Genomic DNA, 66,980 nt, shown 5'->3' on the forward strand with positions numbered 1-66,980 from the left:
ACAAGTTCAACATCTAAGGCTCATCAGTCTTGGGAAATCTGGGGAAATAGTACAAAAAGTGTTAAACAGAAGCAGGTGGTTGTTTGTCTTGGAAAAGCTGCTTTTGTGCTGTGCATCTTCTCCCTGCTTGCAGGCAGGGGTCAGCTGCAAATGCAGAGCTTGTAGTGCCCTGCGGAGGGGCGCTAAGTTATCAGTGTTCCCCAGCACAATTATGCTTTTTATGTGGATTCTGTCCCTGTATACATAATCTCAGGAAGCTGCTGTTGACACTGCATTATCTGTCTCTTGTTAGAATGGCACCTTATTTCTTTAAGCATGCTTTTAATTTTTGTATTTCAAAACTCCAGCTAGTTTCTTGAAAAGGAAGATGCTTGCATAATTTCTTGTGCTGTTTAAAGTTATGCATTGGAGGATTTAACTTCATATAATGTGACTTTGATACTTTATAATTAAAAGTTTTGATGTTTTGAAGGGATCCCTTCTTTGGTGCTGCCCAACCAGTGAGTCCTTTAAATGTGCTTCAGCATTGGTCACACAGAACTGACAAACTTAAACTGGAGGAGGGAAGATGATGTCCTTGGATGGACCGCAGAAGACAATCAGTAACCCGGTAACTCCCCTGTCACATCAACAACCTGTCCCTTGGGAAATGGGACTTTGCTGTTTTATGTCAATAATTAGTACTTGTATTGTTTTGCACAGGGAGAGGTGTTACTGTGAACTCTTTTCATTGCTCAGCTGTTTGAGGGAGAATGTCACAGGTGACGCTAGGATCTGATAGTGTTTAGAAATTATACTGCAATCAGATGGACACTCAATGCACAGGACTTCCAAAACAGCAAGGAAGTTATGCCAGTTGTTGAGGGCAATCCCTTTTCTTACACAGCTTATGGGGATGTTTGGTGTTTTTGCAGAGTATGCTGAGTCGAAGGTGAAATTATGATAAGCAGTGTCTTCACTCCTAATTCTCTGTAAACATGGGCCTGGCAGCCCTCATAAAATAATTTTTTGTGGTGCCTGCAACTTCAGTCTGAACAATTAAACATGGAATATTGTTTGATAATTGGTATCTTACCTTACAAAAAATCCTGCTTTGTAGGGAAGACTTGAGCCTTCATGATTCAGCAATTGCAGAGAGTGGATTTGATGGAATGTTGTTTGCCAAGCTTAGAGTCTGGAGACTTTCTCTGAAAAGCTTGAGTGTTCTCATGATCTGAGACCTGACTGCTGTCATGATGATGGCTAACACTGACATATGACTAAAGTGGTAGGCTGAAGCTGTGTTTTTTGTTGTATCTTTAAATAAGTAGTTCCTTTGAGGCTGCAGGAAACAGTATTTTTCAATGTTCTATTCTAGAACTCTTTACAAAATTACAGCTTGTAGGGTATCCATGTAGAGTATACAGTAATGCAGATCTGCACAGGACTTCCATATCTAGTTTTTGCACTGTTATTCGTCTGTACCTTCAGTGAATCTGATTGCTCAGTTCCCACTCTTGCAAAGTGGATAGAATTATGAATGATGGGGAATACCATCAATCACCCTCACAGGAACCCATCTGGGAGGGAAAGGAAAGCTGTATGGAGATTAATTAGAAGGTGGAAGGACTGAACTGCAGAAGGAAAGGGATGATGCAAATTGGTAGATGGGGATTTTGGTGGTAAAAGAGGTGTGAAGAGGAAGACTAGGAGATGTTTAGGACATACAGCCTTTTTAAGGGAGAGAGTAGTAGTTCAAGAAAATTGGGTGGCTGCAAGGGGATTGATTGAATATGATGGGTGACAAGACCATGCTGGAAGATATAAAGGGGTAAACTAGGGCTTAGAGGTCAAGAGCTTAAAATGGGAATAAGAGTGAGTGTTTGGAATTAGAATATGGAAGCAAGGTTGGTAAAGGTTGGCCTCATGATCTCAGAACAGCCTCCACTCAAAGCCACGAGCAACCTGCTCTATCTGACTTGACTTTGATCAAGGCATTGGGCTAGACACACCGGAGCTGCCTTCCAGCCTCAGCCTTTCTGTGATCTATCACCTGTGTGATACCTCAAGATGAGTTTAGTAGAGGTGGAAGAGGCCAGGCTGTGAAAATTTCACCATTTCACTGAATTGTTTCATGAGCAGCAAAGTTTAAGAGCTTTATCACAGGTTTGTCTCTGAGATGTATGTCTTCAGTATTGTACTGTTCTGAACCATCCAGAAAATTGTGCTTTCCTCTTTTTTGCCTTTTACTCCAAGCATCAGTTGTGCCCCATCTGATAGGGCAGCTGTCCACTACCCACCATAATCTGTCCTCTTGTTTTATGAAAACTGGCAGGTATCCGAAAGAACTTGATCTTTGAGACTCTGAAACTTAGTCAACACTGACTAATTGGTTTCAGAGGTAATTTGTGGAGATCTGGAAGAGAGCTGGGATGCTGATAGATCGCATGATGCCACAAGCATTACTCTGAATAAATGAGTGAAAATTAGTAGAACAACTTGAGATATGAGGAATTTGTAGGCACATTCTGTGATGACAAAGCCTCATTAAGTCTGTAGTATTGCACCCTGGAAGCACTCTTGCAGATTCCATGTTTAAGGTTTTGAAGAGTTGATGGGCCAGCCTTCTTTTCTCTTAAATAAATGCTTCCTTTTGAATGTAAGGAAGTGGTTTTGCCACAGCTGCTCTGCCAGTGATAAATAACTTTGATCCACTAGAGTGGATCAGCGTTCCTGGCCTGTTTCTGTATCTTTCTCTGTTTTGTCTTTGGAGACTAAACCAGTAATTTATTAGTCTGCTGCACTACTCATGACCTGCAGAAAAGAACCCCACAACTCGCAAAGAGTTACGAAGAGATATGTTTATTACGGCGCCGGATGTGAGGGGGATCACTCCACCTACCTCGCATAAGGCCCACGGGCAGAAGCCGTTACTTAGGTTACAAAGCCATACGTACTCACTGGGTTTCCGAGGATAGCTGTACCTAGTGCAAATTGTTTTCAGGAACTCATTAACATAGGTGTCCTCCCGTTTTACGATTGTCATCAAACCTGGCCAGCAACTCACTAGGTTGATACAAAGCAGACCCCCATCTTCTAGGACACAATTATCTCCTATTCCATTCCTCTTTCTCAGTGGTTCTGCCTGCCTAACGTTTGTGAGGCCCCAGAGGGTAGGGAGGATCTTAACACCTAAAGACAGAATTCTTGTGTGCTTAAACTTAAAAACATACATTTACTTTCCCCCTCATCACTCAGGGCTACTCCTCATGAGCAGTCTGTGAAACTAAAATAATCAAGATGTGTTTTTCTTATTTGTTACTATTGTTCTTATTCTTTGAATAAAAATGAGCCTCTTGGATATTCAGGAACAAAGCTACTACCAGTAAGCAAAGGGATTTCAGCTTATTTATTCTTTTACTCATAAAATGTCCTCCACTACTGTACCTGCTTAAGCCATTCAAACTACACATGCTATTTGAATATTTTTTTTCTTATTTTTTCCCCTCTCTTCTAGATGATCCCATATGTTGGGACAATACTTGGTGGCCTTGTTCCTGGAGAGCTGATTGTGATACATGGGACTGTTCCTGATGATGCAGACAGGTAGTGACTAAAGTGTCTCTTTTTGCAGCGTCACTGTGTGAACAAGAATGTAATGGATAAAATGTCACCAGGGGTTCTACTTATGGTGGCCTAAAAAGGCCTGATCTAAATCTTTGTGATAGCATCAGAGTGAATATAGGCTTGAATGGTTAGTGAAAGCTTTGTGATGAGAAGTAGATCAGCTTTCTGCTGATCCTCTCTTCTGTTTTTGTTTTGCCTGCTTTGGCCAGTCTTGTTCCCCTGTCATAGCATGTATCTGCTTGTCTGAAAAGGTTGCTTGAGACTAACAAACTCGATAACAGAATGTGTTGTGTGAAGGATTTAACTTAAGCTGGTATAAGGAGGTATGGACTAGTGCATGTGCCCAGTATGGGGGTTCTGTTCCCTGACTTTATAGAAGGTTCATTAGGTTATTCTGCTGAGGATGATGGAAGGGAAGGTGATGAATACAGTTACTGAGGGTCTTACATAATATGAATAATGACCATTACATACATGCCTAAATATGTTAATTAATTTCAATAAATCATGGGAGAGCCTTTCATAGATGCATAGGAGTTGGACAAATACATGTTTGCGGTTTTTTTCCTTATCAAACAACACTTGTGCCTATTGTGAGGCTCCACAGTAAAGCACAAGCATATAAAATTTTTTAGGTGATTTCTTGACAGACTGAATTGTATGTGGTTTGTCTCATGACTAGGTTCCAGGTGGATTTACAGTGTGGTAGCAGCATAAAGCCTCGAGCTGATGTGGCATTTCATTTCAACCCGCGCTTCAAAAGGTCTGGCTGTGTTGTTTGCAACACACTGGAGAGGGAAAAGTGGGGCTGGGAAGAGATCACTTACGAGATGCCCTTTCAAAAAGGAAAGTCATTTGAGATTGTCATCATGATTTTAAAGGATAAATTCCAGGTAAGTCTGGGTCAGTTCTTTGTCCATAGCCAATTGTCGTGCAGATAGAGGAGAGGTTTTTTGTACACTTAAATCGTTGGAAGCCTTGGTTTCTCTTGGATATAGTCTAACTACAGAAAAGTTTAGAAGCTTTAAAGAGGTGCTAAGTAAATCACACCTGTAATTTTGTATGGTTTCCCTCCATGGCTAATGGCTACTGTACCCTTCCCTTTACTTCATGTTTGTGAAGCCCTGACCTTATGAAAAATCTGGTTAGTGTAGGACAGTCCTCTTGGAGAAAATATGTGACGTGTATTTGTCTTGCTCTGTTGGACTACAGTTATAGATTCCATTAGATTGCTAATACCACATTGGTAAATGATTGGGTACTAGAAACAAAATGTGTGAAAAGCAAATTTTAATATAGGAAAATACATCTTTGTCAGGAGAAAATGAATCATGGATGAGCTGAACTTAATTGGTACGACATCTCTAGGACACTCCCTGGTTCTGTACCAAACCAGTGTAAAATAGAGGTACATACATATAATTTGATATGCAGCTGGTGTAATGTATGCTTTAATACAATTTTAAAATTTTGTTTCCTGTCTCTTTAGGTGACTGTAAACAAGAAGCACTTGCTGCTCTACTACCACAGAATTAGCCTTGAAAGAATAGATACTCTTGGAATATATGGCAAAGTGCAGATCAAAACTATAGATTTTGTTTCTAATGTAAGTTATACAGACAGCTAACTTGTTAGATTCCTTTTCTCTGTCTCACTAAACTACAGAGTAGGATTTATGGTGAAAAGGAAGTAAAGAAAAGCAGCTACACAGTCTTAACATCAGCAAGAAGATTTTTTTTTACCCCACGTTTCAACACACAAGTCTCATGTGAGGCTTTCTGATTCCGTTTTAATCTTGAGGTTAAGGGCAAAAGGGTGACAGATGGTATAAGAATATTAAGAATATACTGGATCTAATAATGGATTAGACCTTTCGAATATTTTAGGAGCTCCAAAATTAACTGTCAGTGTTCAGTGTTTCTAAATGACAAGTTCAGCCGTGGCTGTAATTTGTTGCTTGGCTTCCAAATGCTCATCCACAGTTGGAACTACTTGAGTGCATAACCCTGGTTTTCCTGCTAAAATGACTGAACTGTGGAATGAAGTGATAGGTAGGAATGTATGTTTATTCTAGGGAATGGAGTGGGGTGTGAGAAGTGTCCTTTCTCAAAGACTTCAGGGCTTGATTTGCACTTGGACCAAACTGCAGTGAATTTTAAGTGAAATTAGTAATAGTGTTGATGGAAGGTGGAGATTTGGGCCAGAGCAAAATGAAGTCTGAACTGTAAGGATGAATCTACTCACTGATCATTTGCCAGCCTATGTACAGACTTTTATGGACCCCATCACCTGGCCTTGGGCATATTACTAGAATATTGTTGCTTCAAAGCTGTGTCTAAGTCCTGGTCCTGGACAGTGTGACTTGGGGAAGAGCTTGTGGGCAAGCGCATGCTATAGGTTGGTTTCTGTCCTGAGCACAAAACAGAACAGTTGCTTGGTCTGTGGTTGCTCATGCTGTACCCTTTGGGGAAGAAAGGAATGGAGAGGGTGATTGTTTCTTTTTTGTCTTTGCTTCAAATACACCCCTCTGAGGAGGAAAATGAAGGCCTGTACTGAAATAAGTAAGCTGCATACACAATCTACTAGGGCTGAGCTGGAACTGTATCTGTGTGGCCATGTTGCACATTTGTCCTCATGGGAGGGGTCAGGAATGCGGGGGCTGCTTAGAATCCCAAGGACCCTTGCATGGACCTGCCCTACTGGTATTCATACCCCAGTGAGGAAAGCTCAGTGGGTATCATCAGACGCTAAAGGATTAACAGAGCTCTGACTATAAAATAGAGATTCAAAATGCAATGAGAAATCTTGATTTGGTTTCAGCAATTGATCTTCAGGACTTTGGTTTGTAGGGGTTTGGCTATCTTTCTTTATCCTAGCTCTAGATCTCCGGGTTAACAGCTCACCCTTCAAAGCAGCACAGATCTTTATATGGTTCTAAACCAACTTTGTGTTAAAGTTCTATGATGTTAGCAATGAAATCTAAATATGTCTCTTTCTGCAGTCTTTACAAGGCTCTCAGCCATCATCTCTAATAGTTACAAAGATAAATACAGAAAATGTACGTATGCTTGTAAAAGGTTGCATGAATCTTCCTGTTGCCTAATAGGCAGTTAATGTTGTTTGTTTTCTCTTCTAGGGGGATATGCCAGATGGCTCACAATTTGTAAGTGTCTTGTGTAGACTTGTGGCATATATGAAGAGTAAAAATATTTGAAATAAAAACATCTTAGTTATTAATGAAAAAAAAAAAAACAACAGAACAAGGGAATTTGAGAATCTACTGGGAGATGATCATCAGTAAGGTTTTGTAGAGAGTAATCCTCTTTGCTGCTGCTAGTAAAAGTAAGGCTATTTGTGAAATCATTTAGAAAACTCAAAAGATAGACAGTGTCCACAGCCATAAACAGAGAAATAAAGTACCAGAAGTTTTAAAGGATCAAATGACATTAAAAACTTTTTTGAAACAAGTATACTTAGTTTTTCTCTGCTTTAGGAAACACCTGCAAAACAGAACTACTCTGTAGTCGTATTATGCCAAATGGCCTTACATTAGTGTGCGTACCTCAGAATCTGTCTGGCTACGTCTTACTCTTGCTGACAGATCTGTGCTTCCTCTGCATACACTTCCTGTGGCTGGATGCAAGCATCACACTGTGGGGTTGGAGCTTGCACCCAGCTAGCATGGAGTGTGGACAAAGTTGAGTGCACACCTCTGTGCAAACAGCTGCACAGGGGACCATATCCAGACTGGAGTAAGGAGCACAGTCAAACTGAAGAAGGGTTGGAAGCCAGGAATATATACAAACAGAATTTATGGAGAAGGTGAAGTTGCAGTGAGTGCCATGATTTTAGATGCCTTGTCACTTGACAGTCTGCCACCTATAGTCTTCCTTTCAAAACCAAGTAACATGCAATATTTGCAAGTGGTAGACTTCAACAAAAAATGTAATGTCAAAGCATGCTTCACTCCTTTTCTCAGATCAGAATAACTTGTAATGCTTTTTCCTCTCCATCTTTTAGATGTGGCAGAAATTGTTGTAAACGTTTATTTTTGAATCCAGGGTGGCAGGCTACAGGAAGAAAACCCAACAGATTGATAGGTTTCTCAGTGTAACTTTACCACTACAGCATTAATGTCCCACAATACGCTGGTAGGAATGACTGCAGCTTTAAGTGTATGCTTGTGATTGTAGGCCAGATTTCTTCCTGCTGTAGTAAAGCTCAGCTTGCATATTGAGAAAAGTAAGTCACAGTCAAAGTTTTTACTGGTGGTGTACTTCCAGGATGTTCCTTATGTTGGGAAACTTGATACTGCACTTTGTCCAGGATGCACACTTGCCATTAAAGGAGAAGTGAGTAGGAACCCAAAAAGGTAAGTGTTACTGATTTTTTTTCTATTTATCTGAGCCACTTTGGAAAATGAGTAGGCTTTTCCATTGCCTCAGTATATCCTTACTCATTTGCAACTTTGCATCTGGAATCATCTGAAACTGCAGTGGTTTTCTGAAGAACCTGCAGGATACTGCTCTAGAGAGGACTTAAAAGAGCAGCTGCATTGTGAAAAGTGAAGGTAAACCCTGAGTGTCTTACCTACTAAATCTGCATTATTCACAATATTGTGTGTTTGTTCAGGGTTTCCGTTGTGCAAGGCATGTGAGCACATATCTTGTACAGACAGTTGTTCTTTTAAAGAGATCTAAGAGTAAGGAAACTGTCAGAAGTAGATGAAAAATGAGGAAGTTTAGAGGAGTTGCTGGTGTGCCCAAATGCTGCATGTTACAACATTTCTATCAGTACTTCTCCAGTGGCCTCCTTGTGACTCTCTAAGCATGAAGACATCTGACAGCAGCTGATGAAAGCTAGTAGGGGAATATGAACTATAATTTTGATAGCAAAAGAGGAACAACGAGTTGCAAAGAAAACATTTTTCCCAATGTGATTTAAAGAAGTGGTGAAACAAAGGGGAGTGAAACGTGGTGAAAATAGAGCTAAGGAAATGTCTGTGCTTCAGCATGCATTTTGCTTGAAGGGTGGTTTTGGCTCTGCAGAAACATGCTTTAAAACTGAATCAATTAGTGCAGATAATGAAAAGTGTGCTTTTTATGCTGTATGTATGCATGGCGCTCCTGCTTCCTCAGAGCACATTATCTTCCATGCAGCTGAACAGCACTCAAGAGTTTATGTTAATACTCTGGAGTTCCGGAAATCTCATCACTTTAAATTGGGCAGGATAAGTAATGCTAGGATAGTAGCATTTGTTTTCCTTCTTTTGGCTTGACAAGCTTATTAGCACATTTCAAGTGCTGAATGTACTGCTTGGAAGTGTGAACAGGCTTTTAGGTGTTAAAGCATGCAGATTGTCTGCTCTTTGGTTTTGCTTTTATGGAGTTTGTATGAATTTTTATGGAGTTTGTAAATTATTTAATGTCTTTTACTCAGTTTACACAGTTATTCCTTTTTCTCAGTGAAAAACAGGATTAAAGAGCTTACAAATGTAGTTGTTGCAGTATTTCATTTTCGGACTAAGCAATTCTAGGCTTCTCAAAGGAGGGAAATAACCTGATGGATGGAGCTCATTTTGGGGAAGGAGTATTTCTTCTTCAGATGCATTGAAGTCTTTGCCACAGGTTGAAGCATTCATTTGTGCTTGGATGACTCCTTCCTCTGATCACTTTTCTCCAGAGCTCCCCGTTAGGAATGCTGTATTAGAGACGTGTCTGAGACTGCAGAGCATTCATTCAGCCTGAACAGAGCTACACTGTCCTACAAAGTAACACTTTGTATGCATGGTGTCCTGCCAATGTTAAATGTACAAAGAGATCCTCAAACTTTTCCTTAGAGTCTATCCAGTCTGTTGGCAGAAAGAACATAGTGTCTTCAGGTAAAACAAAGCCTCCCGCTCTCTGCTGTCTAAGAGAAAGAGGTGGTTGAGCCAGTAGCACTGTATGTTTCTGTGAGAATCCTGCTTCCTAGTGCTGTGGAGAAGCATCCCATGGCTTGATACCTTCTTGCTATGAACAGAAGGCTGGAGTGCTGAAGCAGATCTAGCAGGGTCATGCTGTACATTTACTGTCTCTAGCAAAGGTTTCTGTGCAAAGGAGACAAATGCATGTTAACTGCCTGCTTGTTTCATCAGGTGAATCATGGCTCTGGCTCCAGAACAGTTCTGAGTATTGCCTAAGGGCTTGGTAAATAGCATGAACCACTGCATCATGTTTGTAAACCCTTGGTAAACTTGTATCTTCCAGCTTTACGATAAATCTGAAATCAAGTGACTCAAAGGATATTGCATTACATCTGAATCCCCGAGTGAAAAATCAAGTTTTTGTAAGAAACTCATACCTTCATGACAGCTGGGGAGAAGAAGAAAAGGAAATTACCAACTTCCCTTTCAGTCCAGGGATGTACTTTGAGGTAGGAATAACTGAAACAGTATCAAACTGGCAACTCTGCCAAAAGGATCTGCAGTGGTGCTCAAATGTCATGCCACTTACACAGATTTAAATAAAACTGCTATTCCTGCCTTTCAATGTCTTGAGAATATTTAAGAGTAAATAATTGGTTAATGACAATTTACTTTTAAAATGATTGCAAAAATTCACATTGTACTCAGGACAAATTTTAATTGAATTGAGTTGGACTCCATGATCCTTATTGGACCCTTCCAGCTTGAGTTATTCTGTGAATTTTATTGAAGTTTCACTTTTAAAAATATTTCTTTTGCATGAAACATTCTTTGTAGCAGAAGGGGCACTTGCCCAACTCTAGGCTAGATTGTTTTTCATGTGTTGCCTGATCTTAAAATGTAACTGTTTCTTTTCTTGCTTTCCAGCTGATCATTTTCTGTGATGCCCACCAGTTCAAAGTTGCTGTTAATGGTGTTCACACACTGGAGTACAAGCATCGTTTTAAACAACTTGAAAAGATCAACGTAGTGGAAGTCATGGGAGATGTTCAGTTGCTAGATGTGAAGAGCTGGTAGTTCTTCTCAATCGGTACTAAAAGAAATAAATCTCTTCTGAGGACAGTGCCTCCTTGTCGAGTACAAACAGATGCTGATTTGAGCTGAGCATGCCTTTAATCTAACTAGCCTTCTGCCATCTGCCCAGTACCAGAACTGCTAGCTGTGAGATTAAATCCTCCTCTAGGTTACAATATCCTGGCAAGCTAAATAAGTGTTTGCTCAGATATAGCTCCTGTATTACTGAACGCATCAATATGAAACTGATGTGTCTTATTAACAACTGCACTTGGTGTGTTTAACTGCTACTTGTCATTCCTTGATAGCACACATTCAATATTGTGAAGTAAGAAGAGACTGAAATAGGATCTGAAGATGTGGTTATACACCCCAAGAGATACTGATAATTAATTTAAAAGATAATTATTAAATATACTCTTCTGCTTCTGTATTAGCAACTATAACTTTTTTACTGAGGCTGGATTAAGCAGTTGACCCATCAGTTCTAGCAAAAGGCAAGGATGTTACTTCTTAGCCTCCTGCTGCAGTAGTACCTTCTCTGGCAGTTATGGTTCCATCATTTGCTGCTTATAAGTAGCTTAAATCAAATATCTAGCAGCATTTCTAGCTTTTAATTTTCTAAAGTGAAACAAATGAAAATTATTAATGTGGTTCCAGTTGTCTGAACTTTTGAAAGCTTGTTTGATCTGAAATGGCTCCTGACTGAGTTGAGATTGCTCAGGGACTTAGGTGGAGGTTTTGTGTTTCTCACTTTTTAAAAATTATGTCAACCACAGTACTCCAGGTGGGGTATCAGCTGAGATGAGCCTTGGTATTCATAAGTGAAATAGAGAATGAATCCTTTTCCAGTCTTGCATTAAAGTACTCACTATCTAAAACAAGCTGCTTCTATTCAGTCAGTTTTCTGTACAAATGTCAGTCTTAATTTTTATACCCTTTTAAAAAAATAAGTTGCTGCTGGCTGTCAATACATCCCTGAGGGATGTTCCTGTTTATCTTAAGAGCTGCTAAAACAGTGAAGCAATTTCAAGAATAAGATACATCCTAAAAGTCTGTTTACTTACCAGATTTAATGTATAAAAAGCATAAATGAAAACATTTGTGAACTCTGCTTTTCTGTGAGTGTCATTAAGTAGCTATCATCCCTTTTTGGTCTAAAATTTGTCTTAGTTCACTGATTATTTTACTGGTATCTCCAAGGTGGCACAGTGATCATGACTGGAGGACTATTCCCACATTGAGGAGTTAGCAATCCACAAACCAATTAATCTGAGTAGGCCTAGGCTTTGGCTCTGCTGGTGTGCCCTCGAGGACAGGTGTCATGCTGTACACGGCACGTGGCTGCAGGATAAACTTAGCTGGCTGCTTGTAACAGAAAAGCCTATAGGCAGCTCTGTGGTTGCTATGGCAACTACAGTGCTTCTGTGTCCTTGCCTTTATCTAGAGTTCACCAGGAAGTTCTCATATGAACATCCTTCTTGTTTGACAGCAGACATAATTAATAGTTAAGAAAATCCTGCAAGAGCACAAATGACCATGATGGGGTAACCTTTCCTTAGATGGCAGCTGTATGGCATGCTGCACCCTGAACATACTTGATCAATACCTCATGAACTTTGCCTGGTCCCAGCATCGAATGTAATGTAAGATTATCCTATTTATAGTGTTATTTTTATTCTATTTATGGTGGTATTTTAAACAATACTTTCCAGAGTCTGAATGCCTTTCTTACTAGCAGTATAATGAACCAGCACCTCCTGGTGCAAAACAGGTGGTGAGTTTTTTGGTAAATTCATTAACATAGCAAGCAAATTTTTCTTGATCTTGAGGTGAATAAGAAGCTAATCCTAAAAACCAGCTTTAGCTCTTATATGAATCCTACTTAAAGGACTTGTACCTTTCTTTTCAGTGTTTTCAGTGGGTTTAGTTTTTAATTCCCTAAAAAATGACAGAAAAACAGGTTCTTGGGACTACAGTGCATGGGTACAGTGACTACCATGCTTAACAGTACCTGCATACCCCAAGCACAGTGGAATTCAGTGAGTCTCACACATTGTCACTCCGCTTGTGCCCACCTATCAGAATTTGCTCCCGCTGTTTGTTAAGAAAAGAGCAGCTAAGGAAAAGTCACATGGAAAAAGTCCCCAGACCATCCAGAAATTACAAATCCAGGTTCTTACAACATTTTATTAAAAAGATCTTAGCTCTGATAAAAATCAGTATGACAGTTTGCCTATAGCACTTGCATGTGCAAAGATAACATGATTCAGACAAAATATGAAAGCAAAAGGGATAGACCTAGAAGTAGCTTTGGAGTGGTTCTCCCAAAATGACTTCCAGTTGTTGAATTGTCCTCTGACACTGCTGTTCAACTTCTTCACATTCATCTAGAAAAAGAACGTAAATAGATATTAAATAGAATAGTGATTACAGAGCTACCTTAGGAAGGCTTCATATCATTCATCAAGGCTAGAAATCTTTAAATGCCAGGTATGAAATAATTATTCAAAACTATTTTGTCACTGGCTCAGGACTTAAGCAAATTAGTTCTACTGTAATACTGATATAAACCACCAAACTGGGGAGATGTGCACAGGCTATAATGCTGATGAAACTACTGTAACTTAACTTTTAAGAGTGCATTGGATACAATCCATTTCAGTTTGCATCTGGCACAGGTTAAGCTGCCATATACCAAGTCATAGCATTTATAGTAATTATCCTGTATGAATCTTTGAAATAAGTGGCTATTATTGTTTTTTGGTCATAGGTCAGTTTTCTGCCTTCACTAATGCTACTTCAGAACATTACCTTCCATAAGCTCAGCTAAGAATGGAATGGATTCTGGTAGCAGGACAAGGTAGTTCTCTTTCAGTTTTTGTGCAACTTCTACCAAAGCAAGCAGAGCAGCAAATCGGACCTAAAACAAAACAATCATCTTTGTAAGGAAACAAACATAATGGTATAGTTCCCTGTTTTCTCCCTGATCCCTTCCCTTGCCTTCTTTCTACATAAGTTTGTGAGCAAGCTTTTCTTAGCATCTCAGTTAAGGTAATGTCAAAGGAAGACTGAGTTCCAAGAAGCAGGTATGTTACTGGAAGTTACTTGATAAAATGGCCTTTAACTTCTGTTACAATGACACTCTGTTCCACTGTCTCAGGAGGTAGCTCAGTACAACGACAAACCAATACTGTATACATAGAACCTGTCAAATAGGAGTCCTGCAAAACTCTATAATAACAGGTCTGAAGGTTGATGAATGTTTTCCAGTTACCCCTCTAAAGTGCTGCTTTCTTCATACATAAATGGGGTAGCTTTTATTACAACAGCTACCAAAGCTTAAAAAAAAAATCCAAACAATACAGTTTGGAAGATAGCCACACATGGAATACTGACTGCTTACAGCAAGAGCAGAAGGCCATGTTGTATGCATCTCTCTAAAACTTTGGTGCAGCATAGTACAAAGTCAGTATTTTAGTTCAGGCTAGTATTTTAGCAATGGTCTACTTCAAGTTTGTGGGTCCACTTTCTAATGCAACAAATAAAAACAGTTCAAATTGCAATAGCTCCCAACCTTAGGAGATGTGTGTCTCATTTTCAGCAGGATGTGGTAGTTCAGTGGTTTCCAAAGAGAATCATCTGCCATTGCCACTGAAAACTGAGCTATGCAGGGTATCAGGTGTGCTGTCATCCTTTCCTGGAACTTCTCATCTCCTCCAACCATATTTTCTAGCTGTGGAAGTAAAAAGTTTGTCAAGCAGATCCTGGCTCAGATAAATTCAGCTAAAAGCACTTCTTTGTATTTTGGCTTTCAGGTACTCAAGAGTTCTGTCAAACAGCATTAGTAGGAATACACTGGTCTGAAGACATTGAGAAAGAGGATTAAAAACTTGGTAATTCAGAGCCTTAATGTTGCAGTTAATGTTGTCTATAGCCAAAGAGAGAGGATTGAGGCTTAATAATTAAAAAAAAATTAAGAGAAAAAAAACCCCAAACCAACAAACCAGATATGAATTGGTTTTGCATGTTTGCCAATACCTGGTCGACCAGAGGCATCATCAAGGTTTCTGCTCTTTCCTTACTCAGGAACTTCTGGGTGTCAAACAGGAAAAGCTTGTGCAGACAGTCTATGGTGAACTGCAACAGCAGACAACTCTTTTCTGTGCTATTCTCAGAGTCAAAGAAAGCTTCATCTACAGTATCAGTCAAGGAAAAGAAAAAAAAATTGAAACCCCCAAAATACAAAACTTCCTGACAAGACAGAAACATTGTTAGTTTGTGAATAGAGCTAAAGGATGTATTACATACCAATTATGTACTCATCACTTGAAACAAAGTGGATGCAATCTGTTATCTAGCTTTTGGCTAATGCTCTAGCAAGTCTAACACTACCTTTGACAGTCAGCTGGGGACAAAATAGAGTATCTACAGGCTATAGGAAAAGTGCTTGTCCATGCCTATGGATATGAAGAATTGCTTCATGTCACTACAAATAGGATGAGCATATAGTGTATAAATTGTATCCTATACCAAAAGTACTCATTTTTTGCCATGAAAGCAGAGGAGTCTGAATACACCAAGTAGCATATAAGAGAAGTCAATAACTGGGGAAAAAAACAAAACAAAACAAAACCAAGAAAGAGCCCAAAGAAAAAACCAGTCACCCTCTTTCCACACAATTTCATTCTCACGGAACTCACTGGGACTGACACTGAAAATTTTCATGTGGTCTCAACTTTGTATGGGCAGCCCAGAGCCCATGGATGAAAAATGTCCTTTGGTTCCATCAGAATAAGAAAGTTGCCTTATTTATAAGAGAAAGAAAGAGAGAAATGAGAGGTATGTGCTGGGAAGTAAACCCTGTAAGACTAAACTTTCAGCAATTATAGATGACAACTCTCAGCAGTTAAGAGTTAGCCTGTCAATGCCTCCCTGTAGCTAGTAACTGAAAACTTACCAGTTTTAGAAGTGTTGACCTGATTCAGCGTGTCAGCAAATGGCTTTACTAAGTGGCCAGCAAACAGTGTGAAGAGACCCTTGAGCTTTTCTGCAATGCAATCTGCTATTCGGTGGAATGTCAGCAGTCTGTCTTTTAGGGTAGACTCTGTTTTGGACCAGTCAAAGAGCTGAAATTGACAAGCAGATTATCTCTGTCCTGTGTCTGTGCACTGGAAGATACAAATATCCTGATGCAGATCAATTATATTTAAAGTGCTTACCTTGAAGAAAAAGGGTCTGAAAGAAGCCTCGGAAAGTTTCATAACCATACTTATTAGACAATCAATAATGTAAGCCTCTGTCTTGCCAACTTCCTCTAAATCATCCTAGAAAACATGGATTCCAAGTTTCAAATGTAAGAATTTGAGCTTCCAAAGCACATTTTAATTCTGTCTGTTTCAGACTGAGTATTTAACCATAATGTTTTCTACTCAAAGAACAGAATATTGGCTACTCAGAATTTCAGAGCACATATGCAATGGTAATCACTCATCTTTCTTAGAACAACTGACAGAATTAGCATGCAGGGGTTGAGCTGCTGCTGCTCTTTCCTGAAGCAAGCTACCTGGGCATGCTCTGTTCGGAAGTCCAAGGCTTTCATAAAAAATGCTGTCAGCTCAGACTGATGGGAGATGAGGTGCTCCTTCTCCATACCAACAATGTGCTCCTTCAAAATGTTCATAAGGGGACCCAGGCAGTTCTGCCAAAGCAAAACCAAAAGAATACAAAGGCTACTGTTATACTGACAATGATCAAGACACAGACACATTTACTATCAAAATACTGACAATAAAATAAATGAATTCTTTCCTGTACTTTTTTGGGGCTTATGTTAGTAGGATTCCTGAAAAGCGTTTAGTCTCTGCTCTCCAATACTTGAGATATCAATTAGGTCTGAAAGGTTTGCGCCTGAGACAAGAGCAAAGCCGAGATGAAAATTATGACTCAACTCATGAGTAATTTATTCTAGCAGATAAGGTGTTTGTGAATGGGAAGATCTTTCAAGCATTCGTCATCTAACATGATAAGGATTGCAAAGGCATTTCTCTCAGGTCTAACTTTCCTGAATCCCCATTGCAGTACAAAACAAAACAGAAGTATGAAGACTCTGTGTGATGGTTTTAAGACTCTCTCATTTTTCTTCACAAAGTTTGAGTAGAGAAAGTGAAAGAATGTAAATAAATCACTACTGGGTGTAGGAAAGCAAAATAATAATTATTTTAAACACTTCCATTGGAGAGATAGACATGTTTAAGAATCACTACTCAAAACAAAGTGTCTCAGTCTCAGCTTTCTCAGCTTCTGTCTGCCTCCTTCTTCTTTTCTGGCTGAAGATAACACATATACTGACCTTGACAAGCACAGTCTAACAACCTCTCTCTGCTTCTTGGCTTTCTTCCCTTTTGCCCGCTCTAAGGGAGGGGGGAAAAGCACAGACCCCTCTCTTTTGGGGGGCCCAAAGGGGGCTTGGTTGTGTTTTTCTGTTGATGGTACATATTTGTATATGTTGTGAATAGTGTATATTTGTACATATTCGTTGCATTTCATCATAGATTGTAGTTTTGCTTGTAAATACGGCCTTCATTTGCTTCCTAATCTCTGAGCAGAAATAAATCATACAAGCAATTGCCTCGCACTGGAGCGCCAAAATATGAATTGTAACAGTGTGAGAGCTGAAATCCCCCTCCCACACCGACAATAATCAGGCTAGCTCAGTCTGGAAGCAAATGAAAGCTGTATTTACAAGGTGAAAGGACCTGCCAGAGAAATCCATTTTCTGGGAGTGCTGTGGCAAGATGGTCACTGTCACATTCCAATGGATGTGATAAACAGAGTCTCCACCATGGCAAATCCCATAAATAAGAAAGAAACTCTATGTTTCTTAGGTATAGTGGGATTCTGGAGACTGCCCATTCTAGGATACAGTCAGATTGTGAAGCCTCTTTATGACGTGACTCGAAAGAGAAACAGTTTCCAGTGCGGTCCTGAGCAACAAGCAGCCTTTGACCAGATAAAGCGAGAGGTAGTCCAAGCGATGGGTCTGGGACCTGTCCGAACTGGTCCAGACATTAAGAACATTCTGTACACGGCCGCGAGTGACAATGGTCCAACCTGGTGCTTATGGCAAAGAGCTCCAGAGGAGACACGAGGACGTCCTCTTGGTTTCTGGGGTCGTGGCTACAGAGGCTCAGAGGCAAACTACACTCCAACAGAGAAAGAGATTTTAGCTGCTTATGAGGGAGTGAAAGCTGCTTCTGAAGTGATTGGAACTGAGTCACAATTTCTTCTAGCTCCTAGATTGGCAGTTCTGAATTGGATGTTCAAAGGCAAATGTTCTTCACCACATCATGCAACAGATGCTACCTGGTCTAAGTGGATGGCTCTGATAACACAGAGAGCTTGAATGGGAAATCTCGAAAGGCCTGGTTTGGTGGAGGTGATCACAAACTGGCCAGACTGTGCTAGGTTTGGCTTCGACAGAGTTAATTTTCTTCACAGCAGCTCACATGGTGCTGTGTTTTAGATCTGTGCCCAAAACAGCACTGATAACACGTGTGTGTGTTTTAATCACAATGCATAAGAATGAAAAAAACCCTTACCTTCCGGGTGTTTGCCACGTCGCCGTAACACTTGGTAAGCGCAGGCAGCAGGATGCGGGGAGCAAGCCTTGTGGCCAGGATAGTTCTCAGTGACGTTACACGTAAGCTAATCTGGGATGAAGGACCAAACTCTGCCCCAATCCTTTCCAAGCGGACAACCTATCAGGACATCAAACAAAGTTAGGCAGACTTAAAACAACTCAAGAACTTATTTTGCAGTAGCAGTCTGCTCCAAGTGACAGATAGGAGTTTTGCTGTTTGCACCACCTGGAGCACCTTATATTAAGATGTCTCTATTAAATAGAGCTTTGCTGTCTTCAGAAGCCAAACACTGAAAAAAAAACCATGCTTGTCAGCAGCAGGGGGTCAGAATTGCCCCAACTAGAGCTGTTAGATACACACTTGATGAGATCATGGATGTTACAGAATGACTCTTCAGGACTCATCTTCCTTTCCAAAGGCAAACTACAACCTAGCAGGGGGAGGAGTAGGAGATGCTCTTATATTCTGTATCTTAGTTATCTGCATATGAAGATGAGTAGAAGAGTAATACTTTCCATATAGTTCGAACACTTTCCTACTTCCGTTTCAGAGAGAAAAAGTAATCTTTGTAGCTTCTAGGAACTGGGCACATCCCATTCTGCTCTACATATCTGTAGGAGTCTGAGAGCTTACCTGCAGCAAGCAATCCAAAAGATAAGGACTAAGGAAGTGTGTTAATGTTTCTGCAACCTTCAGCAGAGCAGTGACGGCACTCAGCAAGTAAATCTCATTGGAGACCAGCTCCTTCTTATTTTTCAAAGTCTTCAACAGTGCTGGCATCAGCCTGTGAATAAGCAAGCGTAAACAGAGAAAGGTGAAACCACTGACCATTTGGAGGAACACTTCCAATCACATCAATCAATCTCTTCAGCCTTCAGGGAGAATTTTCACATGATTTTTTACATGTGTATTTGATAAAACTCAGTGCTCCGGGCTCTTCTGATGTATTTGAAGCTAATGAAGGATATTTGGTTTAGAATCACAGAATAACAGCATGGCTTTTGGTCAGAAGGGATCTTCAAAGATGATTTAGTCCACCCCTTCTGCCATAGGCAGGGAAATCTGTCACTAGATCAGGATGCTCAAAGTCCCATCTTGAGTTTAAAGATTGAATGACAATAATGAACTTACATATATTATGAGATATAACAGCCTTAAAAGCAGCAAGTTAGATGCTGGAAGGGAGGAAGGGGAGGGAGAGAGGAAAGGGGAAGGGAGGGAATTAAGACCTTGTGTTCAGCAGAGATCACTAGAGTCTCATATGGCACATTTCACTCAGCCTCAATAGACTGTTTACAATTTTATATTCTAGATAATCTTCAACAGGGAGAATAAAATAATGCAATATGCATGAAATTCCAGCTGAACTGGTTCTCATGTTTTTAAATGCAAGCTGTTCTACAGTAAAAATAAAGAATATGGTCTGACTTTTCTAAAACCATAAAGATTGCCTTTCTGTTCACAGAACAGATTATGTTCTAGCTTCTTAGTTCTACAACCAAGAAGCACTTTCAAGCACTAAGAATAGTTTTGTTCTTACCTACACAAAATACATGTGTGGTCTGACTGCCACTTGGCCTTCATCAGCATTCCCTTAGTAATGCATTTTAGTGAAACTAATTTCTGCTTCAACTCGTTCTGTTAAAAAAGAATCCAACAATACCTTGGAAGCTGAGGTATTGCTTGAGCTTTCAGTGTACAGGTGACCTCAGCTATACAGAGCAAAGCACTTCCCATTACATTCTTTTCCTCTTTCTCTGAAGAAATTAGATCAATGGCAGTTTTCAGAACAGGTACAAATGGCACTGGATTTTCCGTGCCAAAACCTTTGCAGAGTAGCTTGAGGCTGAACAAAGCAGTCTGCCTGTTGATTGCTTGCTCCTCCTCTTCCTCCTTTCTCTTACACTGCACAATAGCCATGAGCTCAGGAACCAGCTCCAAGAGCTGCAGGATCTAAAAGGACAAGAGAACATACACACTAGACAGTTAGAAACTCAGAACCTGCAAGGTAACCGTGGGCATGTAGCCCATGTCTCACTGTTCAAGAGCTGCCTGCCACACTTGGCATTGGTTACTTATGTCTTTACATAGAGCAAACCACTCCTAAATCAACCTCTCTCTCCTACTCCTACCAAAGGAACTGAGTTTAACCACATTGCCTCACCTGGGTCTTCTGCCACCTTGTGCGCTGCTGCACCTTATTGTTCAAAAGGTCCATTGCCTTACGTCTCACAGATGGGAGCTGATTTGTCATTAGTCCCCTAATTACAGGGATGAAGGTTTCTGTTGGCAACAAGGCATTAACCTACAATAAAAACATAAACAATACCATAAATGCTCTCCCATGCACTGTGACACAATACCCTTCAAATACGACCCGCAAACTCTCTTCAAGAGAGGACCAGCAAGCAATGCTGTTTGGAGGCAAGCAAAGCCACAAAGCAGGGTGCAGTCACAATATTTCTTCTGGGGTCACTGCCTGCTAACCAGCCATTATCCACTAGCAATTCTTTTTGTCTACGCTGGTGAGCTATCCCTCCTTATCCTAAAATACTTCTCACAGTGCCCTGTGCGTCTACATCATGAAAACTGGAATATGCTTCACAGGCAAAATACCAAAATCCAAGCTGTGAAAGATACCCACAGCATGCAACAAGATAGCCAGTTCAAGTCTACAAACCCACTTCTAATCAGAAAAGTACTAGAAAGAAAAGCAAAAGGATTTTTTTTCTCCATTTAAATTCCATGTAGAAATATTCAACAGTTGCACTAGCATTAGTTAAATCATTTTATGACATAACAGTGAGAAATGCTGCCAAAAGCCATTCTTCTCCATCAGCTAGAGAAATGACTGCTTCCAGACAGTGGAATACTAACTAGAGGAAATTCCAGTTTTTTTTTTTTTTCAGTTGTTCTAAGCTGTAAGCTATAGTTATTAAAGCTTACAGTTAGACAAGTTTAAACAGGCTGCAGACCATACGGTAAAGATTAGCACTAACCCAACAAGAAATCCCACAAAGATTATAATGATATTAACAAGCAAAAACAGAAATGTCCCACTGCTAACAGGAGGTCTAATGAGACATACTTTATCCAGCATATCATAGGACTTGTTAAGCAGAACCCTCCAAAATTTGGCTGTTGGTTTGTCCACATTTGCTTCCACTGAAGATGCCACAGTGTTTATATAGTGAAGAACATCTTCTAACAGCCTAGATGAAAAGGAAGTATCTTTTAGTAAGTAACAAGGACACTAACAAAGTCAACTTGATCACTGGAAAGCAAAGAATTTCATGGAACAGCAATAAAGGAAAACGAAATACTAGTGGAGAGACCAGCAGATCACATCTACACGTTAACAAGAAGCTATGGCAATAAAGAAAATCACACACGTTCAAGGGGTTTACCTGGTTCTTCCAAATCACCATCTACACACAACAGTAGTTCTACTTAAGAACTCTAACATAAAAACAATTTGGCAAGATGTAAGTATTTAAAAATGAGCTTTTAAGGAATATAGCATTTAAAATAAGTCCTACAGACTTTTACATTTAGAAGAAACATAAAAGTTACACCTCTGCAAAAGGCACCCTCAATTTTGCACAATTGGCTGTTATGGCCCCATGAGTACAGCTGTGAATACTGGTAATTTTCTTATACAATACAGGGGACACCTGTGAACACCATTTCCTCCCCACCCCCTGCCTACCAATGAAGCAATGCTATGCTAAAAATCTGGGATTCTTTTACAAACTCCCTTATCAAGAGCATAACAATCATGGCCAAGTGTGTAAATGAGCACTATCAGCAATACAGAAAGAACGGATATTGGGTAGTGCAGTATTTCAGAAATAAGAAACTCCACACTGTATTAAAAAAAAAACCTCAAACCAAACCCCAAATTAGCCTGCATATAATAAATACAGCTTGTTGCTGATGACTACATTGGAAGTATCCTTGGGGAAGAAAATCTGAAATGGGAGTACAATTAAAAAATATTCCCAGGTTGCAGTAAAAGCTAGAAACGGGAGGAGTGGAGGAGATTTAAAGCATACCTCTGTTCCAGCTTCTGCAGCTCTTCTGTTTCTTCACATTCAACTATCTGGTTTAAAAAGGAAGAAATGACAAGGCTAAGTGTGAATCTTGTATCCCTTCATTAAGCTAGTATCCTGGTATACGCAGATTTGCCCACCAACATCGTCATTTTGAGTTCCCCACATCTGCACTTAAGGTGTCATTCTAGAAGAGAATTGGAGAATCTCTGGCAATACAGTTACAGCAGCCAACATACTTCAGGCTGGCGGAGGACGTTCAGCTGAAAATCTGGGAACTGTTTCCAGCTAAAGCTGCAGCCAAAAATTTGTGAAATTCATTTTGCACTTCCGGAGTCGTTAGTATGAATCCTACATGAAACTTGGAATTACACAGTGAGTGAAACTCCAGGTGCCATAAAGTCCGGGCGAACCCACTGGGACCAGAATTTCACTTTGTTACCTATTCACCAATCACACAAACAGGAGTCTATCTGGAAAAGCCTTATTAAAAAATAACTAATACCACTCAGTAGTTTCAAAACTATTTCAATAAAGGTTTCAGCAAGATACACTGCACAGTGTATTCTTTCATCCCCTTTGACTATAAAGCCATACTAAAAAGCAAATTTAACCTCATCTCTTACAGCATGGGACAACTACTTAATGTGATCAGTTGAAAAGCAAGGTGCTGTTACTACCTTTTTCACAAAATTTGCAGAAGATAAAAGTTGTGACATGAAGGAGACTGACAAGTATTTGAAATGCCGAAGTTGTTTGTCTGAGTGAGACTCCACATTGAAGAGCTGCCCATCCTGATTTTTTAGCTTTGTCTTGCACGTTCTTGACTTTTTTGGCCCAGGATCATCTGTTGAAAACATTCACAAAACAAATTTGCAGCCAGGAGAAAAAGACTTACAGAAACAAAGTAAAATCACAGCCAGACGCCTATCAAGGATAAACATTCTAAACTATCTAAAATCATGTCAAAGTTCCAAAAGAGATGGTCTGAAGTACAATTTTTTCATTTCAGCAGCCTCAAAACAAGTAGTGCTATTTCACTTGATCATTTTTATGTGAAGAATCCTCTTCCTTTGAGCTAAAGCTATGGTACACTGGCTACAAACATGACAGACTTATGAGGCAGAAGCACATACATTGCGTGCCACACATCTGGGTAAACAGCTTTCAGTATTACTGCTTGGTTCTTCCAGGCTAAGAAAAGGTATTCAAATAAATATGGCAAGTCCTAACTTAAAAAGAAACAAACAACTCTCACCCACCTTCCCCAGTGCTCTTTGAAATAACAGACTGGAAAAGTATTAAAACACAGTGCTTCATTATTGCACCACTGTATTGTAGCAGAAAGAAGGGAAAGCTTAAAAAAACTCTGAAATGACTGCTGATTCCTGTGATCTTGCCTACTACAAGTAACAGCTGTTCATTTCAACTAAGTGATTTTCTCTACCATCTAAATGAGGACTACTGCTGGATTCTAAGTGCTCAAATTAATCTACAAGTAAAACAATTGGGAAAAAAAAGTAATCACATATCCATTTTGTTAAAAAAAAAAAAAGAAATCATTGCAGTAATTCTTTAGCTCTTAGTCTTCTCTCTAGAGGAGTAATAGAATCATGAAATGTTCTGGGTGAAGGGAAAGATCTCTAAAGGTCATCTAGTCCAACCTCCCTGCCGTGAGCAAGGACATCTTCATCTAAATCAGGTTGGTCGATGTTTCCAGGGATGGGGCATCTTTCATTATTCTGGGCAACCTGTTCCAATGCTTCTCCACCCTCATTGTAATGAAATACCTTCTTTGTATCTAGTGTAAATCTACCTTCTTTTAGTTCAAGACCACTACCACAGTCCCTTGACACAGGAAGGTTTACACGCATTAGTTGACTGTTTTGTAGTTACCTTCTTTGTTCTCTGGCAGCTCTGTCAGGTACTGAATTATTTTCATCATGCTCTGGAACTGAGAACGTACGCTAAATTCGCAACAGATGGAAATCCAAAATTCAGTGTCTGCCTCCAGAACAGCATCCTGTTTATGATTTAGAAATGAAATAGCTAAACATTTCAAGAGTTAAAAAATGTATTACTAATTATGATAAAAAGACTTGAAAGCTCCTCGTGCCATGGTGAGCTGGATACTTCCAGGACTAATATTAAAGGTAAAAGCAGCAAGCTCTTGTAGAGAGCACAGTTCCAGAAGGTGTAAAGATTAAATGGCTACAGCAAAGACTGTATCTTCTCACCAGTGTTTCTTTAATAATTCTTTCAGTTTTCCCTATAAACTATGCTTTCACCTAATCCAAGGGCCTGCTTAGGCCTTGGTCTATAAGGGAAAAGCAGTAGCATTTTTCACAAACACAGTTAAAGAAGGAAAAAACAACTTTAAAAATACTGAAGCACCTAATAAATAGATTATCAGATCTTCAGGTCAAGGATTGCTGTACAATATGATCTGATTTATTGTTTGGGCTCCAGGACAAAACAATATTGTACCTGCCATACAACTCATAGTCAACATCACAATCAGGTTCTGCTACAGCCCAAGCTCAGAGTTCTGCTTATTTTGGTACAACCTATGGGCTTATCTTGCACCTTCTTAAAGGTGAGACCATCATCAGCCTCTTGAAAAACTTTACCCCAACTAGTCTCCTAACCTTGTCTGTGCTTGATGTTGCAGTCACAGTTTTGGTCACATACTGCTCAAACAGTAGCACCAGGAGAACCCAGAGGAATTTGTCTCCTCCCACCGTAGTGATCAACTGGGCCAGGATTGGCAGGCGTCGGTGCTCTGGCACATGGGGCAAAGCATCCACAAACACACGAATGATCTTTATCACCACCTCTTCCACAGTTCCTGAAGACTCTGACAAATCACTGTCTTCAGCCTAAGTACAGATACAGCATTTGAAAGAGATGATTGCAGATGGGTACAAGTTCTGCCTTGTAAATTCAGAAAATGAGAGAAAGCACAATGTGCCTGGTAACATCATTACCAAAAGGACAGTCTCAAGGAAAATGTAAGTGCTCCAAAATAAACGATTTTGAATCACGGTTCCTTTTCAGATGAAGGATGCTTCAAATAAAATTTAAAGGAAAAAAAATGAAAAAAGGAAAAAAAAAAAAAGAAAAGAAAAAACTCATTACTTGGCATCATCTGAAACAAGCAGGATGTTTTCAAAGAAAAGCAATGCCACATCCTTCTGAAAACTTTGCCTGTAAGCCTGACAGTTAGGGTCTTGGATTCAAGGGCCTCATAAAAACAATACAAGTAGGCTCCATGATCTTAGGTAAGTAACATTAGGCTCTCTTCACACAGTCATAGAATGGTTTGGGTGGGAAGGGACCTCTAAAAGGTCATCTAGTCCAGTCCCCTCTGCAGTAAGCACAGATATCCTCAACTAGATCAGGTTGCCCAAAGCCCTGTTGAACCCAACCTTGTATGTCTCCAGGGATGCAGTCTCAACCACCTCCCACAACAACCCATTCCAGTGTTCCACCACCCTCGAGGTAAAGAACTTGTGTAATAACTGTGTGAGCCCTAATTTGTCACAAAGGATGCTACGAAAGGTTTCTAAAAAAGTAAGATTTTTTCCTTTAAAAAAATGGAGAGACAGAAACTTGATTTCTTAGAAAGACCTGCAAGAGGATGCAAAATGTGTGTACATATCATTAAAAAAATACATCAGAAAATTTCCCAGCCCATCGCTAGATTTTTTTTTTTTTTACCCAATTAATTTTCTCATAAGAAATTTTTATGGCATTTTTCATGTCTAAATCTATGAATGACTTTAGTATAAGGATGTCTTAGGTGCAAGTCACCAAAGGAAAAAATGTTTCCTTTGAAAAACCATGATGTATTTATCTAAGATGTCCAGACAAAACCAAGAAAACTCCCCACATTCACCAGCTGGAAGAATAATATAATTTGTGAAATATTTTATGTTTCCATTTCTTTCAGACCATGTCTACCATTGATATGACATATTATTACAGGATTAATAACCTCCTCCTTATTTCCAGTGGTTCCTCTACTGAATTTGCATGCTAATTTTATGATGAAACGCTTCAACATATAGTTGTGATACTGTTTTGGCTAAACCATTCCTAAAGTGCAGAAGCTCGTAAGATTAAAAAGAAGCAGTAGTCTGATGAACTCAGAGCTGGCCAGACAAGGAATAGTCTGTTAATATAGTTAGGGTATATATAGATATATCTAAAAATAATCCTAGAATAGACATCATCTTATTGTACCACTAGTATTCTAAGCCATTTACTCAATTAATTTTCTACTCCTTTCTATAAAGTAGACAAATTTACCTGTATAAGAGCAGGAATAACCATCTGCACGGTCTTATTAATTACTTGGAATGTGTAAGTATCATCCAGACGCAAGACATTTGCTCCCATGAAGGTAAAAATGGGCATAATATTGTGGAGAACTTTATCCTGGAAAAGAAGACAGATGAGGTTAGTTTTTTTTCTAAACCACACTGCTCTGTATGTTGTACCTTAAGGCATTTTGCCTTCCCGCAAACGTCACTAGATACCTATAAAAGAAAATGAGGACCGTAAGCATCTTCCAAAATCTCTGTTTTTAAATGTATAGCATCCCTTAAAGTTGCTATGTGATTGTTAGAGTTCTAAATATTATTTAGAAACCAAGATACACTTCTAAGCAAGTAATTGAAGAGTGGAAATCGAACATTTAGTCTGACAAAATACCTTATATTCTTCAAACCGGGGTCATGGTAGTTAAAAAAAAAAAAAAGCAGACAAGCAAAATTATCTATGGGGAGACTTGCAGAAGCACAAATGTGAGTGTAGCAGATTCCAGTGATTTTCACCCCTTTCCTGTTCACTCTTTTTACATCTATAAAACATCTGCAGTGTCTTCAATCATTCAATGGAAACCAACCATGCTTGTGTTGATATCTGACTTTTTTTTTTAGAGGCTGTAATTGCCATAATTACTTTTGAAAGGGCTGGATTTGAGATGTCACCTAGCTCAACAGTCACTTTTCTTAGATTTTGACAGAACTTAGAACAACAAGCTATGGTCACATTTTTAATTCCATTTTAGTGAACAGAAGAAGCATTTCAGATTTAAGAAGAGAGATGAGACTCATACAAAGTAATTCCTTGTATTATGATCTTGAAAATCTTATAAGACACAATTATGAATATAGAATAAAAGCTCAGTTCTGAAGTACGTGATTGCAGTAAGATGGAAACAAAGAAAGGCAGTCCCAACGATAAAAAAGCCAAATCCTCAGCAAATTTGTCAAAAACCTTCCAGTTTTGCCTTTTGGGAGAAAAGTACTGATGTAGAGAGAAAGATGAAAACTGAACTTGATACATCTGGATAGATTTTGCTGCTTTTGTAATTCCAAGGCAGAAGAATTTTACTTAGAAAAGTGGGCATACAATCAAATTTCAATCCATAGAAAGATGATTTCTCAGCCAAATAAAATCAGACCAAAATCATTTTATCATCAACTAAAATTACATTTCTCAGTGCTGTACAAGGTAGGAACTCGGAAGATGTTCACAGGATCACAGGAAGTTAGGGGTTGGAAGGAACCTCAGGATATCAAAGAGTCCAAACCCCTCTGCTAGAGCAGGACCATAGAATCTAGCACAGGTCACACAGGAATGAACCCAGATGGGTCTTGAAAGTCTCCAGAGAAAGAGACTCCACAACCTCTCTGGGCAGCCTGTTCCAGTGCTCTGTGACCCTCATAGTAAAGAAGTTCCCCCTCACGTTGAGGTGGAACCTCCTGTACTGTAGTTTATATCCGTTACCCCTTGTCCCATCACAGGATGTAACTGAGCAGAGCCTGTCCCCTCCCTCTGGATACCCAGCCCTCAGATATTTATAAGCATTTATTAAATCTCCTCTCAGTCTTCTTTTCTCCAGACTAAAAAGCTCCAGGGCTCTCAGCCTCTCCTCACAGGGCACAGGCTCCAGTCCCTTAATCATCCTCACAGCTCTTCATTGGACTCTCTCAAGAAGATCCCTGTCCCTCTTGAACTGGGGAGCCCAAAACTGGATTCAATATTCCAGGTGAGGTCTCACCAGGGCAGAGTAGAGAGGGAGAGAAGAACCTCCCTTGATCTGCTGGACACACTCCTCTTAATGCATCCCAGGATCCCATTGGCCTTTTTGGCCACAAGGGCACATTGCTGACCCATGGATAACTTGCTGTCCACCAGGACTCCCAGGTCCTTCTCCACAAGGCTGCTCTTTAGCAGATCACCTCCTGACCTGTCCTGGTGCAGTTTACTATTCCTTCCCAAATGAAGGACTCTGCACTTACCCTTGTTGAACCTCATTAGGTTCCTCTTTGCCCAGCTCTCCAGTCTGTCCAAGTCTTGCTGAATGGCTGCACAGCCTTCAGGTGTATCAGCCAAGCCTCCCAGTTTGGCATCATCAGCAAACTTGCTGAGCAGACACTCTGTCTGTCTGTCTGTCCCCTCATCAATGTCATTGATAAGGATGTTGAACAGGACTGGACCCAGCACTGATCCCTAGGGAACTTCACTAGTTACAGCTCTCCAGCTGGACTTGGCACCGTTGAGCACCAGTCTTTGGACTCTATTTTATAACCAGTTCCTGGTCCATCTCACTGTTCTTCTGTTCCACAATTCCTGAGCTTACTCACAAGGATGTTACGAGAGACAGTGTCAAAGGCCTTACTAAGGTAAGGTAGACTACATCCACTGGTCTCCCTGCATCTACCCATTCAGTTACAACATCATAGAATGCAATCAGATTAGTCAGGCATGATTTCCCCTTTGTGAATCCATGCTGACTACTCCTGATAACCTTCTTCTCTTCCAAGTGCCTAGAGATGACCTCTACAAGGAGCCACTCCATCATTTTTCCAGGGATAGAGGTGAGGCTCACTGCTCTATACTTTTCTGGAACCTTTTTCCTGCCCTTTTTGAAGGCTGGAGTAACACTGGCTTTCCTCCAGACCCCTCAGGCACCTCTCCTGTCTGCCAGGATTTTGCAAAAATGGTGGAGAGTGGCAGAGCAATAACATCAGCCAGTTCTCTCAGCACTCTTGGGTGCATCTCATCAGGGCCCATGGACTTGTGTATATTCAATTTATGTAACTGATCCCTAACCCAGTCTTCATTGACTAGTGGACAGTCTTCCCTCCTCCAGCCTTCTTCACCTTTATCCAGGGTCTGGAATTCATAGGGGAGTTCAGTCTCAGGAGTAAAGTCTGAAGCAAAGAAGGCATTCAGCAACTCTGCCTTCTCTCCTCAGTTTTCAGGGCTGCCTCCTCATTCAGCCCTGGGCCCACACGTTCCCTGTTCTTCCTTTTCCTACTGATGTATTTGAAGAAGCCCTTCTTGTTCTCTTTGACTTCCTTTGGCAGTTTTAGTTCCAAGAGGGCTTTGGCCTTCTTTGTTGCCTTCCTACATGCCCTGACAACTTCTCTATAGTTCTCCCAAGTGACAAATCCCTTCTTCCACGAATTGTCAGTTTCTTTCTTCCATGAGATTTCCTTCAGAAGCTCCTTGCTCAGCTATGCAGGTCTCCTAGCATGTCTACCCAATTTTCTACTCAAGGGAAGACACCTATCTTGGGCTCAGAGGAAGTTGCATTTAAAAATCAACCAACTTTCCTGAGCTCCTTTACCCTCCAGAGTCTTAGCCCATGGAATTCCTGCAGGTATATCTCTGAAGAGTACAAAGTTAGCCCTGTGGAAGTCCAGGGTTGTAATCCTACTTATAGCCCTGCTTCTACCCTGTGTAATACTAAACTCCACCATGTCATGATCACTGCCACCAAGGCTGTTCCCAACCTTAATGTCCCCAACCAGTCCTTCTCTATCAGTTAATACAAGGTCCAGCAGTGCACCTCTCCTTGTTTGCTCCTCCACTACCTGCATCAAGAAGTTATCATCAAGACACTGCAAGAGCCTTTTGGACTGGCTGTGCCTGGCTGTGTGGGTTTGCCAGCAAATATCAGGGTGATTGAAGTCACCCCTGAGTACCAAGGAATGTGTTCTAGAGGCTACCTCCAGGTGACCATAGAAGGCCTCATCAACATCTTCTGCTCCATTTGGTGGTCTATAGTAGACAACCACAACAGTTTTACCTCCCTTTCCACATCCCTTAATTCTTACCCACAAGCTTTCAACCTGTTCTACCTCTCCCCCTGGGTAGAATTCGACACATTCCAGTTGCTCTTGCACATAGAGAGCAACACCACTGCCTCCCCTTGTTGGTCTATCTTTCCTGAACAGTACACACTCCAGTCATGGGAGCTGTCCCACCATGTTTCAGTGATTCCAGTGATTATGTTGTAGTCATGCAGCCTAAGGCAGACCTCCAACCCCTCCCACTTATTCCCCATGCTCTGTGCATTGGTATAGAAGCATTTCAGAGGGAGAGTTCATCCATTAGTTTTCACTCGTGCTGTCCCCCCACTCCTGCCCACCTCCATGGCCACCAACCTACCAGTGAGCCCTGCATGTGCTGATGTTTCCTTGTTGGCTCTTACTACCACATGAGCCTCTGGCTTATCTCTGTGAAACCTGGACTGTGTTGCTGTGTCCCCAGCATGCTGCATGGTAACAGGCTGAAGGCCCTTACTAGCCACCCATCCCTCCCACCCTGGTCTGTCATCCCTCAGCCTATACATGAAGGCCTGCTAATATCATTATCCTCCTTCTCTTTCATACCTACTTGATCATTCCCAGGTTCTCCTGCGAGTCCTAACCCCTCAATAGCTCTTGCATCTTCCCCAACACATGGCTCATTATCCCTTAACTCCCCTGAAGTAGCAGTGGAGCGGGTACACCACCTCACAAGCATGTTTCTCTCTTGTGTATAAAAAAAGTAGGAAAAAGAAGAAACAATGCAGGAAAATTTTGACCACAGCAGGACGGTGAAGCAAGAGTTTCTCCCCAAAGACCTCTCTCTATGTTCTTTGCTCTTCCCAATATTTGAAACTTGAAGAGCTGACACCTATATTCCAGGTAACACTTACAGGAAACATGCCAGCAACAGCACCAAGGAGAAGCAGTGCATGGTGATGTGTCTGGGGCATTTTAGATATCCTGATGCACTGAACTATCAATTCCACATTGAATTTTTCTTTGTCAAGGATATCTGCAAGTGAAAAAAAGTAAAAAATGTACTGATTAATGCTTTAGTGGTCAAGCCAGTAAGAACAAACAGTACACTCAAGCTCTGGTTTCAATTTGCAGATCACATCTAAGGAATCTACAAAAATGATTAGTAAGGCAGACTTGTACCCTATAAATGAAAATTGTCTCTCCTCAACAATACAGCATATGCTCAGAAAAGAAAGAAGTTAGAGGCCATTGTTTTAATGCTGTATTGGTAAGAGAAGCATCAAGAAATGGGTCTGGCAATTTTTACCTGCTGAAATCTTGCTACCATCTGAAGACAATTTCTGACAGATGCTTAGCAGGCAGCTGAGGATTAACTGCTTTGTATATTCCATATTTTCTTCTTCTGATGCCATAGGTTCCAGACAACTACATGTTCAGGAAAAAAAAAAAAGGAAAAAAAGGAGACAGAAAAATAAGTGACCAAACTGCATATTAAGATAGAAGTTAGAAACTGCAGTCTTCATTATACAGAATTCTAAACCGAGGCTTCATACTACATTGAGGTTTCCAAAAAGTGTTTGCTAAAATGTGCGTCTTCTTTTTTTATTTTCTAAGATATCAACTGGTCTGATGAAACACATTTAACAAATTGCCATCAGGAGTATAAGATGATTACATGAATTATGATTACCAGTTGTAAGAAAAAATGGTTATGTAAATTTTCCTAAGCGCCTGGAGATAGGGCTGGCAGGAAACGCAATAGTATTCTTAGGTTGCATTGAATAAATGCTGTTCCACAATGTTTTGTGAGGAATTCTGAAGTTTTGAGTATTATAATAGATCTGCAAAAGACACAAGTACTGTCACTTGTGCCAGTTTTAGCACCAGTACCACCTTTCTATGCAATCCCAAGATCTCTACCAGAGAAACAAAGTATTCACAAATCAGGTAAAAAGTATCTTTAAAACTCCATCACATGGTTTAAAGGGAGTAAAAGTCCTAACAACCGACCATTCCCCCCATCTGATTTACCTAAATTAAATTCAAGTAAAAAAAGCAAGCTATGGAACAAATTATGGCAACAAAGCAAAGCGAAAGAAGCCCAAATTTTAATGCTTTCCAGTGTCAGCTGCAGAAGAGAATGCTGCAGGAGCCACGTGTTATGGAGGTGCAATTACCGGCTCAGCAGGTTAAAAAGTGCAGGCACCAACACCTGCGGACGTCTGAGTTTCTTCTTATGCTGCAGTAATTCCAGAATAAGCATAACTCTCTGCCAACTGAAGTGGCTCGTTTCTGGTGCCAATTCTGCATCTTGAGGCTTTCTGAAAGACAACCAGGATATATATTTGCAAAGAAAATAGCACAGTGTTTCAGGGAACAAACACAGACATCAGTAAAAAAAAGACAAATTTTCTTTCATGTAGTAATATACTTTACTGCTTCTCCAGGGAGAGATGGCAGTGTGTGGGCTTTTGATTGAAGAAGCCACACATTTTAAACTATCAACAGAAAATTCAGGCCAAACTCAAAAAGCTAAAGTATGGCATGCCTTCTGCATATACAAGAATCTAACACAATGAAGCAGACTTCTGTGGAAAAAAAAACACAATGAAGTAACTGTCCAAATGTTGATCTCCTTTTCATCCAGGAAACCTGCATCTTTGGAACTACCAGTTGTCTAACTGACTATGCGGCCCACTGCTCAGATATTTATAGACATTGATGAGATCCCCTCTGAGTCTTCTCTTCTCCAGACTAAGTAGCCCTAGGGATCTCAGTCTCTCTTCATAGGGGAGATGCTCAAGTCCCCTATGAAGATATATGTCTCACGTGTGATGACTGCTAAAAAAGGCCAAGTGAAAGAAAATAAGGTCAAAAAAGCAAAACAATGAAGTGAAGGTTAAACCAAGAAAAAACAACTCAATACACTGTTTCAACAATGTCTGACAGCTGATGCTTGAAGAAGAGAGTAAGTACAGTGGACAAAACACCTCTTTCCTTATGGGAACCGAAAGAAGAAACAAAACAAAGAGATCTAAAAATTAATGATTATTACAATGTTTTAACTGAAAGAAGATGCTGTTTTTCAGTCAACTAACAGGAACATTTTGATAAGCATCAGAGGCTTCAGCCATGTGTATGTCATTTGTCCATATATCTTCATTATTAACTAAGTTTAATTACCTACAAAAATCATGTTCAACTGTGTCAAACCAGAATCTGTAAGAGCAACATTAAAACTACTGGATATTTTTCTTTTTAATGTTGACTACAGTTCCACCAGTTCTGAAACAGCAACTGAAGTTGATTTTCTCTTGCCAAAAGTAGCTCAGAATTATTTTACTGTGGGGGTGAAAAGAAGAACTAGATGCTTAAGCTTTCTATACAAACTATGCAAAATAGTAAAACAAGGGGCATTTTCAAACTATGCAGACAATACTTTCGGCTTTCTAGTTATTTTACCTCTGTTGCTGCATTTTCTGCCTTCTAGTTTGCTGAACAGTGGCCAGACTTTTGGTTTTCTCAGGAGGCTCCAGTTCTCTGACAATCTGATCAGCACACACTGAAATCTGAAATAACAATAACCCAAGTACCACTGAATAATATGTCATGTCACACATCTATGCCTCCTCTTTTTTAAAAAATACATTGATTCCCTGCACATATGGGTATACAATCTACTTATGTAAGTATCCCAGGAAATTAATATCAGTGCAGAAGAAAAAAAGTGACTTCTGAATCCAGTTCCATCCTTAGTATAGTAAATATGCTATCATTTAAATAGTAAATGATTGTTGCATGGCTTTTAAAGAAATACCTTTTAAAAGCAGGCATTTAGTAAAATTTTTCATGCCATCAACAAAATACATGACAAATAGTTTATGCTATGAATGACATAAACAATGAGGGTTACTTAATGCAACAACAACCACCACCACAAGTTTGAATATATTTATTTCTGTCTTCTGGAGTTTGCCACTTACCCCTTTAAACACGCTGCTAATTGTCTGGGCGCAAAGTGGGTTCTTACAGTTTAACAGTAAGTCAAACAATACTTTTAAAAGGTTCTGCTGCACCATCCCATCAGATACAGCTGCAAAGAACGGTTTAGTAATCTACAAAAGGGAAAAAAAAAGTTGCAGAAAGACTTACTTGAAAGAGAGTAACAGAAGCTATGGAACTCAGATATGTTAGATTACATATGACACATCCAATCACACACATGCTAGTATGCTCATATATCACAAATATCTGCATATTAACTACATATTTTGTAAATATCCACGAATCCTTAGATGCAAAATACATACTTCTAAAATATCCATCAGACATACTAATTCCTGACATTTCTCAGACAGCCTGCCTGGTGGAGGAAACAAACTGGCTGTTGCCAGCCTTTCCTAAGTATATACTAATACCTGGCTAATAGAAGGCCTGAATTTGTAGCCTCCTTCAAATTTCTCACCTATTCTGTTTTATTGACAATTTTCCCCAGAAGGAACACGTGAAGTAAAGCTCCTGATGGAGAAAAAAACTAAGGACAGTGGAACAGTAGTAATTGCAGGCAATGATACAGATCTACGTGCAGATGCAGTTTCTGTTCTGTACTTGTCAAAAAAGGAAAAACAAAGCAAGCAGCAATTTCTCCTCCTGGTAAGCATAAGAGGAAGTTTTGCAGCCTATTTAGATGTTTCAAAAACACTACAGAGACTCTGAAAAAAGAAGACATAAAAAGAAATTAAAGATCTGTCATAAAGCCATACCTGTCCAAGTGCTGTGATCTGAAATGGTGGAATTTCTTCATAGATTTTCTTGGCAGCATGCAGACTTTTGATAAATAGGTCCAGACTCTGCTGATTCTTGCACAAGAGAGTTGCTGAATATTCATTAAACTTTCCAAGGATGAGATGCAGGAGAACAACTTCATCTTTCAACATTTCCTCAGGTTTCTTAAAGACCTTCTCTAGCAACCGGTCTAGTGCAGGCAAGAGATGAGAAAGAATCATCTGCAAACAAAGGAAATGCATAACAAAAGTTTTTATCTGTTTTAATTTCAACAAGCTTCCAACAAAACAGCTTCATTTTACTGCAACATCCCCTCTTTGGCAATACATTGTATACAGTATTTTATGCAACAACTGTTCAAGAGGAAAAATGTAAGATTTATTGTGAGATTACCACAACTGCATGCTCATCTCCTAGTTTGCTATTTTCCTTCTGCAGATTAGCATTTTGTTTTTCTAGTACAGAAACAGGGCATTTTTTTCCACTGATTACGGCTGTTTCCTACAAAACTCAAACATGAGACAGGAAAACTCATTCTCTCTGCAGTTCACAAGCCTTTCAAGAAACATGCAGCTGGAAAGAGCATAATAATCCATAATTCCATTCATTTTTGTGAATACTGAATTCAGGTATTTTCCAGATTTTAAGAGAATTTTGAATACACTAGATAAGACAAGGTTAATACATACATACTTTGCAGCACTATGGTGTATTAATAGAGGTGTCAACTTAAAGCCTAACAGACTAACACATTATGGAATTATTTAAGAGGATTATTCCTAAATTAAATTGGATTTCAGCACTTCAGTCAAGTGCAGAACCTGTAAAACTAGAAAGGCAGCACTTACCTCACCATGGACTTCATGAAGAATTTTCATTAAGTTTCTTGCAATATAGGATGGGAAAACAGGGTTCTGTACACAATCAAGTATGCTTTCCAAAGCTTCCCACAATTTCTTCTTCTGGGATTTCTGTTTTGGTTGTGTTTTGAGATCCTCAAATAGAGCTTCCATGATCTAGTTCATTAACAAAGTGAAAATTAAGTTCTTCTTTTGCAATAAAAATGCCTTAAAACATTTATTCTGTGTAGTCTAAATACAAACAGAATTAATAATCTGATAGTAAACTTCAAGTTGATAGCTCTTATGGGATTGATATTCTCAACTCTCTGTATGCAATAAATCACTTAAATGTTTTTACAGTCCTTTAAAAAAAATAAAATTAGCCTACTATAGTATACAAGGAGTATGAACTTTCCCAATCAACTTGATTTCTTTTAGGAAAGGTGGGAGCAATAGTCAAAACTTTTAATGTACATCTTAATAACAGAAATACCTGTGTTATGTATGCAGGGTCAGACACGATCTCTTCTGCATTTTCTTCCAAATGCTGAAGAACAGGATGAAACAGAGACTCCTTTATCCCTTTCAAGGAATGGAGGCAATTGAGAGCAGCCCTTCGAACTTCACTCACAGGACTACCCAAGTTAATTAGCAAAGATATCACCACTACAAAAAAGGTTGAAGTAAGGAAGAAAAGACAACAGAATTAAAAGTCAGTGGTCAGAATTTTCCTGTATCTGTTCCCCTGAGGAGGCATCAACATTACTTTAGAATTAAAAGGACATGTCTTTTCGCTGTTAACCTCAAAACAAATCTGACATGAACCTCCAGATCCATGGCTCTGAACTTCTTCATCACAGTCCTTATATTTAAGCTCAGAAAGTGCCTATCTTGTTACTGACTGCCACATACTTAGACTGCATAGAAAGAGAGGTGATGTAACTGACTTCTTCAGTTTAGGAGCACTCTTAAGATTGAAAAAAAAAGTGGTTTCACGTACTTCCAAGCTTGGGCTAGTAACTGCAGCAGTGAATCAACAAGAGAGCTGGCTCAGGCTAGTGCAGCTAAACGTAACTATAGATACTCTTCATGGTATTAAATATAGTAAAATTGGACAAAAAATAAAACATACTCAGATTAAATCTTAGGATGAGAGATAGATGCTGTTTTACTTTACCTAGAGATGATGATGATAGCAGCTGTTTCTTCTTTTGATATGTCTGTGACTCAAGCAGTGCATAGCCAATATATAGAGCTTGAGTCTGTAGCATTGCACTGACTTCATAGTTCAGATGATTTGAAAGGTTGTAACTGTAAGTCCATAAAATTGACAGGAATTTGAAGAGAACCTCTGAATCTTTTAGGTGTACCTTAAATGTAACAAAAAAGGGAAGAAAAAAAAATAAAAGAGAAAAGCACTTAACTTTAATTTCTTCTGCAAATTACTACTCACAGAATCTAATAAACCACCTGAAGCAAAGGAGTACACACAAAGAGAACTAGAGAGCCAGATCCAGTGTCTTTGGGGAGAGAAAGTTACTGAGTAGATGCTTTTGGGTAAACAGTACTTGCATGCGTACACCAAATCCACATATTGTGTAAACTGCTGTCTTATTTAAAGGATAACTTGCAGTTTACAGGTATGTTATTACAAAGGATTTTTTTTTTAATTATAAGAGACTGAAAACACATCCATATGAACATTTGTATAGTATTTCAACTGTGGAAGGAAAATCTTATATGCTAAATAAAGAGATTCTATTTCCTGTTTTGTGCAGCACTACTCTTACTATTACACATACTCTAACTTTTTCATCAATCATACAAGGTAATTTTCAAAAGTCTATGAACTAGCCTCTCAGAGGAGCTGAGCATTCAACTTGCTTGTACAGGAGTTTTTTGTGCTACCTAATCACTTCAAACTTTGTTCTTAGATTTTTTTCTGGATTGACTGTATAGGCTTTATAATAACAGAGCATGGACCAAAATTAACAAACTTTGAATCATAAATGTATCACTCACAGACACAGGTCAAAGTGTCCTCTCATATCCTCAATAGTAGTAACTGCTCCAAGAAGACTCACTGGATTTAGTTTTTGTCCCTTCTATGCTCAGTTACTGCAACTTCACTATGTTCCTGTCAAAATTTAATGATGATAGCTTCGATTCTGAAGCAGTTACACTGCCTCCTAATAGCATTCTAAAACAATTTTTACTACATGGTCCGGCAATGGCTAGCACGCTTTCTGTCTGCAACATGCTCTCTGGAACCCTAAGAGCTCTTCATTCGTCAGACTGGAGTGCCCACTCAACACCCTGCAGACTGAGCACTGCTTGCCAGAACAACTGATAAAGCTTCTGACACTCTTGCCCATTCTATTTTCCACAAGTCCATCAAGATCTAGGTTCTCGTAGGTACATAGTTACAACTCTATTGACCCTTTCAAATTCAACAGTCTCAAAATGGGAGACCAGCAGTACTCCACAAGTGAAAGAAGAAAATTATTGTTGCAGCTGTTGCCTTCACTAGGCCTTAGGACATTACTAACCCCGTTCCACAAGCTGTCTGTAGTCCCTCCTCCAACTCTCTGCAGTATGACCCAGCCTGCTCAGTCAAAAATCCCATCAAAATAACATCTTTGCTTCCCTGCCGACAGCCTTTAACTAGCCAGGCAATGAATTGATCTCCATAATAGCTCACTATCAGTGTAATTTCACTAGATCTTGGAGTGACTGATAATCAGACAAACTTATATACAAGAATTAACATCAGAAACAAGTTCTTATTCCTTCTTTCCTCTGTTTGTCATGTGTAGTTCTTGATGAAACAGCATCAAATTCCATAACTGATGCTTTGTGTCAATGCCTGTCTTCTTTCTTCCTCAGATGTCATGAGGAAACATGCAATATCTTCTAAATTTTTCCTTCAAATTATTGTATTTAAAAACTACCAAATTTTACAGAGTAAACCAAAACACCTTTTAGCTAAAACTTCAAGCTCTTGACTTTGTCCTGAAAATCAATGTTGTTTTCACCTTTGCCTCAATTCTGCATTTATTTGGTTTATTTCGTTTTCCATTATTATATTTAATTAGGATTAGATAACCAGCTGCAGTAACAGCATGCCACAAGCAGTGTTGCATGATCAGTTCTCCATTTTTCTCTTTCCTTAACAGTATGCATTCTGACTAATAATTCAGAGCAACAAATGCAAAATACCTTGAGTAAGAGATTCATCAGTGCCCTGTACTGAGTGGAATTGCTTCCCTCACTAGCTCCACAGACAAGTAGGTCAAACAGCCCCAAAAGGAGGTGCAGGTAGTCCTTACTATCTTGATTCAGAGATTCGGGATTCCACCAAGTTTCCTCTAAAAAAATACAGGTTTATTATAAATAAGACAAAGTGGATGCACATGGACACCTTCAGACATCAAGGGGAAACAGACATGCCTGGTTAAAAGAAGACAAAATATTTGGCTGATTTCATGTTCACAAGATAATCTCAATAAAAACAAGAGAAGAAGCTTAGGGAAGCAAGGGGCTTCTAACAAGTTGTGAAGACAGTTAACCTTCCTTCTTCACTTCATAGATATAAATGACAGTCGAAATCTTACACCTACCTTTTGAAAAGGACAGAGGAGGTTTTAGGCCATTAATGAAGTTTTTCAGTAAGAACAAGAACATAGCTGACTCCTCTGCATAAGCAGTCTGCTCACTATTGAGCTTTTCTATATACGCAATTAACAGGTCCTGAGGCACCAAAGTTTCCTCTGCTGTTTCAACAGACCAATTCAGGGGAGTTTCCTGTGAATGAAAATTCATTTTAGAATCATAGAATTGTTAGGGTTGGAAAGGACCTCAAGGATCATCTAGTTCCACCCCCCTGCCCTGGGCAGGGACACCTCACACTAGATTAAGGTTGCTCAGAGCCACATCCAGCCTGGCCTTAAAAACATCCAGGGATGTGGCTTCTACCACCTCCCTGGGCAATCTGTTCCAACATCTCACCACCCTCATGGTGAAGAATTTCTTCCTAATATCCAATCTGAATCTACCCATTTCTATTTTTGATCCATTTTAATGTATACTGTCAAAATTTCATGCAACACAAGACATTAAATTCAGTCCTAAAATTCAGGAGTATTTAATTTTTAACCTCAAAATAAGTATCCTGATGAAGTGAATTACATTTTCTGATTTTACATTTAAACTTGCATTTTCAGTTTTAAAACCTATGCCAGCTCTGACTACCGTAATGAAGTGTATGTCAGTGAGGTAACAGAAGAGTAATATATCACTCTCTCTAAACCTCTCTTTTCATAGGCATTAGGAGTTATTCTCAGCATTTTGTGCACAGTCAGTGTAATCCTCTCATCTAGCTTTGTTCCAGCAACATAACCCAGATCTTTCATATATTCCTATATATAAAAACTCTTTTTCAGAATTATCTGAGGTCAGAATAACCAATTATCTTGTATTGCTATTTGTGTGTGTGTGTGTCTGCACACACAGAAATCCAGCCCTATTCATGTGGGTTTCTTACACAGAAAAAAAAAGAACAAACTGTTTCAACATCAAAATAAATCAAGAAAGCCCCTGTGGAAAATACACATAAAATTAAAGCAAAAATGTTGCAGCAAGATGCAGAAATACTCTTTCTGAACACTTTTCCTTCCCCTTTAATGGCTTCTCTTTCTGCCTGTCAATACAACTGCTTATGGAGCTGTGGAATAAACCAAAACCCAACAAATTCAGCAACGTTTCTGATATTGTTACAAGGACTTGCTTTGAGGTTCAAATTTGTACAATCAGAATGGGTTGGGTTGGAAGGGATCTTCAAAAATCATGCACTCTAGAGAAAGCCTTCCTGCCACGGTCAGTGACATCTTTCACTAGACCAGGTGGCTCAAAGCCCCATCCAACCTGCCCTTGAACACTTCCAGGGACTGGGTATCCACAGCTGCTTTGGGTAACCTTGTTCTACTGCCTTACCATCCTCATATTAAAGATTTTCTTCCTTATATCTAAGCTGTATCTACCCTCTTTTAGATTGAGATCGTTGCCCCTTGTCTATCACTACAGGCCCTGCTAAAAAGTCTCTCCCCATCTTTCTTACAGGCCCCTTTTAAGTATTAGAAGGCTGCAATAAGGTATGCCTGGAGCTTTCTCTTCTCCAGGATGAACAACCTCAAGTCTCTCAGCCTTTCCTCATAGCAGTGATATTCCAGCCCTCTGACCATGTCCTGGCCCTCCTCTGGACCTGCTCTTAACCCTCTCTTCTTCATACTCAGTTGTATTTCTGTCTGTCCTCTATTAAACAAGACAGCAAAAAACTTTACTTCATGACTAAAATTCTGATATTCCTAAGACAAATAATGACACCACATGATGTCAAAGGGTACCTGGCAGAATTGCCCCATACTTTGTGCCAAGCCCACACCAATGAAACATTGAATCAGGTAGTGAGATGTGAGGCCTAAAGCTCTGGAGTTCCGAAGTTTTTAATGCAGACACTATGCAGTGGTAAAATACAAGAGCAACTTTTAATGACAGCTTTTAGTACAGTTGACAAGTCTGTGTTTTAGCTCTGAAAAAAACTAAGTCAAGATTTTCAGTCCTTCTCAATGTTTCTTAACTTCTTGCTCTCCAATAAAAAAAGATGTCTCCATTAGAAAGAAAACGCCCTCTCCAAACTGTTTGTGTCTTACCTCTGCAGGATCACAAGCTCTGAGATTTTTGATTTTTTTATCCAAGAAATGGAAGACTCTGATAGCCACTGAAAAGTAACTTTCCTTCATCTGTGTATTGCAGCAGCACTGAGCAAGCACTGAACCAATGATATAAGTAGTTACTTTCTGACGTACACTCTCAGATTCCGTTTCAGCAACAAGAACCAGGTCATCAACCTTAGAAAAAGGAGTAGAGGAAGAACAAGTCTGGAAGATAGCAGGACTTCACTATGACTTTAAACTGCTTTTCATTTACATACCCAGATAATCCTTGTTACCTTCTATCATTAGTAACAGCTGCTGTAATGGTATACTCTGGAACCTGGGAATACACAGATATCTGTTTCTATGAACTACCCACAGGTATGTTTGTTTATTCTTTAGAATTATTTTTCAGGAAAATAAAAATTCCTGTAATTTAGTTAATCTCATCATTTCTCCAAAGAGATAAGAGCTTACATTAAGGTTGAAATCTGACTTATCTAATTTGTACTAGGGTTTGTTATTTTTCATATATATATATATATATACATATACACACATATATATATGTATATATACACATACACACTTGTCTATTGGCTTGGTGATAGAACACTAATGCTAAGAAGAGCACATACAAAGTTCTTCTATAGCACATTTGTTCTACTACAGTGACCATTCAAAAAGTAAGATCTCTTGGGGTTAGGGTAACATGGTGCACATACCATTTGCAATAGTAAGGGAGAGTCCCCTGAAGTCATGTTTTTAGAAAATAGCAGAATCATTTTGTTGTTGGCCACTCCAATCAACTCTGCAGGCTTGCTGGATTCAATTGCCTCTTGAAGAGCTAGTCCAAAGGGAAAAAAAAAAAAAAATCAGAAAATCAGACAATCTAGGTGTGCAAATTGCCTATTAAAACACTGGTGGGTCACTAATATTTAGAAACAGTCAGTAACATACTAGAGAATTTCTTCATTTTTAAAATGAGTTTTTAAGGAACTCCACCCACACTGACAGCATGATAGCTTGTTAATTGCAGCTAGTCTCTTTCATTAAGTTTTTAGGTTCAATAAGGATAACATCCTAAATTGTCACCACCTCTTTTTTACCAAATCAGTTACAATTAATGCTTTACCTTCTCGCCAACCTTTCAGTAAAGGGTGTAAGGTGCAGAGATCAGATTCTGACAGACAAATGGCCATTTTCCAATCTGAAGATTTTGAATTCACAGTAGTGATTACCATAAAAGGTAACAAGCGCATTACTGCTTCATCTAGTAGCTCTTTTTTCTCTTTCAAAATCTCCTCATCGAATAAAATTTTTATTGCTCGCTCCAGAACCTTGTACCTGAAAGAGAACAAGTCATGTTGAAAATCCATTGTTCAATCATACCAACAGTAATTCTTTTTCTCCATTTTCCATGGCAATCTTCTGAATCCAAACAGCAGTGAGAATAAATAAGGAATTAATGGGAAATCGTATGCAAATCATTGCCTGTTTCTCTTGTAACTCAGAGCATAACAAGTATTTTATGTGAAAAACAGTTTATAAAGCATTCTTTAGAATTACCTTAAAAAACAATTAATCTTTACACGATGAATGTAGACTGAAAAAAGGCACATACATACCACTTTCCATCCTTTGAAAGATCAGCATTCTGGAAGATGTTCAGAAGACTTGACACTACTAGTTCTGGATTTAATTGTTTCCTGTAAATCTGAAAAGTAATAAAGAAAAAGAAAATAAATTATAAGAAAATGCAAAATATTTTACCATATCATAATGGAAAATACATCTGTTATACTTAGTGGAAACAGAGATCAAATATTACCAATGGTATTCCTATTGACAATCATGTAGTAAAAATATTACCTGGTTGTCCAGCATGCACTCATCATATGCTAAAGGACGGAGAATTTATTGAATGCACTTTTAGTAAAATTCATACAATAAACAAAACACTTTGTAATTAAGTAAGAACTGTTTTTACTTTACATAGCATCTGTATGACAAAAATCTAAGGGACATTAACAAAGGATTCTAAAGTTTAAAGAATCACTCACATGCTTTTGTTCCTGTTTTTTAGTAACTGAGAATGAATGAACACACAAGACCAATTACACCACTGCTAATAATATTCTCCACTACTACTAGCAGAAGTAATAAAAAAAGACTGTTACTCTAGCTGGAAACAATCAGTACAATGCATACCAGAGTCCTATCCAGTAAACCTGAGCTGTAGTTCAGGACTTTGCCATTATCAACCGACCAAATGACTCTCATATGGAAAAACTCAACTGAGCACTTCGCACTAGCCTAGTGATTTGTCAGTGCATCATTTTCCGTGCAAATGGCAAATAACATGGCTTGCGTTTTTATAGCAAAATGTACAGGATAAACAGGAAGCACACTTTAAATAACAGCCAAAGATTAAAATATGCCTTAGCAGCTACAGGAAACAAACAAACAAACAAAAAATCAATAAATTCAGGCTAACTGCAAACGCTTCGGGGTGGGGAAAACTCTGAGCCAGGAAACAACACAAGCTCCTAAATTTGTGCTGCTTCATCCTGTCCCAAAGGGCAGAAGCCACACATTAAGGACATAAAGAGAAAGATAATTACAAAGAATATATTCCAGACACACATATTCAAGATCAGCTAACATCTCACCTGACATATCACACGATAGACTCTTACCTCCAAAGAACTGAGAGCAGACATTACAACATCTCTGTTGTCATCCTTGAGCCGACCAAAAATGGCTTCTTCTATGAAAGTCTGATCAAAGCCTTCCTGAAAAAATGAAGGAAAAAAAGATTCAAAGGACAAATCCATAATTTGTTGGTACCACAATTTACAGGCTTTTAATGAAATACCTGAAACTGAGTACAAGAAAAGTGGCAACATAATCTAAATTAAACCTTACAGGCAGACTAACTTTCAACAGCAAAAAAAAAATTAGAAGTATCCCTTAAACTACAAGCAGCTTAATAAACAAGAACTACATCCAGTCTCCAGAACAGGGGGAAATGCTGCCAGAAGCCTACCGAAAATACCATGAAAAACTGTGAGCATGATATGAGTAAATAAATGTTCCACTTATATTCAACTGATACGTATAGCTAGCAGCTTTTTGAAGATTTTGGTTAAGTTCTCTAAGTGAGAGATTCAGGACACAAACAAACCTTTGATGTTTCAATAACATCTTTCAAATGCTGAAGCGCCAAGACCCGCACAGCTGGCTGAGGGTGATTCAAACTAAGCAGAAGGGAGGTATCAGAGTCTTCCAGAAACTGAAATACAGATTTCAGAGTGACTTACTGCATGCTAAAGATACTTGAAGTATATATAACAGGATAAATTCTTTAAGCAATTTTTTGTACCAGAAGAAAATATGTGTAATTCAGACTCATAGAAGCATCAATTACATAAAAATTATGTTGTATAACTGTTTCAGATTTGGCAGACAGTTTTTGGGGTACAGATTGAAAAGTACAGTAACCCACAGACACCTTTTTGTCCTAGAAAAGCACTACACTTATCTAAGGATTCTGAGAAAGGTCTAGTGACAGCGTCAGTGTGACAGAGCACAGATAAAAACTGTTAAAAAGGCATCTCTGCCAATCCAGCTGCATGCACTTATCTCAGGAACCTTAATGGCTCGAAGAGAGTCATATGCCTTTGTTCTGCATGCCTTTTCTGTTAACCCACTTGTTATTCAGTCACAGAATCTGTGCCTTCATTAAATCAGTACAAAAGCACACAAAGCACAGTTTATTATTTTCCCTATGTGATTTCAGTCTTTCAGTAACTGCAAACAACAGTCATAATACTAACTATCTCTTAATAATATATTCCTTGGACAGGCCTGTTCCACTCACAGTTGTTCTGTGTTAGGCTGGATTTCAATTGATTTTCAGAAATGGCACAGGAATAACTCTCTAGTCACTCTATTATTCCCTATTACTGACTGTAAACGTTCAGGAAATCAATGCAACGACAAGGACCAAGCATCTTCTCTCAATGGAAATTCGTTTGTCACATTTCCCAAAACAAATACCTCTGAAATGGACAAAATCTTTACAAGAAGGCCTTGCTGAGCACACCATGTTGTCACTATTGACCATAAATTTTAACCATAAGAAAAAGCTCTCATGCATGACTGTTCATAATAAACAGAAACTTAAAAGATCCGGTGGCTTATGATTTTACCACAGTTTTGAGCAAGCCACCTCCCTGCGCCCCAAATCACACTTAAGTAAGTTTGGTTTTTTTTCCAAGGTTTTTATTGTTAGGAATGATAAAAAATTTTCTTTAGGAAGAAGACAGAGCAGAACTTTCTCAAAATATCAGCCTTCTGACAGTATAACTAAGAGCTAAGATCACAAACTGAGGTTCTACTTACCTTGTACTTGCCACAGCTTAGTGAAAGAGAAATGAATTGGTGAAAAAGATTTTGCTCAGTCTTATCTGTGCAATCTTCCAGATGCTTCTCTAATACACTGTCTAAGGCTTTAGGATATCTGCCAACAGACAAAACCCCCGTTTTCCACAGAGAATTACAAAAGAAGATACACATACTGAAGAAATACAGGGAAATATAAGGAAGCTGAATGCACACATACATCTAAACCAGCTACTTTTAAGCAGCTTTGCAAAGGCAAACAACCATTATGTCTCAACACAGCTGAGCAATACACAGACTACTAGGATAAATAATGCACAGAAAGGGTCATGCTACACAGAAAATAGTTATACAAAGTCCATTGGTCTTTGTCCATGCATTAGTGGCAACAAAGTATGTAAGAGCAGATCAGTAAAATAAAGTTTGGACAGAGACTAGGAGTCAGTTATTTTTACTCCATTTAGGCAAGAATATTGTGCTTACTACACCCAATAAGCCAAGACTGCAGCTGACATCACCACTCTACAGACAGGCCTGTCACAGAAAAATGGAACTTACTTTCTCTCAAGAAGTCTGATCAGAGGAAGCATTTTTTGATTTAGTGCAGCCATTTTCACGGGATTAGATTCAAACTCTGTACCACACAAGATAAACTCTTCAAGAAACTTGCTAAAATTACAAGCAAAAGAAAAAGTCACCATTTTTTTGGATAGTAGTTTTCATTAATGTTACAAAGCACACTGCTAAACAGGTTAGGATTAATATGCATTACTTATTTCAAGTACAGATTTTGTCCTGGACTTAAGTTGGGACTCTGTCCCATCAGCGCTCACACATGTGTTAAAGTATGGCTCTTCCGGATTACCAGTGTTTCAGTTTCAAAATCCAGGTTTGGAGTTAACTTGAAAAATCAGAAAAACATGCTCATATGCTAATGTCATCATCAGGAACTACTTTATATTAAACAATGACTGTAGTACTGCAGAAGAATAATAATGGAAGTTAACTCACGAAGCCAACAGGCGATCTAAATCCTTTTCCAGTGGTATACTCTGAAGGATAGCTTCAAGATGTTTGATGTAAATCTGATTCTCTGTCTCCTCAGATTCTCCTTGTTCCTCTAAGAACAATGAATCATTATAAAAGATGAGCAACAGTTGGAGAATAACTCTTTAATATCTATTAAATCTAATAGCTTGTACTGGCATAATCATCTAGTGAATTACACACACAACTGAAAGACCACAATGTTCACTGATTACTAACTCCCCGTGAGCTGATGGCAATGCTTTTATACCAATGTCATTAAAATGCCAAAAGCTGTATTGCTACCAATAAATTCAAGCATGCTTTAGAACCTTCCACACCTGCTACCACAACCTGTGCTAGCAACACCCTACAGCATTCCCTGGTGTGAATATGGACCTTTTCATCTAAAAAGCTTTCCCAGTCATGATTTGGCTACTACTGCATGTCAGGCAGCCTTGCTGTCCCAAACTGTCCCCAGGCACACATAGACTCTGGTAAACATAGATTGCCCCTACTTAAACTACAAATGGAGTACAGGTAATCTTCCTAAAAGTTATTTTGCAGTACTACAATACATCCGAGTCAGGATTTTCATATACCAAAATTACTGCTAAAATAGAATTATAGAATCACTCAGGCTGTAAAAGACCTTTAAGATCATCGAGTCCAACTATAACCCAGCTACCATGACCACTAAACCATATCCTGAAGTGCCACATCTACACGTTTTGAACGCCTCCAAGGATGGTGACTCCACTACCTCCCTGGGCAGCCTGTTCCAACACCTCACCACTCTCTCAGTCAGGAAGTTTTTCCTAATATCTGATCTAAACCTCCCCTGGCACAACTTAAACCCATTTCCTCTCATCCTATCGCTAGGTAATTAGGAGAAGAGACCAACACCACAGCCTCACAACAGCCTCCTTTAAGGTAGTTGGGCAGTAAGATCTCCCTTTAGCTGCCTCCTCTCCAGACTGAACAACCCCAGCTCCCTGAGCCTGTCCTCATATGACATGCCCTCCAAACTCACCAGCCTCACTGCTCTTCTCGGGACATGCTCCAGGACCTCAACGTGCTATACTATGGCACCCAGAACTGAACACAGTACTCAGGCTGCAGCCTCACCAGGGGCACAGTCACTTCCCTACTCCTGCTGGACACACAGTTTTTGATATAGGCCAGGATGCTGTTGGACTTCTTGGCCACCTGGGAACACTGCTGGCTCATGTTCAGCGGGCTGTCCACCAATACATGTTTTTCCACCAGGTTGCTTTCAAGTAGTGCAAATCAACATCTAAATAAAAGCAGTATAGATATGACAATACCTAAAATAGCTTCCTGAACCAAGAAAATGCAGCACACATAAAAGCTCTATGACATCTCCACATGTATTGGTGCAATATTTAATGGTAGAAGCTAAAATTACACAATTATGACACTGACTGGAGCCATCTGCCCTGAAAAAAAACCTGTGAAAACCATAAACTAACTTACCCATATCACTTTTCATGACAGTGCAAACAAGGTGAGGCAACAGGTAACTTAGAAGAGGAGAGATATCATAGTCTGCTGAGAGGCCTTGCAAAACTGTTACCAGTTCTGGGGTTTTGCACAAGTAATTAAATGGCCTGCACAATGAAACAGAGAAATAAAAAATCCCAATAAAATATGTATGCTCATCTGGGTTGCTGACACTTTCATACCATGCAGACTTCCTCAAATCCCAGCATCAGGTAATGGTCTCATTGTAAACGAGTAAGATGATTGAAAGGATTCCACTACCTCATTATCAGAGGATTACTGGTGCATTTAATATCCAAGAAGAAAACAGGGTACTGCCAGCCATGCTGACCAGTGCTGCTGCAATGGCACAGTGAAGATACCTACATTTTTGTGAACTGGTAGTATAGGAAAAAGTACTTCTAAGGATTGCATGAAGAGATATCCTTGTATTGTGAGAAGTGTATCTATTACAGAAAAGGAAGTGAGGAGAAAGAACAGCTAAATAACAGAGATCCTCAAAGAGAACAGAAGCAATTACCCTTCCTGCTAATAAAATACTTCCTTCATCTTGTCTCCTTTTATGCTCACCTGGCCGGATACTGCATAATGCATCAATCATGCTTCTCCTTAGTTCCCCACACCTTAGCTTTTAACTCGTACCTGGAAGGTAATCACTGTACTTATCCCAGCAAAGATTTATTCTTCTGGAATACCCATGCTAACGTCTCTGCCAGCAAGTAAACTCCCAGTACGACGCAGGACTTCCATAACTGTGTTCAACTGCACCTTAACAGCGCTAGACAACTGGGCCAGAGCAAGGCAGATAGGTCGATGTACTTCCAGAACATCTGACTTGTGGAGAAGTGGTGGAATAGAAGTACTTACACTTAATGAGTCAAACTACACAAACTCAAAGCCCTTCCACTGAAGGAACAAAACTTTTTTTTTTTCCCAAGTTATTTAAACATCACATTTGCACTAGCATTATTATGCTGGCTTCTCTTGCAGTATTCCTGCTTTCAGGAAAACCTCTTACTGGCAGAGTTTGGTTTTGCAGATTGACCATAGTCTTTTACTGATGGAAGTGGCAGAAGAGGGATCAAAAAATGACAGACTCAGACTAGACTTCTTAGCTGTAGGGAGCACACAGATTTTTAAAGTCAACCAAAGAAACTGCTGAGCCTTTTGAAATGTCAACTACAAAAATTTCTAATAGTAAAGTATTCCTTTAATGCAGAGGAAAAAAAAAATATCAAAGTGCAGCCAGAGCTTCTAAGAAGTGGGAAAACCCAATTCATGTAGACTTACTTTTTCCCAAGTTTGTCTCCTTTCTGAGTTTGTAGAAGTAGGTTCAAGCATGATACCCCATCCCTGAGTAATGAGGGCACTTTATCTAAAGTCTTGCTGATCTGTACCATCAAGGAATGCACTAAAGTAGACTCCACTGTCACTTTTACTGTCATCTGGCAGATTATCATGTATGTTGCAGCTCTGTAATCCTGTATAGAGGATTTCAACCCCTAAGAAAAGAGATAAAGGTGGATTTTTAACACACAAATATTTTTATGTTAATGTACTCTTTCTTTTAAATATTTTTCATTCTGGTATTATGGACTCATGCTACCACCTCCTCCTCCACATGTTAAATTTTAAGGGATCTATAAATTCGATTTTCAGGAGGAAAGAGTTGTCACACAGGGTGCATACATACAGAAGATACATTCACTAACTGCTGCTCTGTTCATTAACTGAGCAATAATCCTGTACAAAAGGATATTAATGCAAGCTGCATACCCTGACTCCATTTCCTCATTGTTCAGCATGGTAAGTCTCTAAGGCAGAGGTTCATTAAAACTGTGTATTTATTTCTCACAGCTCCATTCCTCATGCAGGGTAGGAAATAGAGTTCTGAAAGTGCTCATCTGAGGTGTGAAAAAACATTATTGCTCATGGACCTTCACCTGCCTGGTTTTTCAAAGCAGGCTAAGAGCAGTACAATACCACTTCACAGACCGTCCTTCTTAAATGTTCTCTGCAGACACATGTACACAGAACACAGTACACTCCATCACGCAGGAAGGAAAAAAAAGCTTCATATACCTTCTGAATGTAAGGAAGCAGCATAGAGACTATAGCGTCTGTTATCTTCTCTGCAGCTCCAAGTGCTGATACAATGGTGGAGGCATAAAACACAAGAAGAACTCTCAGTTGAGCTGAGTTGCCAGGACACTCTGAAAAGACCTGGACCACAGAAAAATCAATTGTTCAGACACCAGAAAAAAAGCGGAAAGGTGCTTACCCCCAACCCAGTAAAATACCAAAACTTCCTCATATGTGCTCTATACGTTCCTGCTGGCATACCTCAAGTCATCACCTTCTCCTAGGCAGGGGTTACTGCTCCCCTTGCTGACAAGGTAGAAGGAAATGGGATTACCTCTGCTACTGTACTTAGTCATAACAAGGTTGTCTAAATCAATAAAGATTTTGGTGTAATGCTCAAGACTGAGAACTGGGTAGCCAAGAAGCTGACTGGTATACATTTAACACTCCCTATTACATCTGTGAACAAAACCTATTATTGTGTGTGCTTTGCTTAGTTTGACAGTATCTGCATTCTAGTTCTCCAAATAACTGAAACTGTAGCACATCTTACCCTTCTGGGACAATAAAATTAGTTCTCCATTTGACATTAACTGCAAAACCAAATAAACCCACTCACCTTCTAACATTCTCAATTCTAAGTTCTCATTAATGTTTGAAGATGCATATTTAAAACACCCATGACAACTCTCAAAAGATACCCAAATTCAAAGCACGGTTACAAATTAATAGCAGAAATGACTTCATAAGGGAAATTAAGACAACTAAATACTTAAAAGCAACAGTATCTTTAAGTAATACAGTATTGCTGAATTATTTTGCCATGGCTCGTTGGTTTTCAGATCCTTCCTTACAAGAATTTCTGAAAGACTGTAATCTATACAAATAAGAAATTTTCCTATTTTTTTATGTCATTTCATAAATGACTCCTTTTAAAGTTTAATATGCAATTAAAATGTTAGTAAATAGCACAATACTATATATATACAAAAATTATGAAAACCAAAGGACAATAAAAAGAATAAATGACCAACCTTCACAGATTTTGCCACAAGCCTGCAGATGAAATCCATGAAATTCAGGTCTTTGTAGCAGTGTGTAATGACAGTACCCCTTGCCAGTGGGACTCCAGGTTTCTTTACATGGTGAAAAAAGTAAAATTAGAACACTCAAGGGTAAAGCGAAGCATCCAAAGTAAAATTTAATATAACCTCTAAATTAATCCTACTGCTCAGTTAACACCCTTTAAATTAAGCAATGGAAACCCTCATTCCTCTCTGGAATTTTATCTGTCTACATTAAGACAGGTGATGAAGAACACTGCACACAACCTATATTCAAATAACCACGCATTTCAGTAACTGACATCTTCCTAACAGTAGCAAATACTTGCATCTTAAAAACATACTTTAACTCTTGCCAAAACAAAGAGTAACTATAATTAAAGCTTTTTATAATTATCTTACCGTTCTACCACTAACCACATGAACAGGTGAACCATATTTCTAAATCTAGCAACAGAGTCACAATATTATTAATAAAGTTCCTCATGTTTCTCCCAACTTGCATTTGTGAAATACTTTTTACCCTTATTGGATCCATCCAATGCCATTTATGAGTTGGGCTTTTTATATTCAGAAGCTGAATAACTCTCACAAATAGTTTAGTCTCATGATATGGCAGAACACAGCCAATCAAACTATCTTGATTGTAAAGATGAATGTGAAATCTAAGGAAAAAAAACATATAGACAATTAAAAATTATTGGTATCCACATAACTACTTACTCTTTCATGACATGAAACACCACTTTCCCTGCATTTGGATAGGTTAATTTATATAAGCAAATACAACCTCACAAAATGTTTGTTTTTTCTTCACATCTTCCTGCATAACCCTGAAATAAGAATACTTAGCTTATGTTATAATACAAGGGTATGATACTAATGCTTCACAGTGAATACTGAAAATATTAGAATATTTAACAGCTCATTTCTAAAAGCTTCTTAAAAAAAAAAAAGCTGGGTAAATTTAGTGAAAGACAGGCAAGAAAAAAATTGCTTTTATATAGAGTATCATGACAGATCAACAATTTCACAGAAATTTATCAAAGATAACAATCTAATTGGCAAAAAGAGAACATCTGGCCCTATAAAGACTAAGCCCAAATAGCTATTTTAAATATTTTAACCTGTACTTTTGGAAAACTAAAGTTAAAAAATAAAACAATCTGGCACTTCTAATAGCCCTATTTATCATGTAGGATACTTGTTGGATTACCTGTGAATCAGCCATTCAAGGCACTTCTGTGCAGGCTTAAGCATAAAGTAAGGGGACAGATGAATCAGAAACAATGAAATATTCTTATTCAACTGCTGATTTACTGCTTTAGACTGAACACTGCGTTCCAGGCCTTTGGATGTCGAACTGAACAAACTGGACCGGAACACTTCAAAAGAAGGATCAATCCCCATCAGCTCTTCTAAACCGGTGCATCCTGGGGGGGAAAAAAAAAAAAAGAATGCTATAAATGCACCAGTTTTATTCACCAGTCCTGCCCACTGACCTCCTCACTGGCACATCCAGCTTCTTTGGTATACTGGTCATCCTCACTAAGCAAAACAAATCAAATTAGTTAACAGGTCTAAGACCAAAATTTTTGCTACACTTCTGAGTATTTCTTAACTGACAAATAAAAAAAATCATTAACAAGTATCAGCAGTGTGCTCTTGCAGCAAGGAAGGCCAGCAGCAGCCACGACTGTATTAGTGCGAGTGGACTCAGCAGGCTAAGAGATGTGAAGTGTTACCTCCGTTTGTGAGAGTGCCACTGGAGTACTGTGGGAAATTTCTAGCTCATCAGTGGAAGTAAAACAATGCTGAATCAGTCCAAGTGAGAGGAACACCTGATGGTGAGGGGACTGGAAAATAACATACAGTGAAAAGGAGGAACTGGGTCTTTTCAGCCTGAAGAAGAGCAAGTAAAAAGGAAATCTTCCTACTGTCTGCAACTACTTAATAGGCCTTAATATACGTTATCAAGGAGATGGAGCCAGAGTCTTCTCAGAGATGCACAATGGAATGATGGAAGGCAACGGATGCAAGCCAGAACATAAGAAATTTCAAACCTATATATGGACTGATTTTTTTTAAACATTGGGGTCATCAAACACTGGATCAGAGGTCTAATACTGTGTCAGAGACCATAAAGCCTCCATCCTCAAACTCAGCCAAACACAAGACTGAGCAATCTGTAGTAACTAGCCATGAGTGATGCTGACTAGTTTGTAATGTCCTGAATGATCCTTTTGGCTTTTCTTGAATATGGGTATGACTTTCCCACTTATCTCTCTCCAGATGTTTTCTGAACAGGTGATTTTTAAAACCACTGGCACCTGAACAGCCAACTCACCGATTGCAAAAAACGTGTCCCTGTCAATAGTCGCGGCTTCTTTGCAACTGAACAGCAGCGATGCTACTTCGCTGCGGTCTAGGAGGCTGGGATCGTTTTGGGGAAGTGCCAGCCGCTTCAGCTGCTCCGCGAGGGACGTCATAGCTTCGCCTTTCGAGTAAAGGAGCCTCTAAAGAAACCTAATGAAAGAAAACCAAAGCCGGCCGGCGGATAAAGCAGTTGCACAGGGACATCCCGTCTCTCCCCCCCAGCCCCGCCCCGTCCCGCCGCAGGCCATGATGCCAGCTGCCCCTCGGGGGTGCACAAACGTGGAGCTGGGCAGACCCCACCCAAACCGCGGCAAAAGAGAGACGGGGGCAAGCGGTGACACGTCCCCCCGTCCCGGACACTCACCTGCTTCCCCGCCGCTCCGCGCCGGGCCCCACCTGGGCTGCGCGCGCTGCTGAACCGGAAGCACCGCCTGGCGCGGAAGGGGAAGCTCCCACCCCTGGCTGGCAGAGGGCTGCTCCCGGGATGGGCGGGTGCTTCTCCAGGCATGCGCCACCCAGCGGGCCGGAGGGTGACAGTAGCCGTGGCCCGGGTTTCGCGCGTAACGCGTGGTGCTTCGGGGCTCAGGCTCTCTGTGGAGGCTTCGTGCAGGCGTGGAGCGGAGGTTAGTCTGCCTGCGCTGGAGAAACCGCCTGTCCAGGCGACCAGTCGGGTTGTCAAGGCTCCAGCTCAGCGAGGTTCCCGTAGCAAGGCGCGCTGCTGGTTCTGTGCTGAGGCCGGCAAGGCAGCGGCACGGGCTGCGGTGGGGATCCACTGAATAGGGTCAGCACGCACAACTGGAGCTGTTCCACTTGCATGTTTACCTCTGTGGAGTAAGTGTTGCCAGGGGAAGTGCAGGACTGCCGTGAGCAAAAGGTCTTGAAGGCTGCTGTTATGTGGATGGGCTAGATCCCCCCTGCAGAGACACAGAACAATGTAGGTTTCAAGAGTCCTCTAGCAGATGTCTGATCTAGCCCCAAAGCAGTGCCAGTTTAGAGCAAGTTGTGCATGGTTTTGTCCAGTTGTGTTTTGAGTATCCTCAAGGGTGGAAATTACACAGATTCACTGGGCCTCTCAGATTACAAAGAAATTCCCAATATTAAAAAGCATGATGTCTCCCACCAGTTTGCATTCAAGGCTGTGGGGCTTTGCACCTGGAAATCTCTGCACAGAGACAGAAGGAGAACCACGGCTTGTGGCAAACCAGAAGAAGCCTAGAAAAAAGGCAGAATTAAAACTGACCAGCTGTTGTCAGAGAATGGGTAAAATCATGCCAAATGCGACAATTCTAGCATCAGGTTTGTAAAATTATTTCCATATATCATTAAGCAGCTGTATAACTGGCAAAAATGACTATAATTTGCACAGGAAAGATGCCTTATTTGGCAATTGTTTAGGATACAACAGAAATACAAAACTGATAAAAATTTAGGGTTGAAGAGAATTGTTTAAATGGTAAATTTGAGTATCCACTGATTTCAACAAGACTCTGCTTGTGGTAAGCTAAGCCTTTGTAGGAGCAGAAAGAGGCTAGATGAAGATGGATGTCTGATGTTGTGCCTGATTATATTTGCTGGTGCCTTGTCAGAGAGCATGTATTAACTATATATCATGTTACTTCTGACATGGTATTATCTGGATGTAATGACTAATTGCTGAGCTGTTAAGGGTTGCTGGCACTTAAGTTAGAATGGTATTAAGGAGTTCGGAGGATATTATTGATTAACTGATTGTACTAACACTGAGACTGTTCATCTAGCAAATGAGCTGGCTAGGCAAGAGTAGTACAAAAGTATTGTATTTTCCCACATTCCTGTGACTTCTGTGCATCTTTTTTCCTTTATGAGGCCTTCATGTGACCACAGTTCAAACCTGCATAACTATGCATGTTTCAATGTCTAAAAATACCAGACATTAGAACATATGGACTTTGCAAAGCATGGAAAGCTGTTTATAAGAAAGAAAAGAAGTAATTTTTTAGCAATGTAGTCCATTGTTTGAGTAGTCTAGTCAGAAAGAAAAACTGTAAGTTGTAAAGTGTGCCTATCCCACTCTATTTTTTGTCATGGAGAGCAGCATGATAGGTTTTATACTTTTGTGCTTTCTGTTCCATCCTTGTTTGGTTTCACAGTAAGGCTGAAATTCCATTTGGAGGTTAAGTGGAGGAACAGGGATACTTTCTGCATTGGGAAAAAATATTTGCTCTTGATTTAATTTTAAAAGTGTTGCCTGGGAAAAATATGACCCCAGAAAGTTTATTAGGAAATATTCTTACTTGTAATTCTCCAGTGGAAAAGCAGAATATCACAGAGATTTGCCCCATGCTGGACAATAAAGTGATGCTTTTCTGAACTTACCTCCAAGCCTGTTCCAACCAGTCCCTTTAGCTTCTCAGTACTTCTCATCATCACGTAGCTGTGTAGGTGGAATTCTCACAGCTATACTACAGCTGAAATCTCCTTTACTGATGGCTGCTATTAAGCTGTTTGACACACTGTGTTGTTAACATCTTGAAGTCTTGGAATATAAATTATCATATCTTAATTTTTGTTTGGAAAACAGTGACCCGTTTCAAGTGTTTTCTGTAAGCCTATTCACTTGTAAGCATTGGTGTGTTTGAAAGATTTGATTGAGAAGGCAAAGACTATTAAAGTTTTAAAGTTCTTTGGGTAAATTGGGCTATGGCTGGAGCAAATATAATTGATGCCTTTATGTAGATAAAGATGTAGTCTTTATATTTCTTTCCCCCTTTTCATTCCAACTCGCCTCAACAGTTGTGTATATATAGCAATATATCTACAGACAGACCAGTAGGAGGAACTTTGCAGAAGGAAGTGGTGCTTAGGAACCCTCATCACACTGTGTACATTTCAGATGTTTTATGCAGACTAGATGTTGTTCTGCCCTGTCAATCAAATTCCCTTTATGTGTGCTCCCAGAATGCATCTTCTAGTTTGGTTTCATGTCTAGGCAACAGATGGGGATGAATCTAATGTAGAGTAGAAAAGGGAATTGGTTCTGATATGAAAAAACAACTGTTCAGTCACATTTGATTGTAATATATCAAAATTAAGGTAAGAAATTGAGTACCGCTTATGCAATTTACTGTTTTCTTGCAATGTTAGTGTTTGTATAAAGCACTTTTAAGTACTCAAAAGCTTAATAACTCATTTGCTAAGTTGATGGTACTTTTTCCTTCTTGCACTACTTCCTGCAATCTAGTGAGCCACCACGATTTTAGATTGCTAGAACAGTTCTATAGGAGATGGAAGGGAGCCACCATCACTTGCTAATAATCTTAGTATGTTCCCTGACAATTCCCCATGCTGTTCCTAATGGGGCATGTGACAGTGCCTGCCATCTAAAATACTACCTGATTGCAGTATAATGAAGTAATAGTAAAACCTTTCTAAGATATGTAAAGGTGATTGTAACTTCCTTAGATCATACCAAGTTCTCTAGCCTTTTTAGCAAAACTAAGTGTTAACGGATCAGTGTGTTTAAAGTGGCTGTGTATATTAACTCACCTGTAAACCAATCTCTGTACTGGAGCAGTGGCTTGAACATTTTGTAAGCCAAGGTAATCTTATTGTCAAAGGATATACTTTGTTTTGCTCTTGGTTGTAGGAGGCATACTGAAGTTTTTAGTCTTGGAGGCTGTGCAGTTAAATGCTACTCTGAGCTAATCTGTGCCCTTTGTAATTCATGGACATCTCTGCACCCTGTTGGAAGTTTGTAAGACATTTATGGTCTCAAAATGAATAGCATTACCACAATTACCAAGAACAACAGTGCTTTTATTGTGTACTTTAGGGCTCCAGTATTGTATTTTCCTCTGTTTTGAGTGCTTTCTGCTCCTTGTGACAATGCAGCAGTCATCCTTCACCTCCAGACATTGTGAAATGAAGAGACAGTACCCTTCTGTGGTATACACATTGATAAGGCCTTGAGGCCATTATTCTCTTCACTAATTTTTTGTTAGAAGCAAAGAGATTTGGATTCCTTGTGTCATGTAGCACCACAAATAGTAAAATGAGAGAGTTGAGATGTGTTTTTCCTATCTACCCTTCCTTCCTTCAGGGCTTGGTCTTTTTATGCTTACATGAGTGAAACTTGGTAGTAATTCTGATGAGGTCAGTGGAGTTATACAAGTCCACAGTTGATGTAACTGGAAGCAGAAACAAGCATAGTTTTATGGTGGTTGAGATTACAGAGAATTGCAGTTCTCGTTGCTGAAACAGGACTGAAGAGAGAATAATTCTTTCATCTGAAGGGCTGAAAGAAGCTTCCTTGCTAAGCAGTGCATCAAGCACATCATCTACTTACTGACCACTGTGGCAGGCAGTATTATGTTTCCCCAGCTTTTCTTGGAAAATTGCAGCTTCTCCCAGCCATAAATTCTTGTGTGTAGCTGCTTTCCACACCTAATAATTGGAAACCCTCTGGATGGGGTGATGGGAAGCTATTCTGGAGATTTCATGGATATGGTAATATAAACTGAGGGCTCTTGAATCAAAATTGTTGTAAAGGAAGCTTTTAAATATGCATATGAGATAAGGAGAAATAAACTCCAGATAAACAAAATAGAATCATAGAATCAGTCAGGGTTGGAAGGGACCACAAGGATCATCTAGTTCCAACCCCCCTGCCATGGGCAGGGACACCTCACACTAGATCAGGCTGGCCAGAGCCTCATCCAGCCTGGCCTTAAACACCTCCAGGGATGGGGCCTCAACCACCTCCCTGGACAACCCATGCCAGGCTCTCACCACTCTCATGGTGAAGAACTTCTTCCTCACGTCCAGCCTGAATCTCCCCACTTCCAGCTTTATTCCATTCCCCCTAGTCCTGTCACTACCTGATACCCTCAGAAGTCCCTCCCCAGCTTTCTTGTAGGCCCCTTTCAGATACTGGAAGGCCACAATAAGGTCACCTCGGAGCCTTCTTTTCTTCAGCTAGGAACATGCAGAGAAAGCATCAGCTTAAAAAGGGCCAGCAATAGTCATTTTTGTAACTCTATCTGCAGGGAGAGTAAGGAAGACAAATGGAAATGGAGAAAAATAAGAGAAAAAGCCAGTCCTTTGTGTGCTAAGCTACTTCATGAATTAATTTTTTTTTTGGGGGGTCAGCTAGAAGGTTGGATTTTAACAGCTACACAATTGCTGCAATGAAAAAAAAACATTAAAAAATTACCTCATGATTGCCATGATTGTGGTAGTTCTTGTCATGATTTGATACTTTTTAGGCTGGGAAATACGATACTGAATATATATGTTAGCTGATTAGTATTATGAAAAGATACCCGTGCCAGACAATCTGCTGAGAGAGTGGGTGTCGTAGATCTGCTGTGCAGTAGTTGTGAGTCATATTGTTTAATGCATTAGGAGAATGTGGCAATTAGCATAGCAATGTGGCCATTAGGTACTTGGATATTATAAGCAGTAAGGAGAGCATTGTGTACTAGACATGTCTCATCTTTCATACCAGCCTGTAAATAGTAAAAGAGACAATAAACTGAGGAATGGGAAGAAGGAAAAAGTGACCCAAAAGGAACACACTTAACACTGTGGTTTTCATATAGCAGTATACTGCCTTGCTATCTCCTCCCTCAGTTGCCTGGTACTCCAGCAACTGATGGATGTTGGAATAGTGGTAGATCTCCTACAGTGCAACTACTCATTCTGCAGCTGTTCAAACCTCTATTTGCTTGTCAGCCAGCCACTGGCTTGAGTTTTATTGAAATGCTGAGATGAATCACAACTCATTCCCTGAAGAAGAAACGGTGTCATATGAATTTCAGCCTTTTCCCAGCTGGCCATTGAAGCCAGTGTTGCTTCCATTTCTTCATTTCTTTCTTCATCACTGCCAGTCCATGAGCCTTTTCCATACCTGGTGAATACATTGTTTGAGCCAGAATGGGCTCACAACTTTACGTGTTGAAAGCAGTATGATCCACATTCATAGCAGAGAGGAGAAAAGACATCTGCTGATTTTTCTGTTCAGTTATATTCAGTTAGGTATTTTTACACAAATGCTTTCTAAAGTTTATTTATTTTACCTTTTTTGTGTAAGAATGAGTTATATGTTCACGTAATGTCTAGCACAGTGGTCTTGTGAACAACTGAACATTTTTAATGTGTGCATATCTGCATATATATGAGAGATATTAATACTATAATATTTTAAAAGTATTAGGAAGTCAGAGAGTGCATTTCTGCGATACTGAATTATACAAAGCATCTACAATCCTAAACAACTCACCAAAATCTCCTCTGCGTTTTCTTAAGACTGAAGAAAAAATCTGGCCTTTTAATTTGTTTTCATTGTGCATTGGAAACTTTGTGCTGTTGTGTGTTTTGGGAATTCTTGGGGAATAAAAATATTATGAGAAGAAATAATGTGTTTGATTCAGATGGTGAGGATGTGCAACTGAGTGTTACTGGTGATTCTAAATTTCCAGATTTGCTGAATTACTAGAGGTGGCATATTTTCAGAGTTGAAGCAGTGGCCCTGTCTTGAGATGATGAAAAGACTCTGTGTTGTCTTTCATAAAACAGTCTTGACAGCTGGAAATGCTCTTGATAACAACTATTAATTCTTATAAAAGTATATGTCAGTGTGTTCTCCAATGCATTTCTTACTTTCTATCATTTTGCATTTATTGTGTATACCAGTGATTTAAGAGAGTTCTCTGCAAAGTCTCCTTGAGGCCCAGTGACTTAGGAGGTAATTCCTTGGACACACTGAGAAGAGTGTGCTACTTCTGCAGAAGGTGTCACAGGCACTTTATATAGTGAGTAGGAAGGCAGCCTAGCCATGAAGAGGAGTGTGTGGCACTAAGAATCAGGTGATTCTGGCACTGATGCGGTTACACCTTTTAAAAATAAGTGTGATAGCCAGAGATAAACAGTTCCTGTTTGCAGTGCTCCCAGATTATACTACTCAGGAGAGAGATTTCAAAATCTGACTTTACTTGTGGTAGGATCCCTTTGATTTGCAATGCCAGCTGATTCTTACTGGTGTGGTGCTGGTGTACTGGGATGTGTAATATTTGTGTTTCCTCCCATAAACCCTGCATCTCTGTAAACTTGGATGCAAAGTTACTGTTTTTCTTTTTCTTCCCTTTCTTCTCCCTGGACGCAGTGAGCTACCTTATCTGGTGTGGGTGGAGAATGGTTCCAGTCTTACCTGTGGCCTTCAAGGCCTGACTAATTTTTACTGCACAATCTTGGCCTATTTAGGTCTAATGTCAAAGACTAAGGGAAGGCAGTTTCAGGCCTGCCCAGCCTGAATCCAGCCTAGCAGTGTGGGGGAAGAAAGAACCCTAGGGCATATATTAAACCCCGGTTGGTGAGAAAGGGAGCAACTGGGAACTTGTGGTTTAGTCTGGTTGGGGGAAGGTTTATGGGGATTTTCATGTATACTGTATATGTATTAGGTGTTAAGGATTCATGAACTCTGTATTTTTCCATATTTTTTAACACAATTTCTGTATTTTTCTCCAACAAGAGTGTCTTTACTCCCAAAGGAAGTAAAATAAAAGTATTTCTGTCCACTCTTTAAACTAAGACAATATCTGAAAAGAATATCGATGCCAGAGGTAAGTTTTCTGTGTGATCTTAATTCAACTGCTTTGCATGTATCACAATGGATTTTAATTGCATAGTCACAAACTACTTTTTTTTTTCCAGAAATCCTGGTTTGCTGTACAGAATTATGATTTCTCTTTTGTATTCCGTGAAGATCCGTTGCACATAGGTAAAGCATGTTCCTAAGTATATAATCTGTGATTCTCAGGTCTGGTCATCACAGTATTTGTAGTTAGAATCATGGAATGGTCCAGGCCAGAAGGGACCTCCAAAGGTCATTAGTCCAACCTCCCTGCAGTCAGCAGGGACATCCCCAGCTAGACCAGGCTGCCCAGGGCCTCATTGAGCCTTGCCTTGAATATCTCCAGGGAAGGGGCCTCAACCACCTCCCTGGGCAACCTGTTCCAGTTTTCTACCACCCTCCTAGTGAAGAACTTCCTGATATCCAATCTAAATCTGCCCTTCTCTGGTTTGAAACTGTTGCCCCTCATCCTGTCACTGCAGGCCTTTGTAAACAGTCTCTCTCCATCCTTCTTTTAAGCCCCCTTCAGGCTATTAGGTCTTCCTGGAGCCTCCTCTTCTCCAGGCTGAACAACCCCAGCTCCTTCAGCCTGTCATTGTAGCAGAGGTGCTCCATACTGTCTTTTTGTCCATAGAGTAGGCCTGATGATTTGAAGAAATAAGCCAAGCAGAATCCTGTATGTGCCTGGTATTTCCATCACACACTGTTTTAAACGTTCTCCCCTTCAATTGACATTGCAGCCTATTACCCTCCTGACTTCAACCCCTGATACTTTAGTGGTAAAAAATCAGACCTGACTTGGCTCATTTTTCCATAGATAAACTTTGTGCCAGGGTTACCTGTGAAGGAGATAAAAGGGAGATTCTAGGCCATGAGAAACAAATTGAAGTATCTGAGTGTTCTAAAAGTACATTTGTAAACGAATAGTCTCCCCTAGAAGAGTCCAAGATGTATTTGAATCTAATTATTTGAACTGCAAAATAAGCTTTCTCCTGAATGCTTTTATCATGCAAAAGAGGCCAGGGAAAGTCGTGTTCTGACTATCTCAAGTAACACATGAATTCCAGAGTTGCTATAAATACATGTGAAGCATTACAACCTACAAGTGTAGGTTCACCTTTGTCCTATTTGCTGACTCCATCTCCAGTAACTATTGTCCATGTGAACTAGAAAAATACCTAGAACAGAATCTGCCTTGAAAAAAAACCAACCTCTTGAATTTGGTTCAGTTATGAAATTCTGGAAGATTACAATCATTCCAGATTGAACTATGTGACACAACAGATCGAGACTACACATTAGCACAAATCCACCTGTGTTTATCCTATAGGGAAAGTGTTTTCAAAGTGAAGAAAATGCAAATAACTTTCTGCTTCTCCTTTGCTTATACTGCACTGGACTTAAAAAGGAGAGAGGTGACCCAATTCAGAAACAAAGGACTTGTTCACATTCAGTGGGCTTGAGAATATACAAGAGCATTCATTCACCGTCAGCAGGTTATTAGTGGTAGCTCTCTGGAATGATGAGTCCTGTATTGGAAAGTATGTTGTGCAAAACTGATACTCATTCCTCCTGAGATGTGGATGTGATTGAAGTTAGTGAAGAGAGTTTGTAACTGGACAGGGAACAGTTGTCTTCTAAGCAAGAATTGGAAAATTCAGGCCTTGCTACTCTGTCAGGCATGGCAGGAACATTGCTCATTTTCTCAGGGCTGATTGTTAATACAACTGACAGCTTTATTGGACAGGATGTTAGGACAACAGTTCTGGAAAAGGAAAACTTGCACTATAAATGTTACAAAGAGAACATATTATCCCTGTTTGGCAGTAATTCAGGTAGTGCCTAATGCTGCCTTATACAGGGATGAATTTGGCACTTTTACTAATGAATAATAAGTAGCTAGTGGTTCAGACTAGTAGTTCATTCAACCAGGTTGCCTTCCTGAGTGCGTAACTTCAATTTCATTGATGTTAGTGCAATTGCATTGGTGTGTTTGGAAAGAGAAATGAGGGCATTGAGACTGCAACTCGTCTAAGGTCATTCAGTCAATCTGTACAAGTGCTGAGCTTAGGACACAGCAGTCTGTGCCCTCCAGTGCCTGTATCCCATGCCCATAATCTCTATGTCATACTTCAGTGATTTAAGACCTGCCAGGTTGCATCTGTGCCCCTTAGATAATTTTTGTCTGGAAACTCTGACTTAGTTGATGATGTTTGTTTCTAGATAAACAAAGGAATGTTGTCTGTGCATTCCTTATCTCACATCTTTATTCTCTTTTCTCAGGGTGACCGAAGCAATTGCTGAATAATACTGTGCTTTTTTAGACAGATAGGCTCAGGTAAATCATTTGTGGGTCATACACTGTTTGTTTTTTTTTTTTTAACTGTGATTTTTTTTTTTTTTTTAGCTGGTTGCGTTCATGAAGTAGGAGTTGTATAGTAAGTTGCACATTTCCCTTGTCACACGGTTTCTTCCTTGCTTAGTACTTTGGTGTGATAAGGCTAAGCCAATATAAAACAGGAACACGGCCAGGATTCTGAGAACACATGATAGTGTGAAGGTTTCTTCAGAGGGTTTGTAACAGGCCATGCTATACCCCTAGTTCTGCCCCTTGCATTCTTATCGCTTAAAATTCTGGATCTGTCTCACCATTTTTTCCAATCTTATGCCAGTACTATTTGTAGTTTCCCCACCTGTTCCTGTGTGTATTATGCTGCAACTGTCTGCATATCGCTCTACAACTTTAGAGTGCTAACATACTGACGGCAAAGGCTAGCTCAAGGATAAGAGCATTCAGGTATTATGATTTCTTCTGCAATATTTGATAGAACTAGGTCAGAATGTGAGGTCTGAGGGCTCTTCTCATTCACAAAAGGTATGATCTTACATAGGGCTACCTGGCAGTTGTCATCACTGGAGGGTTTTCCCTTTACTACGTTACATCTTTCAACACTCAGATGGCAATTTGTGATTGTTGATATGTATCACTGTACTGTCCAGTGACACTGCAGCAGAGACCAGATGTGGAGCGTTTCCTAGTGATATGTGCTTTGAAATCTCTCTGAGATCTGGGACTATCTACTGCGCAGGGTACAAGGCTGCAAGTGTGGCCCTACAAAGAGTAGGGATATCTCATCCAGAGTATAAGGGACCCTGAGCCCGAGCAAGTCTGACATATGATGCTAGGCATTTCTGAGTGCAAGGTACATGCGGACCTGAGACACAGATATGGAGGAGAAGGGTGTGCAATATGTAAAGCACACTGTAATGATAATTGTTCTGTAGGCTCATCAGGGCTTTTAAACATAAAAAGCCTCAGCTCCAGAGCATCTGTGTCCCAGGTGGACATTAAGGACCTAAAGAAGCATTGCTAATGCTATTTTAGAGACAGACAAGTGCAACACAAGCAGCTTGTTTCTTTTTCTCTCAGTGAGAGTAGTCTAGTAAGCGAACACTTAACTTTTTGGGAAAACTTTATCTGAATTGGCTTGCTCAAGGTCACATAGGGCAAATTAAACTGCTATGGATCACCGTATGTCTCAGCCCCGTGATTTTCCTTCCGCACAAAGGGTTGGCAAAACCCGGTGATCTCAGTGCAGTCGGCATTTTCTCCACACTCCTGAAGCCCAAGCTATGCTTGGGTAGTGTTTATCTGTCCTATAAATGCTTCTTGCTACACTTCGTCCATGGCTGAATTTCAGGGACAGAGTAAGTCGTCTCTATATATAGCTTATGAAACACTTTGGGATCTTCTGACTGTGTCAGTTGTTACTATGAAGTCAGCAATGGAATTTTTTTCAGTTCTTTTCCCGTTATTATTCCCAAGCCTCTAATTTGAAATAGCGTACTTGAAAAAAAAAAAAAAAACATATACTTTGCCCTGTATAGTTAACGTCACCACACGAATGGCATGATGATTTTTTAGAGTGAAACTTTGTGTCTCTTGGTGCTAAATATGGGAGGCCTAATGTGCCCAGTGTGAATATGCTCTGATCCTACAAAGTAGTGCAAAATAGTGTGCTTCTAACATGGGAGAAGGTGGGTTATGTTTATTGTACAGGAGGGTAAAAAAAAAAAAACAACCAAAAGAGAAAGGGATATTTCTCCAAAACTCAAATGAAAAAAAGTAATACATTTTACAACCCCCCTGTGTCCAGCTTTCTCTTTAGCTTTGTTCCAGTAGTTTATGCATAATTTTTAACAAAATCCATCATTTTGGCCCAATCTAAAGAGTATCCATGTCTTCGTTAAATAATTAAAGTTTTTGTTGATTATACTTTTAACTAATGGATATTTGTTACAAGCAAAAGTGTATTTTAAATGGCAATTATGTGATTCTTTGAAAATAAAAGAGCTTTTTGATTTCTCTTTTAAAATTCTGTTAACAGTTTACACAAGAGAACGGTCACTTTGGATTGATTTTCTTTTATCTTTTAGTGACTTCTTTCTTGAGAAACTGTTCTACTGTGCTTTTTCACAAAGAAACCAGATGTGCTTATGGAAAGCTGATTGCCTAAAGAGTCACAGACCTGCTGAGCTCTCATAAGGTTCTGTATCTTCATGTGGCCTTTCTGAGACAGTTTTTGCAAATGTGAACCACTGCATTCCTAGACAGAAGTATTAGCTGAAAACTTATGATGGTCATTTTCATGTCAGTTTATTGTCTCACGGATTTGAGAAATCTGCTTGATTTTTTTACTGTAAACCTCACTAATTTCAGGTAGATGAATAATCTGGGGAAATGTCAGGGTGTTCAGCATTTTTAAAGCTTTATTAAAATCTTGGGGTTTTATTCTCATTCTAAGATTGTGAAATTGAAGGGATTGAAAGTCTAATGAACAGTGAAAATACAGAGGAATGAGTTCTTGAGAGAATAATATGACAGCTTTTGGAGAGCAAATAGGTATTAAATATAAACTGTAAACCAATTTCTATTTAATAAAAGTAAAAAACCCCTAACAAACAACAACTGTAAAGGACATGGGATAATGACACAGAAGGTGAAGACTGTGCTTCCTTTAGTTAGAAAAGCCCTTCGAATCTCAAGGAGCTTAATGCAAAGGGTGTCAGGAAGCTTTCAGTTAGATGGTATTAGATTCAGATATCCTTTGTAAGTTGGAACTGTGGTAATAAACACTGAGTGAATTCTCTGCTCCTGTTAGGAAAGTTCTGGCCTTGGTGCTC

The 66,980-nt window shown here is 39.6% G+C and overlaps 2 protein-coding genes across 2 annotated transcripts; one reads left to right on the plus strand and one right to left on the minus strand.

The window, feature by feature from the left end:
• The first annotated feature begins 548 nt into the window (after positions 1–548).
• Positions 549–10,663, plus strand: LGALS8 (galectin 8). Its single transcript, XM_054395332.1, has 9 exons — positions 549–610; positions 3,497–3,585; positions 4,289–4,499; positions 5,096–5,212; positions 6,608–6,664; positions 6,743–6,769; positions 7,890–7,978; positions 9,855–10,020; positions 10,439–10,663. The coding sequence occupies exons 1-9, from the start codon at positions 569–571 to the stop codon at positions 10,586–10,588; spliced, it is 948 nt and encodes a 315-aa protein (XP_054251307.1). The 5' UTR covers positions 549–568; the 3' UTR covers positions 10,589–10,663.
• A 2,223-nt stretch (positions 10,664–12,886) lies between these two features.
• On the minus strand, positions 12,887–54,300 carry HEATR1 (HEAT repeat containing 1). Its single transcript, XM_054395187.1, has 44 exons — positions 54,159–54,300; positions 53,028–53,244; positions 52,335–52,476; positions 51,782–51,883; positions 50,748–50,888; positions 49,956–50,167; positions 48,639–48,772; positions 47,127–47,235; positions 46,674–46,784; positions 46,116–46,233; positions 44,897–45,003; positions 44,408–44,513; positions 43,337–43,425; positions 42,844–43,055; positions 42,434–42,555; positions 41,706–41,903; positions 39,618–39,801; positions 39,217–39,365; positions 37,175–37,367; positions 36,491–36,663; positions 36,004–36,171; positions 35,134–35,376; positions 34,354–34,485; positions 33,833–33,939; positions 32,548–32,691; positions 31,677–31,795; positions 31,282–31,403; positions 26,592–26,720; positions 24,929–25,159; positions 24,177–24,303; positions 22,961–23,127; positions 22,284–22,330; positions 21,317–21,440; positions 20,393–20,533; positions 19,892–20,181; positions 18,862–19,012; positions 18,187–18,345; positions 16,152–16,286; positions 15,808–15,912; positions 15,546–15,714; positions 14,627–14,781; positions 14,163–14,321; positions 13,400–13,508; positions 12,887–12,975 (listed from the first exon to the last, which is right to left on the minus strand). Exons 1-44 carry the CDS (start codon positions 54,298–54,300, stop codon positions 12,887–12,889), a joined length of 6,483 nt encoding a protein of 2,160 aa, XP_054251162.1.
• Positions 54,301–66,980: the final 12,680 nt, after the last annotated feature.

This window comes from Indicator indicator, chromosome 2 (assembly GCF_027791375.1).
Source record: "Indicator indicator isolate 239-I01 chromosome 2, UM_Iind_1.1, whole genome shotgun sequence".
NCBI classification, from domain to species: domain Eukaryota; kingdom Metazoa; phylum Chordata; class Aves; order Piciformes; family Indicatoridae; genus Indicator; species Indicator indicator.

Bases quoted from the DNA above. Each gene is read 5' to 3' on its own strand.
- LGALS8 (XM_054395332.1), top strand. From the start codon at position 569: ATGATGTCCTTGGATGGACCGCAGAAGACAATCAGTAACCCG. The intron at 4,500-5,095 runs GTAAGTCTGGGT...CTGTCTCTTTAG, and splicing joins TTTTAAAGGATAAATTCCAG to GTGACTGTAAACAAGAAGCA. The intron at 6,770-7,889 runs GTAAGTGTCTTG...GTGTACTTCCAG, and splicing joins TGCCAGATGGCTCACAATTT to GATGTTCCTTATGTTGGGAA.
- HEATR1 (XM_054395187.1), bottom strand. From the start codon at position 54,300: ATGACGTCCCTCGCGGAGCAGCTGAAGCGGCTGGCACTTCCCCAAAAC. The intron at 37,368-39,216 runs GTATTTTGCATT...GTTACATTTAAG, and splicing joins TGATGAATCTCTTACTCAAG to GTACACCTAAAAGATTCAGA. The intron at 35,377-36,003 runs GTAAGTGCTGCC...CTTTGTTTGCAG, and splicing joins TTCATGAAGTCCATGGTGAG to ATGATTCTTTCTCATCTCTT.